Source organism: Balaenoptera acutorostrata, unplaced genomic scaffold, assembly GCF_949987535.1.
Source record: "Balaenoptera acutorostrata unplaced genomic scaffold, mBalAcu1.1 scaffold_215, whole genome shotgun sequence".
NCBI classification, from domain to species: domain Eukaryota; kingdom Metazoa; phylum Chordata; class Mammalia; order Artiodactyla; family Balaenopteridae; genus Balaenoptera; species Balaenoptera acutorostrata.
In genome coordinates this window covers 207,827-279,686 of record NW_026646445.1, presented here as the reverse complement: position 1 = coordinate 279,686, position 71,860 = coordinate 207,827, and the positions used below count along the sequence as shown (strand labels likewise).

Sequence of the window (71,860 nt, the reverse complement as noted above, 5' to 3'; positions counted from 1 at the left end):
GTAGTAAAATTTTCGAGTCATAGCTTTCTTGTGTTTATCTTTTTAGATATTTCTAAATATTTTCAAAACATTTGTATGATTTTTCTTCTTCAGCAGCAGTGAATGAGATTCAAGGATTATACACATTCTTGTCAAACTTGATAATACCTGTCATTTTCATTTGAACTTTCTGGTTGGTGAGTGATAATTCCAGGTATCACGCTTTTGCATTTAATTGACTACTAAGAAGCCGAGCATCTTTTGATATGTTTACATAACATTCTGTACTCTCTTTTTTGAAATATCTTTTGGTATATTTCCCCCATTTTGCTATTCCATTATCTTCTTATTGAAGACTTCCTTTTTCTTAACATCTGAAGACTTCTTATTTAGGAGTTTTTAATACATGCTTGAGATGAGTTCTTCTCTCTTTCTGTCTCTCCTTCTCTTTCTTTAGATGAGTGTCAGTTTTTAATGTTAATAACATCTAATTTGTTATTTTCCTCTTTATTTATTTAGTCTTATTTCTATTTATTTATGTAGTCTTCTTACCTGTAGCAGAACACATTATTTATTCTAAACCACAAATACGTTTTCATTTCTTCAATAAATGTAATTATTAAGCTTTAAATTTAAGTTAACTTTCTAAACGAAATATGTTGTATCATAGTGAGTATTAATTTTTCTATGACAGCTGAAAGGTTACATTTATTCAGAAAATGTTGTATCAGCTTTCTTTTCATTTGCTCCTACTTCTCATTGATTCACAGTGGTAAACATCACTTCATCCATGGATCTGACTTTTCTCTGATTTCTCATGGTCATTCTCACTAATTCGTCTTGCCTCCTGAAATCTTTAGCAATCCCATTATTCCACAGAAGCAAAAACCTTCCTTGGGCCTTTTTCCTCAGAAGATTGATTATTCCCACATTTTAAAGGGGAGATTGCAATAAGTTAGGAGAAAATGCCACAAGGGTCTCTCATTTTTTTTTCACATCCTGTATCAGCCTCTGCTTGCACTCTCTGTTCACAGATATTTGTGCAACACATTGATGGAAGATGCCACTTGTTTCTCTCCTTGGGGAAAAGACAGATTAATTACCTAACAAATAAAATAAAGAGAGTGTCTTGCTCTTTTCAAATGTTGGACAGGATTGCTTGCTTCCTAATTTAAATGTTTCAGGTGACTGAAGCTTAAGATTCCTAAGCTTTAATCCATACTTGCACCATGCACAGCACCCAACAGGAGAGCTTTACATAACCCCATGAGACACTTGTGTGCAAGTGGAACAGATAAAAATATAAAACTATTGCTGTCTTTTTGTGTCATAAAAATGATTTTTTGTCTCATTTAAAATATTTTTTTCTAAAATCTAAAAACGTGTCAGGCTAAAATATTGTTATTTCAAATATGGTAAAATCGAAGACCCTTCAAATTTCTTTCCAGTTTTGTTGATGATGGGATGCCGTCAGAGATATGACTTCATTAAACACAATAGGTAAGATTCCTTCATAAGCCTGATTGGGGAATATGAAAATAAACCCCAGAAAAATCTGGACATTTTCTAGTTCTCAAATATTGGTTAAGATGGTAGAAAGGGCCCTTCATTGTCCTATATGTTAATGCAGATCAATTGTGAGAGGTGGGGATAAAACAAGCAGCCTAAATATCCTTTAGGTTTGTTGTACTACTAGTAGAAAGAGGAAGGGTCAACATGTCACCATGGTTGATATAGCAAATAAGCTGCTTGAAACTACACAGAAATGTACCTGCTTGTATTTTCTGTGCAGTTACCCTCTCTTTTGGTGTGCCCAAAATTATGTACCAACTCCAGCAGCATTAAGCAGAAATCCAAAGAAATCTATTCTTTGGAATTATGAGGAAGGGAAGAGTCAAACATTTTATAACATGCTCTATACAAGGATACACGTCACCATCCTTATCTATGTCATGCCATGCATGGAGGGTCAGTAGTTTCAGGGGATTCTGGAAGCACCAAGCTCTGTGGGGTTAATCACAGTTGCATTCATGGGCAGTAAAAGAGAAGGGCCTTATCTTGGTCACTTTCTCAATGCTAGTAGCTACAAAAAGAAGAGGATAGCAGACATCTTAGGGAGAAGAACCAACATTAAATGAAATGTCCTAATTACTCTAGGCAACCTCTCATGGTGGCCTCCCATAGCTCCTCAAATCCCTACATACTTGCACAAGGGATAGTGTAATATTACTGGAGTGTCTGACTGCAGATTAACATTATTTTTGTTGAAAAAAATAAAAATAGGTTCAAGTGATAGGGTTTGAAAAGGGTTCACAGTGTGAGGGAAACTAATGTAACAATGTGGACAGAACCCTTTGGATGGATTCATCATGTTTTTCTTTTTTTTTTGCTGCTTCAGAATCTGTAGTAGCGATTGGTGTGTTCCATGATACATCCCCACTTCTTATAAGTTTTAGATGGAATACCCCATTAGGAAGAAGTGCACGTAAGGAAGATTAGTGAGTCAAACTCCTCTGCCCTCTGTCAGCAGTGGGTGCAAAGGGATTTAGACCAAGTGCTTTCATCCTTTGATTTGCAAAGTTTTCACTATATGAATGATGTTTTGTTTGTTTGCAGGTCAGGAACCTTGGTCTCAATATCCCTGTTTAAAAAGTGTTATCACGTGTCTGCCAGAAAGAATTGCTGATGATACTGGGAAAAATTGAGAGTTATCCTTAACAATTAAGGGTTTTGTAGCAACATGGATGGACCTAGAGATTGGTATACTGAGTGAAGCAAGTCAGACACAGAAAGACAGATATCATATGATATTGCTTATATGAGGAATCTAAAAAAGAAAAACAAAGGTACAAATGAACTTATTTACACAACAGAAATAGAATCATGGATATAGAAAACAAACTTATGGTTACCAGGGGATAAGTGGGGAAGGTATAAATTGGGAGATTGGGACTGACTTATACACACTACTATATATAAAATAGATAAGTATTGATAAAGACCTGCTTTATAGCACAGGGAACTCTACTCAGTGGTCTGTACTGGCATATACGGAAAAAGAATCTTATAAAAAAAAACAAGGGTTTTGGGATTATATAATAAATATAAATGTGCAAACCTTTAACATGAAAGGAAAAATCAGTTAACTCTGTGGTCCCTGTTATGGTGTAAATATTTTGTACCTCTAATTTTAAAATTTTGAAACCCAGCTCCCATGTTGATGGTATTAGGAGGTGGGGCTTTTGGGAGGTGATTAGGTTATGAGGCCAGAGACCTCAAACATGGGATTAGTGACCTAATAAATGTAGCACACAGAAGATCTTATGCCCATTCCATGATTTCATTGCCGAGCGAGAAGACCCACATTATGAACCAGAAATTGGTCCCTCGCCAGACACTAAGTCAGCTGGCAACTTGTTCTTTTTTAAAAAAAGAGATTAATTAGATAATTAATTAATTAATTTTTTGGCTGTGTTGGGTCTTTGGTGCGGTGCGCGGGCTTCTCATTGAGTGGCTTCTCTTGTTGCGGAGCACGGGCTCGAGGCGTGTGGGTTTCAGTAGTTGTGGCTCACGGGCTCAGTAGTTGTGGCCTGTGGACTCTAGAGCACAGGCTCAGTATTTGTGGTGCACGGGCTTAGTTGTTCCATGGCATGTGGGATCTTCCTGGACCAGGGCTCGAGCCCTTGTACCCTTTATTGGTAGGCAGATTCTTAACCACTGCACCTCCAGGGAAGCCCCTGGTTACTTGTTCTTGAACTTTTCAGCCTCAGCAATTATGAGAAAACAAAAATATTCTGTTGTTTATAAAATACCAAGTCTCTCGTATTTTGTTTTAGCAGTCAAAGAGCTGGCTGAGGAGAAATAACTGTGAGCTTGAAGACATATCAGGAGAAACCTTTAAATCTCAAAAGAAAAGAGAAAATGGGCAGGAAAGAAATCAACAGAACAGAGTAATCAATAATTGTGGAACAATGAAAAATGCTGTGACCTATACATAATGGGTATAGCAGGAGGAGAATAAAGATAATAAAGAACAGAAAATATTTTTTTAAAAATGACTGAGAATCTCCCCAAATGAATGTCTGACACTAAATCCACAACATCCAAACTTGGAAGAACATATGAATAGTAAAGAAAACTGACCAATATCTCTCAGGAACATCAATGCAAAAATCCTCAACAAAATATTACCAAATTGAATCCAACAATATTTTGAGAGAATTTTATATCATGAATGAGAGGAAATAATCCCAGGTATGAAAGGCTGGTTCAACATTCTAGAATCAAATAATTATATCCATCATATCAACACCTTAAAGACAATCATTAGCATATCAATAGATTCAGAAGACCTTTGAAAAAATCTAACACCCATTCTTCATAAAAACTCTCAGTTAAAGAAATAGACTGGAGCTTTCTCAAGTTGATAACAAAGATTTACAGGAAACTTTTATCTTACATCATGATTAATGGTCAAAACCATGAAGCTTTTCCACTAAGTTCAGGTAAAAGCAAGGATGTCCCCTTTCATGACTCCTTTTCCATATTTTACTCCAAGTCCTTGCTAATGCAATAAGGCACGAAAATAAATAAAACAAATACAGATTGGGTAGAAAAAAATGAAAGCAACCTAAATAAAATGTGGACCAATATACTTTATGGACACCTCACCAAAGAAAATAGACACTATGCATATAAGTATACAGAAGAATAATCCAGATTACATGCTGCCATGAAAAAGCAAATTAAAAATACAATTACATACCACTATGTAACACTTAGAATGGCTAAAATGTGAACAATGACAAGAACAAATTCTGTAGGAGATGTGGAACAATAGGAAATGTCATTTGTCATTGGTGGAAATGAAAAATAATACAGCTACTTTGGTAGTCTGATTGACAGTTGCTAGAATATTGAGCATTCCCTTACTGTACAATCCATCAAGTGTTCTCATGGATATTTACTGAAAGTAGTTTAAAACATACTTCCAGAGGAAAACCTGCATATGGATATTTATAGCACCTAATTCAATATTGCCAAAATGTGAATGAAACTAAGGTGTCCTCCAATAGGTGAATGAAATGATATAGTATTAATATATTCTGGGAATGGGATAATATTGAGCACTAAAAAAGTAAGCTATCAAGCCATATAAAGAGATGGGAATTCTTTTTTTTTTCTTTTGAAATATAGGTGATTTTCTTTATTTTGAAATTTAAATTTTATTGGAGTACAGTTGATTTACAATGTTGTGTTCATTTCAGCTGCACAGCAAGTGATTCAGTTACACATATGCATATATTCATTCTTTTTCAGATTCTTTTCTGATAACGGTGTTCCCAGAATACTGAGTAGAGCTCCCTGTGCTATACAGTAGGTCCTTGTTGCTTATCTGTTATATATAGTAGTATTCGTATGTTTACCCCAAGCTCCTGATTTATCCCTACCCCCCACCTCTCCCCTTTGGTAACCATAAGTTGGTTTTCCAAGTCTGTGAGTCTGCCTCTGTTTTGTAAGTTAGTTCCTTTGTATCAATTTTTAGCTGCCACCTAGAAGTGATATCATCCAATATTTGTCTTACTCTGTCTGACTTACTTCACTTAGGACAATCATCTCTAGGTCCATCCATGTTACTGCAACTGGCATTATTTTCTTCTATTTTATGGCTGAGTCATATTCCATTATATATATGTATCACATATTCTTTACCTATATTCATATGTTGATGGACATTTTGGTTGCTTCCATGTCTTCGCTATTGTAAAGAGTGTTGCAGTGAACATTGGGGAAGATGTGTCTTTTCGATTTATGCTTTCCTCCAGATATGCACACAGGAGTGAACTTGCTGGATCATCTGGTAGCTCTATTTTATTTTATTTTACTTCATTTCATTTCAATTTCAATTTTTTTGGAATAGAGTTGATTTACAATGTTGTGTTACTTTCTGCTGCACAGCACAGTGAAGCAGTTATACATATATCCAATCCTTTTTGGATTCCTTTCCCATACAGGTCATTACAGAGTATTGAGTAGAGTTCCCTGTGCTATACAGTAAGCCCTTATTTGTTATCTCTTTTATATATAGTGGTGTGTATATGTCAATCCCAATTTCCAATTTATCCCTCCCACCTCCCCTTACTCTGGTAACCTCCATTCTGTGCTCCATAGTGGCTGTTACCAATTGGCATTGCCACCGATAGCATAGAATTGGTGGCACATTGGTTAAGAATCTGCCTGCCACTTCAGGGGACACAGGTTCGAGCCCTGGCCCGGGAAGATCTCACATGCCACAGAACAAGTAAGCCCATGCACCACAACTACTCAGTCTGCGCTCTAGAGCCCACGAGCCACAACTACTGAAGCCTGTGTGCCTACAGCTTGTGCTCCACAACAAGAGAAGCCACCACAAAGAGAAGGCTTCGTACCACAACGATGAGTAGCCCCCGCTTGCTGCAACTATAGAAAAGCCGCGCGCAGCAACGAAGACCCAACGCAGATTAAAAAAAAATAAGTAGTAGGTTTCTCTTTTTTCCACACCCTCTGAAGCATTTCTTGTTTGTAGACATTGTGATGATGGCTATTCTGAGTGGTTCCAGGTGATACTTCTTTGTACATCTGATTTGCATTTGTCTAACATAAAGCAATGGTGAGTATTTTCATATGTGCTCTTTTTTTTGAACAGTGTCAGTAAGATTTATCCCTTGAAAAAGGGTTATTGAAAGGTTGCCTTGTTTTGAAGTCTACTTCGATTACCTACCCCAAGACATTTTTTGAGGGCTGTTGTCATTTACAGCTCCCCAGGCATTGTGAATATGAAGTGCGTATAAGGTCCAGTTTTAGAATTGTTGTTATGGGAAACAGAAGGCGGCAGGATTTCTCCTGTCCCTCTCTGGTTACTGACACAACCTTAGATGTAGGGCAAGTCCTGTTCTTGGGTATTAAATTAGAGTGGAATGTGCCTGACCAAACGTGGAAGGGCTTCTGTCCCATTCCTTCTTCCCCCTTACATTTCATCCCCCGAACAAGTATAAACGCCTGCAAAATCACCTGTTGAGGGTGCTGTCTTGTAGAGTGGGATGACCCTTATGAAGGAGTCGGGAGGTCAGAACCCAAACACCAGGATATGTTGAGAGCAGGTGATTTTCCAAATGTCATCCAGCCCAGAGAGTCCACCATCCTTTGGGTGTCAGAGGGTTGGTTTAGTAGTATGAGGGCACACTTAGATCTGGAGATAGTGATCCCATGCAGAGGGGACCAGGTACTGCATGTTCAAGGGGGGCGAATGAGCTGGCATATCCTCCCGAGGTCCTCAGGCCCACAACAGTCCAGCCTTGGGACCAAATTGTGTCTGTGTCCAGGGATGTGACACTAGTACGTTCACTGCAACTAAACAAATTTAGTGATCATTTTTCTTTTCTTTAATTTAATTTTAAATTTATAATGGAGTATATAGTTGATTTATCATGTTGTGTTCATTTTTGACATACACCAACATGATTCATTTATACAGAGATAACTATATATTCTTTTTAGAATTATTTTCCCATTGAGGTTACTAAAGGGTGTTGAGAAGAGTTCCAAGTGCTCTACAGCAGGTCCATGTTGATTACAAGTTTTCTCTCTGTAAATATGTATATACTAACTCCAACCTCATGATTTATGCCTCCAACACACCTTTCCAGTTTGGTAACCATAAGTTTGTGTTCTAAGTCTGGGACTCTGTTTCTGTGTTGTAAGATAGTACCTTTCTGAAACATTTATATTAACATATTTCCATACATATTTCCATACAAATACAAATATAAGATTTTTAGAAATTTCATGTAATGTCTGAAACATTTATATTAACATATTTCCATACAAATAACCCAATGAAAGTTTAGTATTAGTTGTTTTGTTTGTTTTTTTATACTGCAGGTTCTTATTAGGCATCAGTTTTATACACATCAGTGTATACATGTCAATCCCAATCGCCCAATTCAGCACACCACCATCCCCACCTCACCGCAGTTTTCCTCCCTTGGTGTCCATATGTCCATTCTCTACATCTGTGTCTCAACTTCTGCCCTGCAAACTGGCTCCTCTGTACCATTTTTCTAGGTTCCACATACATGCATTAATATACGATATTTGTTTTTCTCTTTCTGACTTACTTCACTCTGTATGACAGTCTCTAGATCCATCCACGTCTCAACAAATGACTCAATTTCGTTCCTTTTTAGGGCTGAGTAATATTCCATTGTATATATGTACCACATCTTCTTTATCCATTCGTCTGTCGATGGGCATTTAGGTTGCTTCCATGACCTGGCTATTGTAAATAGTGCTGCAATGAACATTCGGGTGCATGTGTCTTTTTGAATTACGGTTTTCTCTGGGTATATGCCCAGTAGTGGGATTGCTGGGTCATATGGTAATTCTATTTTTAGTTTTTTAAGGAACCTCCATATTGTTCTCCATAGTGGCTGTATCAATTTACATTCCCACCAACAGTGCAAGAGGGTTCCCTTTTCTCCACACCCTCTCCAGCATTTGTTGTTTGTAGATTTTCTGATGATGCCCATTCTAACAGGAGTGAGGTGATACCTCATTGTAGTTTTGATTTGCATTTCTCTAATAATTAGTGATGTTGAGCATCTTTTCATGTGCTTCGTGGCCGTCTGTATGTCTTCTTTGGAGAAATGTCTATTTAGGTCTTCTGCCCATTTTTGGATTGGGATGTTTGTTTCTTTGATATTGAGCTGAATGAACTGTTTATATATTTTGGAGATTAATCCTTTGTCCGTTGATTCATTTGCAAATATTTTCTCCCATTCTGAGGGTTGTCTTTTCGTTTCAGACATTACAGGAAACTTCTAAAAATCTTATATGTTCTGGTATAATGTTATAAGTAATAATCCTAGTTATTACTTTAAAATGTATATCTCAGAAATAACTAATTTTCTTGTCAACTGCATTATTATGAACTTTCATCAAATCTTTAACCATGGTCATTTTTAAGTCTTTTGTCATTTACAAACAGTTCTGGGTGTACTCTGATGATTTTGCAAATATGTTCCTATAAAAGGGTTTCATCTTCAAGAAATTCATGGAAAAGACTCTGACAAGTACAGGTTTCTGGTAACTGACTGTACTGCTGAACTGAATTAATAAGCATTTTCAGAACTCTAATGAAAAACTGATGAACTCATAAAAGTGCTAACAAAAGTTCAAGATGGAAAAAAAAATTACATGGGACTGAGTGAACTGATGAGGATGAGTATAATTTTTGTGACTTTATGTCTGAATTAAAAAAAAAAATCCCACAAGGACTCAGAGGCAAAGAATATACAAATCAATTTTCACTGCAAAGTAAAGGAGCTGTTACAGTGGAGGATTACTGGACTGAATGTCAATATTATGACATACTATGAGTGTGTTTCATGTGTGGTAATTGCAATCATTGTTGCTTTTGTTGTGGTCATCCATGTACAATGCTTGGTGTCAGTCTATTTATCTCTTGTAAAAATAAAATACAGTGTGTGTGTGTAAAAAAAAAAAAAGATAGTACCTTTCTATCAATTTTTAGATTCCACCGGTAAGTAATATCATATGATATTTTTCATTGCCTGATTTATGACACTTAGTATGAATGTATGTAGGTCCTTCTGAGTGGCCCTAAATGGCCTTATTTCATTCACTTCATGGCTGAGTAATATTCCATTGTACATATCTACCATAATTCCTTTATCCATTCTTCCTTCCAAGGACTTTTAGGTAGCTTCCGAGTAGAGGCTCTTGTAAACAGGGCTGCATAAATTTTAGAGTGCCTGGGTCCTGTCAATTTACGTTTCTTCCAAGATACAGGCCCAGGAGTGGAAGCGCCATATGCTCTGAAGCTCTGGTGTTTAGATTTTTAAGGAATCACCACCCACTTCTCCAGAGTGGCTGTTAGCAATTTACATTCCCACCATCAGCTTGTCAGGGTTCCCTTTTCTCCACGCCCTGTCCTGCATTTCAGGTTTTACAGTTTGTGAGGTTGGCCATTCTGACTGGTGCGAATTGATATCTCTTTGTAGTATTAATTTACATTGCCCGCCTGTTTTGTTGGCCAAAAATGGAGTAAGGGTTTTTCCTGAATATATTAAGGAATAACGCATACGGCCTTTTTGGCAAACTGCATCATTGGCGATGTTCAGCAGCTTTGCATGTGCTTTAATGACGAGTGCAAACTACCCCTTGAAATCCCTTTCCTGCAATTCTGCTTTGCTTACAAGGCCTTTACGAATACTTGGCTCAAGAAATGACTCCATTAGAGGTGTCAATTACAACCCTGCATGTTTGTGAATTGCAGTGCCCCTGAGCACCGGTTTTCAACTTGTTTAGGGAAGCAGACACCAAGGGGCAGGATTTCTACAGACCCATTCCAGTTACTGGGGCACCTGAAGGATAGGGAAATTCTTCTTCCAGGTAGGAAACTAGAGTGGCATATGCCTGTCCAAACATCTAAGGCTTGTGTCTCATTCCATCCCTCCATTCCCCTTCTTCACCGGAAAATTCCAAGCTGTGCAAAACCGGCTGCTGAGTGTGCTGCCTTCCCAAAGTGAAGAGACTCTAAGGAAAGGAGCTGGGGAACCCGAATACCAGGAGACGTGGAGATGAGGTGACTTTTCCAAACTCTTCCCGATCAGACGGTGTACCATCCTCTGGATGTGCCATGCATGTTTTAGCTGTAGGAAGGGTCCCCTGCACCTGGAGATATGGGGCCCATGGAATGGGGGCCAGGCAGTATTACTCTAAAAGTGCTGCATTTGCTGTCCCATCCTCACGAAGCCTCTCAGACCAACGAGTGTAGAGCCTTAGGTCCCATCCAGCTCTGTGTCTAGATATGGTCAGTCCAGGTTGCATCACAGCCCTTGAACAAATTTTGTAAGAATTTCTCTCTCTCTCACTGTCTTTATTGTGTTCTTGTTATTTAATTTTATAATGGGGTATAGCTGATTTTCAATACTGTGTTTCTTCCTGCTCTACATCTATCCACTTGATTCACTTAAAGAGAGACATCAATAAATTCTTTTACAGATTCTTACCAGTCTTATATATCCTTTTCTGGTGACAACAGTGTGCTGAGTCCAGCTCTTTGAGCTATAGAGTAGGTCCTGTCGAATACCTATTTTGTTTATGGAACCGTATCTGTGCTAATTTCAACCTCCTGGTTTATGCATCACCCCGCCTCACCTTTCTCCTTTGGCAGCCATAAGTGTGTTTTCTAAATGTGTGACTCCGTTTCTGTTTTGTAATTGCGTTCATGTGAAGGCATTTTTAGATACTATCTATAAGTGATACCTTATGATAAGTCTCTTTTTATGTCTGACTTATGTCAGTTAGAATGATCGTACCTCAGTCTCCACGAGTTGTTGCCACTGGCCTTATTTCATTGATTTAATTGCTGAGTAATATTCCATTGTACATAAGTACCACATCTTCTTTATCCATTTTTTCCTTCCAAGGACATGTAAGTTGTACCCAAATCGAGGCATTTCTAAACAGAGCAGCCCTAAACTTTGGGGTGCCTGTGTCTTGTCGATTTTTTTGGTTTTCCCAAGATATACGCCCATGAGGGGAAGTGCTGTATGCTCTGTAGCTCTGTTTTTTAGAAGTTTTAAGATACAGCATACACTTCTCAAGAGTGGCCGGTGGCAATTTACACCCCACCGATCAGCATAACAAGGCTCGCTTTTCTCCATGGCCTGTCCTGCATTTCTGGGTTTTACAATTTTTCAGCATGGGCCTTTTGACCAATGCGAAGTGAGACATTTTTGTAATGCTGATTTGCATTGCCCGCTTGCTTAGTTGGCCAAAAAGAGCATCTGCGTTTTTTCCAAAACTTATTCAGGAAAGAACGCAGACGCCGTTTTTGGCCAACTGCATCATTGTAGAAGTTCTGCGAAATTTCATGTGCTTTAAAGGCGAGTCCAATCTACCTGTGAAAAACTGGTTCCTGCAATTCTGTCTTGCTTTGAAATCCTCTTCGTTGCCTTACCTCAATACATTTTTAGACGAGAGTTATCATTTATAACTCTGCAGATTTGTGAATTGCCATGCTCCTGAGCTCCATTTTCCAAATTGCTCTTTTGGGAGCTGGCCGCAAAAGCGCAGGATTGCTTCGGACCCTATTCTGGTTCCCGGGGGCAGGCAGAGCCTGTGGTTAATTCTTCTTCCTGATGGGAAAATAGAGTGAGTTCTGCCTCTCCCAACACCTAGAGCTAGTCTCTCATTGGTTCCCCCTCTTCCTCTTCATCCTCAGGACAAATTGCAACCTGTATGGAACAGGAGGTTAAAGGATCTGATTCTCCAAGGAGGGAGATTGCTAGTAAAGAGGCTGGAATGGCGAACCCGATCACAAGGAGATGAGAAATGAGGTGCGATTTAGAAACCTTTCCCGATCACACGGTGTACCATCTTCTGGGTTTCTGATGCATGTTTTCGATGTAGGACGATGCCCTTGAACCTGCAGATTTGGGACCCATGGGATGGGTACCACGCAGTATTCCTTTAAAGGGTCTGCGTTTGCTCCCCCAACCTCACCAAACCTCTCAGCCCCTGAGTGTCCACCCTTTTGTCTCAATCAGCTGTGGGTCTAGATATGGTCAATCCAGGTGGCATCACAGCCCCTGAACGAATTTGGTAAGAATTCCTCTCTCTTTCACTGTCTTTGTTTCACGGGGTTTTTAAAGTAAGTGATTTTTATAATGGGGTATAGCTACTTTTCACTGCTGTGTTTATGCCGCTTTACACCCACTTGACTCACTTACAGAGAGATATCAATACATAGGTTTTAACATTCTTACTAGTCAGATATATTCTTGGGCGGTGAATAGGCGGTGTTGAGTCCAGTTCACTGAGCAAGGAGTAGGTCTTGTCTATTACATATTGGGTTTATGGAACGGTATCTGAGCTAATTTCAAACCCTTGTTTTATGCATCACCCCACCTCTCCTTTCCCGTTAAGCAGCCATAGTGTGTTTTCTAAACGTGTGACTCTGTTTTGTTTTGTAATTCAGTTCAAGTGTAGCGGTTTTTCCATTCCCTCTATAAGTGATATCTTATGATAACTGTATTTTTCTGTGTGACTTATTTCACTTAGAATCGTCGTAGCTAAATCCACTCATCATGCTGTTACTAGCCTTATGACGTTGATTTCATGGCTGAGTGATATTCCATTGTACATAAGCACCACAACTTCTTTATCCATTTTTCTCTTTCCTGGGATATTTAAGGTGTAACGAAGTGGAGGTTCTTGTCAACAGAGGAGCCCTAAACTTTGGGGTGCCTGTGTCTTGCTGATTTTTAGTTTTCCCAATTTATACGCCCATGAGTGGAAGTGCCCTAAGCTCTCTAAGCTGAGTTTTTTAGATGTTTCAGGAAACACCGTACACTTCTCCAGAGTGGCTGTTGGCAATTTACATCCCGCCCATCAGCGTAGCAAGGCTCCCGTTTCTCCATGGCCTGTCCTCTATTTCTGGCTTTGACACTTTATTCAGCATGGCCCTTTTGACCGATGGTAAGCGAGACTTCTTTGTAGCGCTGATTTGCCTTTCCAGGTTGCTTGGTTGGCCAAAAAGGGCGTATGCGTTTTTTCCTGAATATATTCAGGAAAAAACGCATACGCCCTTTTTGGCCAAGGGCCTCATTGTCGAGGTTTCGCCGCTTTTCCTGTGCTTTAAAGGCGATTCGAATCTACCTCCTGAAATCTGTTTCCTGCAATTCTGCCTTGCTTTCAAATCCTCTTCGTTGCGTTCCCTCAATATATTTGTGGACGAGAGTTATCATTTATAACTCTGCAAGTTTGTGAATTGCAGGGCCCCTGAGCTCCATTTTTCAACTTGCTTTCTTGGGAGCTGGCCGCAAAAGCGCAGGATTGCTTCAGGCCCTATTCTGGTTCCCGGGGACAGACTGAGCCTGTGGTTAATTCTTCTTCCTGATGAGAAAATACAGTGAGCTGTGCCTGTCCCAACACCTAGAGCTAGTCTCTCATTGGTTCCCCCTCTTCCCGTTCATCCTCAGGCCAAATTGCAACCTGTACGGAACAGGAGGTTAGAGGTGCTGATTCTCCAAGGAGGGAGATTGCTAGTAAAGCGGCTGGAATGGCGAACCCGAGCACAAGGAGATGAGAAATGAGGTGCGTTTTAGAAACGTTTCCCGATCACACGGTGTACCATCTTCTGGGTTTCTCATGCATGTTTTTGATATAGTAAGATGCCCTTGAACCTGGAGATTTGGGACTCCTGGGATGGGTACCACGCAGTATTTCTTTAAAGGGTCTGCGTTTTCTCTCCCAACCTCAACAAACCTCTCAGCCCCTGAGTGTCCACCCTTATGTCTGAATCAGCTGTGGGTCTAGATATGGTCAATCCAGGTGGCATCACAGCCCCTGAACGAATTTGGTAAAAATTTCTCTCTTTCACTGTCTTTGTTTCACGGGTTTTTTAAAGTAATTGATTTTTTTTTAATATAAGCAAATTTTTTTTAAGATTTCTTTAGTGATTGATTGATTGATTGATTGCTATGTTGGGTCTTCGTTTCTGTGCTAGGGCTTTCTCCAGTTGTGGCAAGTGGGGGCCACTCTTCATCGCGGTGCGCGGGCCTCTCACTATTGTGGCCTCTCTTGTTTGCGGAGCACAGGCTCCAGAAGCGCAGGCTCAGTAGTTGTGGCTCACGGGCCTAGTTGCTCCACGGCATGTGGGATCTTCCCAGACCAGGGCTCGAACCCGTGTTTCCTGTATTAGCAGACAGATTCTCAACCACTGCGCAACCAGGGAAGCCCAGTAATTGATTTTTATAATGGGGTTTAGCTGCTTTTCACTGCTGTGTTTCTGCCGCTTTACATCCACAAGTCTCACTTACAGAGAGATATCAATACATAGGTTTTAAGATTCTTACTAGTCAGATATATTCTAGGGCGGTGAATAGGGGGTGTTGAGTCCAGTTCACTGAGCAAGGAGTAGGTCTTGTCTATTACATATTGGGTTTATGGAATGGTATCTGAGCTAATTTCAAACCCTTGTTTTATGCATCACCCCACCTCTCCTTTCCCGTTAAGCAGCCATAGTGTGTTTTCTAAACGTGTGACTCTGTTCTGTTTTGTAGTTCAGTTCAAGTGTAGCGGTTTTTACATTCCCTCTATAAGTGATATCTTAGGATCTGAGTCTTTTTCTGTGTGACTTATTTCACTTAGAATCGTCGTACCTAAATCCACTCATCATGCTGCTATTAGCCTTATGAGGTTGATTTCATGGCTGAGTGATATTCCTTTGTGCATAAGGACCACAACTTCTTTATCCATTTTCCTCTTTCCTGGGATATTTAAGGTGTAACGAAGTGGAGGTTCTTGTCAACAGAGCAGCCCTAAACTTTGGGATGCCTGTGTCTTGCTGATTTTTAGTTTTCCCAATTTATAAGCCCATGAGTGGAAGTGCCCTATGCTCTGTAAGCTGAGTTTTTTAGATGTTTCAGGACACACCGTACACTTCTCCAGAGTGGCTGTTGGCAATTTACATCCCGCCCATCAGCGTAGCAAGGCTCCCGTTTCTCCTTGGCCTGTCCTGCATTTCTGGTTTTGACACTTTATTCAGCATGGCCCTTTTGACCGATGGGAAGCGAGACTTCTTTGTAGCGCTGATTTGCCTTTCCAGGTTGCTTGGTTGGCCAAAAAGGGCGTATGCGTTTTTTCCTGAATATATTCAGGAAAAAACGCATACTCCCTTTTTGGCCAAGGGCATCATTGTGGAGGTTTTGCCGCTTTTCTTGTGCTTTGAAGGCGATTCGAATCTACCTCCTGATATCTCTTTCCTGCAATTCTGGCTTGCTTTCAAATCCTCTTCGTTGCCTTCCCTCAATATATTTGTGGACGAGAGTTATCATTTATAACTCTGCAGGTTTGTGAATTGCAGTGCCCCTGAGCTCCATTTTTAACTCGCTTTCTTGGGAGCAGGCCGCAAAAGCGCAGGATTGCTTCAGGCCCTATTCTGGTTCTGGGCTGCAGGCTGAGCCTGTGGTTAATTCTTCTTCCTGATGGGAAAATAGAGTGAGTTCTGCCTCTCCCAACACCTAGAGCTAGTCTCTCATTGGTTCCCCCTCTTCCTCTTCATCCTCAGTACAAATTGCAACCTGTACGGAACAGGAGGTTAGAGGTGCTGATTCTCCAAGGAGGGAGATTGCTAGTAAAGCGGCTGGAATGGCCAACCCGAGCACAAGGAGATGAGAAATGAGGTGCGTTTTAGAAACCTTTCCCGATCACACGGTGTACCATCTTCTGGGTTTCTCATGCATGTTTTCGATGTAGGAAGATGCCCTTGAACCTGGAGATTTGGGACCCATGGGATGGGTACCACACAGTAGTACTTTAAAGGGTCTGCGTTTGCTTCCCCAACCTCACCAAACATCTCAGCCCCTGAGTGTCCACCCTTATGTCTGAATCAGCTGTGGGTCTAGATATGGTCAATCCAGGTGGCATCACAGCCCCTGAACGAATTTTGTTAGAATTTCTCTCTCTTTCACTGTCTTTGTTTCACGGGTTTTTTAAAGTAAGTGATTTTTATAATGGGGTTTAGCTCCTTTTCACTGCTGTGTTTCTGCCGCTTTACACCCACTTGACTCACTTACAGAGAGATATCAATACATAGGTTTTAACATTCTTATTAGTCAGATATATTCTTGGGTGGTGAATAGGGGGTGTTGAGTCCAGTTCACTGAGCAAGGAGTAGGTCTTGTCTATTACATATTGGGTTTATGGAACGGTATCTGAGCTAATTTGAAACCCTTGTTTTATGCATCACCCCACCTCTCCTTTCCCGTTAAGCAGCCATAGTGTGTTTTCTAAACGTGTGACTCTATTCTGTTTTGTAATTCAGTTCAAGTGTAGCGGTTTTTCCATTCCCTCTATAAGTGATATCTTATGATAAGTGTCTTTTTCTGTGTGCCTTATTTCACTTAGAATCGTCGTAGCTAAATCCACTCATCATGCTGCAACTAGCCTTATGAGGTTGATTTCATGGCTGAGTGATATTCCATTGTACATAAGGACCACAACTTCTTTATCCATTTTTCTCTTTCCTGGGATATTTAAGGTGCAATGAAGTGGAGGCTCTTGTCAACAGGGCAGCCCTAAACTTTGGGGTGCCTGTATCTTGCTGATTTTTAGTTTTCCCAATTTATACGCCCATGAGTGGAAGTGCCCTATGCTCTGTAAGCTGAGTTTTTTAGATGTTTCAGGACACACCGTACACTTCTCCAGAGTGGCTGTTGGCAATTTACATCCCGCCCATCAGCGTAGCAAGGCTCCCGTTTCTCCATGGCCTGTCCTGCATTTCTGGTTTTGACACTTTACTCAGCATGGCCCTTTTGACCGATGGGAAGCGAGACTTCTTTGTAGCGCTGATTTGCCTTTCCAGGTTGCTTGGTTGGCCAAAAAGGGCGTATGCGTTTTTTCCTGAATATATTCAGGAAAAAACGCATACGCCCTTTTTGGCCAAGGGCATCATTGTCGAGGTTTTGCCGCTTTTCCTGTGCTTTAAAGGCGATTCGAATCTACCTCCTGAAATCTGTTTCCTGCAATTCTGCCTTGCTTTCAAATCCTCTTCGTTGCCTTCCCTCGATATATTTGTGGACGAGAGTTATCATTTATAACTCTGCAGGTTTGTGAATTGCAGTGCCCCTGAGCTCCATTTTTCAACTCGCTTTCTTGAAGGCTGGCCGCAAAAGCGCAGGATTGCTTCAGGCCCTATTCTGGTTCCGGGCGCAGGCTGAGCCTGTGGTTAATTCTTCTTCCTGATGGGAAAATAGAGTGAGCTGTGCCTGTCCCAACACCTAGAGCTAGTCTCTCATTGGTTCCCCCTCTTCCCGTTCATCCTCAGGACAAATTGCAACCTGTACGGAACAGGAGGTTAAAGGTGCTGATTCTCCAAGGAGGGAGATTGCTAGTAAAGCGGCTGGAATGGCGAACCCGAGCACAAGGAGATGAGAAATGAGGAGCGTTTTAGAAACCTTTCCCGATCACACGGTGTACCATCTTCTGCGTTTCTGATGCATGTTTTCGATGTAGGAAGATACCCTTGAACCTGGAGATTTGGGACCCATGGGATGGGTACCACGCAGTATTCCTTTAAAGGGTCTGCGTTTGCTCCCCCAACCTCACCAAACCTCTCAGCCCCAAGAGGGTCCATCCTTATGTCTCAATCAGCTGTGGGTCTAGGTATGGTCAATCCACGTGGCATCACCGCCCCTGAACGAATTTGGTAAGAATTTCTCTCTCTTTCACTGTCTTTGTTTCACGGGTTTTTTAAAGTAATTGATTTTTTTTTAAAATATAAGCACATTTTTTTTTAAGATTTCTTTAGTGATTGATTGATTGATTGATTGCTATGTTGGGTCTTCGTTTCTGTGCTAGGGCTTTCTCCAGTTGTGGCAAGTGGGGGCCACTCTTCATCGCGGTGCGCGGGCCTCTCACTATTGTGGCCTCTCTTGTGGCGGAGCACAGGCTCCAGACGCGCAGGCTCAGTAGTTGTGGCTCACGGGCCTAGTTGCTCCACGGCATGTGGGATCTTCCCAGACCAGGGCTCGAACCCGTGTTTCCTGCATTAGCAGGCAGATTCTCAACCACTGCGCAACCAGGGAAGCCCAGTAATTGATTTTTGTAATGGGGTTTAGCTGCTTTTCACTGCTGTGTTTATGCCGCTTTACATCCACATGTCTCACTTACAGAGAGATATCAATACATAGGTTTTAAGATTCTTACTAGTCAGATATATTCTAGGGCGGTGAATAGGGGGTGTTGAGTCCAGTTCACTGAGCAAGGAGTAGGTCTTGTCTATTACATATTGGGTTTATGGAATGGTATCTGAGCTAATTTCAAACCCTTGTTTTATGCATCACCCCACCTCTCCTTTCCCGTTAAGCAGCCATAGTGTGTTTTCTAAACGTGTTGACTCTGCTCTGTTTTGTAATTCAGTTCAAGTGTAGCGGTTTTTACATTGCCTCTATAAGTGATATCTTAGGATCAGTGTCTTTTTCTGTGTGACTTATTTCACTTAGAATCGTCGTACGTAAATCCACTAATCATGCTGCTACTAGCCTTATGACGTTGATTTCATGGCTGAGTGATATTCCTTTGTACATAAGGACCTCAACTTCTTTATCCATTTTTCTCTTTCCTGGGATATTTAAGGTGTAACGAAGTGGAGGTTCTTGTCAACAGAGCAGCCCTAAACTTTGGGATGCCTGTGTCTTGCTGATTTTTATTTTTCCCAATTTATACGCCCATGAGTGGAAGTGCCCTATGCTCTGTAAGGTGAGTTTTTTACATATTTCAGGACACACCGTACATTTCTCCAGAGTGGCTGTTGGCAATTTACATGCCGCCCGTCAGCGTAGCAAGGCTCCCGTTTCTCCATGGCCTGTCCTGCATTTCTGGTTTTGACACTTTATTCAGCATGGCCCTTTTGACCGATGGGAAGCGAGACTTCTTTGTAGCGCTGATTTGCCTTTCCAGGTTGCTTGGTTGGTCAAAAAGGGCGTATGCGTTTTTTCCTGAATATATTCAGGAAAAAACGCATACGCCCTTTTTGGCCAAGGGCATCATTGTCGAGGTTTCGCCGCTTTTCCTGTGCTTTAAAGGCGATTCGAATCTACCTCCTGAAATCTGTTTCCTGCAATTCTGCCTTGCTTTCAAATCCTCTTCGTTGCCTTCCCTCGATATATTTGTGGACGAGAGTTATCATTTATAACTCTGCAGGTTTGTGAGTTGCAGTGCCCCTGAGCTCCATTTTTCAACTCGCTTTCTTGAAGGCTGGCCGCAAAAGCGCAGGATTGCTTCAGGCCCTATTCTGGTTCTGGGCGCAGGCTGAGCCTGTGGTTAATTCTTCTTCCTGATGGGAAAATAGAGTGAGCTGTGCCTGTCCCAACACCTAGAGCTAGTCTCTCATTGGTTCCCCCTCTTCCCGTTCATCCTCAGGACCAATTGCAACCTGTACGGAACAGGAGGTTAAAGGTGCTGATTCTCCAAGGAGGGAGATTGCTAGTAAAGCGGCTGGAATGGCGAACCTGAGCCCAAGGAGATGAGAAATGAGGAGCGTTTTAGAAAACTTTCCCGATCACACGGTGTACCATCTTCTGGGTTTCTCATGCATGTTTTCGATGTAGGAAGATGCCCTTGAACCTGGAGATTTGGGACCCATGGGATGGGTACCACGCAGTATTCCTTTAAAGGGTCTGCGTTTTCTCTCCCAACCTCACCAAACCTCTCAGCCCCTGAGTGTCCACCCTTATGTCTGAATCAGCTGTGGGTCTAGATATGGTCAATCCAGGTGGCATCACAGCCCCTGAACGAATTTTGTAAGAATTTCTCTCTCTTTCACTGTCTTTGTTTCACGGGTTTTTTAAAGTAAGTGATTTTTATAATGGGGTTTAGCTGCTTTTCACTGCTGTGTTTCTGCCGCTTTACACCCACTTGTCTCACTTACAGAGAGATATCAATACATATGTTTTAAGATTCTTACTAGTCAGATATATTCTTGGGCGGTGATTAGGGGGTGTTGAGTCCAGTTCACTGAGCAAGGAGTAGGTCTTGTCTATTACATATTGGTTTAATGGAACGGTATCTGAGCTAATGTCAAACCCTTGTTTTATGCATCACCCCACCTCTCCTTTCACGTTAAGCAGCCATAATGTGTTTTCTAAACGTGTGACTCTGTTTTGTTTTGTAATTCAGTTCAAGTGTAGCGGTTTTTCCATTCCCTCTATAAGTGGTATCTTATGATAAGTGTCTTTTTCTGTGTGACTTATTTCACTTAGAATCGTCGTAGCTAATTCCACTCATTATGCTGCTACTAGCCTTATGACGTTGATTTCATGGCTGAGTGATATTCCATTGTACATAAGGACCACAACTTCTTTATCCATTTTTCTCTTTCCTGGGATATTTAAGGTGTAACGAAGTGGAGGTTCTTGTCAACAGAGCAGCCCTAAGCTTTGGGGTGCCTGTGTCTTGCTGATTTTTAGTTTTCCCAATTTATAAGCCCATGAGTGGAAGTGCCCTATGCTCTGTAAGCTGAGTTTTTTAGATGTTTCAGGACACACCATACACTCCTCTAGAGTGGCTGTTGGGAATTTACATCCCGCCTATCAGCGTAGCAAGGTTCCCGTTTCTCCATGGCCTGTGCAGCATTTCTGGTTTTGACACTTTATTCAGCATGGCCCTTTTGACCGATGAGAAGCGAGACTTCTTTGTAGCGCTGATTTGCCTTTCCCTGTTGGTTGGTTGGCCTAAAAGGGCGTATGCGTTTTTTCCTGAATATATTCAGGAAAAAACGCATACGCCCTTTTGGCCAACGGCATCATTGTCGAGGTTTTGCCGCTTTTCCTGTGCTTTAAAGGCGATTCAAATCTACCTCCGGAAATCTGTTTCCTGCAATTCTGCCTTGCTTTCAAATCCTCTTCGTTGCCTTCCCTCAATATATTTGTGGACGAGAGTTATCATTTTTAACCCTGCAGGTTTGTGAATTGCAGTGCCCCTGAGCTCCATTTTTCAACTCGCTTTCTTGGGAGCTGGCTGCAAAAGCGCAGGATTGCTTCATGCCCTATTCTGGTTCCGGGCGGAAGGTGAGCCTGTGGTTAATTCTTCTTCCTGATGGGAAAATAGAGTGGCCTGTGCGTGTCCCAACACCTAGAGCTAGTCTGTCATTGGTTCCCCCTCTTCCCGTTCATCCTCAGGACAAATTGCAAACTGTACGGAACAGGAGGTTAGAGGTGCTAATTCTCCAAGGATGGAGATTTCTAGTAAAGCGGCTGGAATGGTGAACCCGAGCAAAAGGATATGAGAAATGAGGAGCATTTTAGAAACGTTTCCCGAACACACGGTGTATCATCTTCTGGGTTTCTCATGCATGTTTTCGATGTAGGAAGATGCCCTTGAACCTGGAGATTTGGGACCCCTGGGATGGGTACCACGCAGTAGTACTTTAAAGGGTCTGCATTTGCTCCCCCAACCTCAACAAACCTCTCAGCCCTTGAGTGTCCACCCTTATGTCTCAATCAGCTGTGGGTCTAGATATGGTCAATCCAGGTGGCATCACAGCCCCTGAACGAATTTGGTAAGAATTTCTCTCTCTTTCACTGTCTTTGTTTCACGGGATTTTTAAAGTAATTGATTTTTATAATGGGGTTTAGCTGCTTTTCACTGCTGTGTTTCTGCCATTTTACACACACTTGACTCACTTACAGAGACATATCACTATATAGGTTTTAAGATTCTTCCTACTCAGATATATTCTTGGTCGGTGAATAGGGGGTGTTGAGTCCAGTTCACTGAGCAAGGAGTAAGTGTTTTCTATTACATATTGGGTTTATGGAACGGTATCTGTGCTAATTTCAAACCCTTGTTTTATGCATCACGACACCTCTCCTTTCCCGTTAAACAGCCATTGTGTGTTTTCTTTTTTTTTTTTTTTTTTTTTTTTTTTTAAAGGATTTTCTTATTTATTTATTTATTTATTTATTTATTTTTGGCTGTGTTGGGTCTTCGGTTCGTGCGAGGGCTTTCTCCAGTTGCGGCAAGCGGGGGCCACTCTTCATCGCGGTGCGGGGACCGCTCTTCATCGCGGTGCGCGGGCCTTTCTCTATCGCGGCCCCTCCCGTCGCGGGGCACAGGCTCCAGACGTGCAGGCTCAGCAATTGTGGCTCACGGGCCCAGCTGCTCCGTGGCATGTGGGATCTTCCCAGACCAGGGCTCGAACCCGTGTCCCCTGCATTAGCAGGCAGATTCTCAACCACTGCGCCACCAGGGAAGCCCCATTGTGTGTTTTCTAAACGTGTGACTCTGTTCTGTATTTTAATTCAGTTAAAGTGTAGCGGTTTTTACATTCCCTCTATAAGTGATATCTTAGGATCAGTGTCTTTTTCTGTGTGACTTATTTCACTTAGAATCGTCGTACCTAAATCCACTCATCATGCTGCTACTAGCCTTATGACGTTGATTTCATGGCTGAGTGATATTCCATTGTACATAAGGACCACAACTTCTTTATCCATTTTTCTCTTTCCTGGGATATTTAATGTGTAACGAAGTGGAGGTTCTTGTCATCAGAGCAGCCCTAAACTTTGGGGTGCCTGTGTCTTGCTGATTTTTAGTTTTCCCAATTTATACGCCCATGAGTGGAAGTGCCCTATGCTCTGTAAGCTGAGTTTTTTAGATGTTTCAGGACACACCGTACACTTCTCCAGAGTGGCTGTTGCCAATTTTCATCCCGCCCATCAGCGTAGCAAGGCTCTCGTTTCTCCTTGGCCTGTCTTGCATTTCTGGTTTTGACACTTTATTCAGCATGGCCCTTTTGACCGATGGGAAGCGAAACTTCTTTGTAGGGCTGATTTGCCTTTCCAGGTTGCTTGGTTGGCCAAAAAGGGCGTATGCATTTTTTCCTGAATATATTCAGGAAAAAACGTGTACGCCCTTTCTGGCCAAGGGCATCATTGTGGAGGTTTTGCCGCTTTTCTTGTGCTTTGAAGGCGTTTCGAATCTACTTCCTGAAATCTTTTTCCTGCAATTCTGCCTTGCTTTCACATCCTCTTCGTTGCCTTCCCTCAATATATTTGTGGACGAGAGTTATCATTTATAACTCTGCAGGTTTGTGAATTGCAGTGCCCCTGAGCTCCATTTTTCAACTCGCTTTCTTGGGAGCTTTCCGCAAAAGCTCAGGATTGCTTCAGGTCCTATTCTGGTTCTGGGCGGCAGGCTGAGCCTGTGGTTAATTTTTCTTCCTGATGGGAAAATAGAGTGGCCTGTTCCTGTCCCAACACCTAGAGCTAGTCTCTCATTGGTTCCCCCTCTTCCCGTTCATCCTCTGGACAAATTGCCACCTGTACGGAACAGGAGGTTAAAGGTGCTGATTCTCCAAGGAGGCAGGTTGCTAGTAAAGAGGCTGGAATGGCGAACCCGAGCACAAGGAGATGAGAAATGAGGTGCGTTTTAGAAACCTTTCCCGATCACACGGTGTACCATCTTCTGGGTTTCTCATGCATGTTTTCGATGTAGGAAGATGCCCTTGAACCTGGAGATTTGGGAAACATGGGATGGGTACCACGCAGTATTCCTTTAAAGGGTTTGCGTTTGCTCCCCCAATCTCACCAAACCTCTCAGCCCCTGAGTGTCCACCCTTATGTCTCAATCAGCTATGGGTCTAGATATGGTCAATCAAGGTGGCATCACAGCCCGTGAACGAATTTGGTAAGAATTTCGCTCTCTTTCACTGTTTTTGTTTCACGGGTTTTTAAAAGTGATTGATTTTTATAATGGGGTTTAGCTGCCTTTCACTGCTGTGTTTATGCCGCTTTACACCCACTTGACTCACTTACAGAGAGATATCAATACATAGGTTTTAAGATTCTTACTAGTCAGTTATATTCTTGGGCGGTGAATAGGGGGTGTTGAGTCCAGTTCACTGAGCAAGGAGTAGGTCTTGTTTATTACATATTGGGTTTATGGAACGGTATCTGAGCTAATTTCCAACCCTTGTTTTATGCATCACCCCACCTCTCCTTTCCCGTTAAGCAGCCATAGTGTGTTTTCTAAACGTGTGACTCTGTTCTGTTTTGTAATTCAGTTCAAGTGTAGCGGTTTTTACATTCCCTCTATAAGTGATATCTTATGATCAGTGTCTTTTTCTGTGTGACTTATTTCACTTAGAATCGTCATACCTAAATCCACTCATCATGCTGCTACTAGCCTTATGACGTTGATTTCATGGCTGCGTGATATTCCATTGTATATAAGGACGAGAACTTCTTTATCCATTTTTCTCTTTCCTGGAATGTTTAAGGTGTAACGAAGTGGAGGTTCTTGTCAACAGAGCAGCCCTAAACTTTGGGATGCCTGTGTCTTGCTGATTTTTAGTTTTCCCAATTTATACGCCCATGAGTGGAAGTGTCCTATGCTCTCTAAACTGAGTTTTTTAGATGTTTCAGGACACACGGTACACTTCTCCAGAGTGGCTGTGGGCAATTTACATCCCGCCCATCAGCGTAGCAAGGCTCCCGTTTCTCCTTGGCCTGTCCTGCATTTCTGGTTTTGACACTTTATTCAGCATGGCCCTTTTGACCGATGGGAAGCGAGACTTCTTTGTAGCGCTGATTTGCCTTTCCAGGTTGCTTGGTTGGCCAAAAAGGGCGTATGCGTTTTTTCCTGAATATATTCAGGAAAATACGCATACGCCCTTTTTGGCCAAGGGCATCATTGTGGAGGTTTTGCCTCTTTTCCTGTGCTTTGAAGGCGATTCGAATCTACCTCCTGAAATCTGTTTCCTGCAATTCTGCCTTGCTTTCAAATCCTCTTCGTTGCCTTCCCTCAATATATTTGTGGACGAGAGTTATCATTTATAACTCTGCAGGTTTGTGAATTGCAGTGCCCCTGAGCTCCATTTTTCAACTCGCTTTCTTGGGAGCTGGCCGCAAAAGCGCAGGATTGTTCAAGCCCTATTCTGGTTCCGGGCGGCAGGCTGAGCCTGTGGTTAACTCTTCTTCCTGATGGGAAAATAGAGTGAGCTGTGCATGTCCCAAAACCTAGAGCTAGTCTGTCATTGGTTCCCCCTCTTCTCGTTCATCCTCAGGACAAATTGCAACCTGTACGGAACAGGAGGTTAAAGGTGCTGATTCTCCAAGGAGGGAGATTGCTAGTAAAGCGGCTGGAATGGCGAACCCGAGAACAAGGAGATGAGAAATGAGCTGCGTTCTGGAAACCTTTCCCGATTACACGGTGTACCATATTCTGGGTTTCTCATGCATGTTTTCGATGTAGGAAGATGCCCTTGAACCTGGAGATTTGGGACCCATGGGATGGGTAACACGCAGTAGTACTTTAAAGGGTCTGCGTTTCCCCGCCAACCTCACCAAACCTCTCAGCCCCTGAGTGTCCACCCTTATGTCTCAATCAGCTGTGGGTCTAGATATGGTCAATCCAGGTGGCATCACAGCCCCTGAACGAATTTGGTAACAATTTCTCTCTCTTTCACTGTATTTGTTTCACGGGATTTTAAAAGTGACTGATTTTTATAATGGGGTTTAGCTGCTTTCCACTGCTGTGTTTATGGCGCTTTACACCCACTTGACTCACTTACAGAGAGATATCAATACATAGGTTTTAAGATTCTTACTAGTCAGATATATTCTTGGTCGGTGAATAGGGGGTGTTGAGTCCAGTTCACTGAGCAAGGAGTAGGTCTTGTCTATTACATATTGGCTTTATGGAATGGTATCTGTGCTAATTTCAAACCCTTGTTTTATGCATCACCCCACCTCTCCTTTCCCGTTAAGCAGCCATAGTGTGTTTTCTAAACGTGTGACTCTGTTCTGTTTTGTAATTCAGTTCAAGTGTAGCGGTTTTTACATTCCCTCTATAAGTGATATCTTATGATCAGTGTCTTTTTCTGTGTGACTTATTTCACTTAGAATCGTCGTACGTAAATCCACTCATCATGCTGCTACTAGCCTTACGACGTTGATTTCATGGCTGAGTGATATTCCATTGTATATAAGGACCACAACTTCTTTATCCATTTTTCTCTTTCCTGGGATATTTAAGGTGTAATGAAGTGGAGATTCTTGTCAACAGAGCAGCCCTAAACTTTGGGATGCCTGTGTCTTGCTGATTTTTAGTTTTCCCAATTTATACGCCCATGAGTGGAAGTGTCCTATGCTCTCTAAACTGAGTTTTTTAGATGTTTCAGGACACACCGTACACTTCCCCAGAGTGGCTGTGGGCAAATTACATCCCGCCCATCAGCGTAGCAAGGCTCCCGTTTCTCCTTGGCCTGTCCTGCATTTCTGGTTTTGACACTTTATTCAGCATGGCCCTTTTGACCGATGGGAAGCGAGACTTCTTTGTAGCGCTGATTTGCCTTTCCAGGTTGCTTGGTTGGCCAAAAAGGGCGTATGCGTTTTTTCCTGAATATATTCAGGAAAAAACGCATACGCCCTTTTTGGCCAAGGGCATCATTGTGGAGGTTTTGCCTCTTTTCCTGTGCTTTGAAGGCGATTCGAATCTACCTCCTGAAATCTGTTTCCTGCAATTCTGCCTTGCTTTCAAATCCTCTTCGTTGCCTTCCCTCAATATATTTGTGGACGAGAGTTATCATTTATAACTCTGCAGGTTTGTGAATTGCAGTGCCCCTGAGCTCCATTTTTCAACTCACTTTCTTGGGAGCTGGCCTCAAAAGCGCAGGATTGCTTCAGGCCCTATTCTGGTTCCAGGCGGCAGGCTGAGACTGTGGTTAATTCTTCTTCCTGATGGGAAAATAGAGTGGCCTGTGACTGTCCCAACACCTAGAGCTAGTCTTTCATTGGTTCCCCCTCTTCCCATTCATCCTCAGGACAAATTGCAACCTGTACGAGACAGGAAGTTAAAGGTGCTGATTCTCCAGTAGGGAGATTGTTACTAAAGCGCCTGGAATGGCGAACCCGAGCACCAGGAGATGAGAAATGAGGTGCGTTTCAGAAGCCTTTCCCAATCACACTGTATACCATCCACTGGGTTTCCCATGCATTTTTTCGCTGTAGGAAGATTCCCTTGAACCTGGAGATTTTAGGACCCATAGAATGAGTACAACACAGTATTACTTTAAAGGGTCTGCGTTTGCTCACCCAACCTCACCAAACCTCTCAGCCCCTGAGTGTCCACCCTTATGTCTCAATCAGCTGTGGGTCTAGATATGGTCAATCCAGGTGGCATCACAGCCCCTGAACGAATTTGGTAAGAATTTCTCTCTCTTTTACTGCCTTTGTTTCACGGGTTTTTAAAAGTGATTGATTTTTATAATGGGGTTTAGCTGCTTTTCACTGCTGTGTTTCTGCCTCTTTACACCCACTTGACTCACTTACAGAGAGATATCAATATAAAGGTTTTAAGTTTCTTCCTATTCAGATATATTCTTGGGCGGTGAATAGGGGGTGTTGAGTCCAGTTCACTGAGCAAGGAGTAGGTCTTGTCTATTACATATTGGGTTTATGGAACGGTATCTGAGCTAATTTGAAACCCTTGTTTTATGAATCACGCACCTCACCTTTTCCGTTAAGCAGCCATAGTGTGTTTTCTAAACGTGTGTCTCTGTTCTGTTTTGTAATTCAGTTCAAGTGTAGCGGTTTTTGCATTCCCTCTATAAGTGATATCTTATGGTAAGTGTCTTTTTCTGTGTGACTTATTTCACTTATAATTGTCGTACCTAATTCCACTCATCATGCTGCTACTAGCCTTATGAGGTTGATTTCATGGCTGAGTGATATTCCATTGTACATAAGGACCACAACTTCTTTATCCATTTTTCTCTTTCCTGGGATATTTAAGGTGTAACGAAGGGGAGGTTCTTGTCAACAGAGCAGCCCTAAACTTTGGGGTTCCTGTGTCTTCCTGATTTTTAGTTTTCCCAATTTATACGCTCATGAATGGAAGGGACCTATGCTCTCTAAGCTGAGTTTTTTAGATGTTTCAGAACACAGCGTACACTTCTCCAGAGTGGCTGTTGGCAATTTACATCCCGCCCATCAGCGTAGCAAGGCTCCCGTTTCTCCATGGCCTGTCCTGCATTTGTGCTTTTTTCACTTTATTCAGCATGGCCCTTTTGACTGATGGAAAGCGAGACTTCTTTGTAGCGCTGATCTGCCTATCCAGGTTGCTTGGCTGGCCATAAAGGGCGTATGGGTTTTTTCCTGAATATATTCAGGAAAAAACGCATACGCCCTTTTTGGCCAAGGGCATCATTGTCGAGGTTTTGCCTCTTTTCCTGTGCTTTGAAGGCGATTCGAATCTACCTCCTGAAATCTGTTTCCTGCAATTCTGCCTTGCTTTCAAATCCTCTTCGTTGCCTTCCCTCAATATATTTGTGGACGAGAGTTATCATTTATAACTCTGCAGGTTTGTGAATTGCAGTGCCCCTGAGCTCCATTTTTCAACTCGCTTTCTTGGGAGCTGGCCGCAAAAGCGCAGGATTGTTCAAGCCCTATTCTGGTTCCGGGCGGCAGGCTGAGCCTGTGGTTAACTCTTCTTCCTGATGGGAAAATAGAGTGAGCTGTGCATGTCCCAAAACCTAGAGCTAGTCTGTCATTGGTTCCCCCTCTTCTCGTTCATCCTCAGGACAAATTGCAACCTGTACGGAACAGGAGGTTAAAGGTGCTGATTCTCCAAGGAGGGAGATTGCTAGTAAAGCGGCTGGAATGGCGAACCCGAGAACAAGGAGATGAGAAATGAGCTGCGTTCTGGAAACCTTTCCCGATTACACGGTGTACCATATTCTGGGTTTCTCATGCATGTTTTCGATGTAGGAAGATGCCCTTGAACCTGGAGATTTGGGACCCATGGGATGGGTAACACGCAGTAGTACTTTAAAGGGTCTGCGTTTCCCCGCCAACCTCACCAAACCTCTCAGCCCCTGAGTGTCCACCCTTATGTCTCAATCAGCTGTGGGTCTAGATATGGTCAATCCAGGTGGCATCACAGCCCCTGAACGAATTTGGTAACAATTTCTCTCTCTTTCACTGTATTTGTTTCACGGGATTTTAAAAGTGACTGATTTTTATAATGGGGTTTAGCTGCTTTCCACTGCTGTGTTTATGGCGCTTTACACCCACTTGACTCACTTACAGAGAGATATCAATACATAGGTTTTAAGATTCTTACTAGTCAGATATATTCTTGGTCGGTGAATAGGGGGTGTTGAGTCCAGTTCACTGAGCAAGGAGTAGGTCTTGTCTATTACATATTGGCTTTATGGAATGGTATCTGTGCTAATTTCAAACCCTTGTTTTATGCATCACCCCACCTCTCCTTTCCCGTTAAGCAGCCATAGTGTGTTTTCTAAACGTGTGACTCTGTTCTGTTTTGTAATTCAGTTCAAGTGTAGCGGTTTTTACATTCCCTCTATAAGTGATATCTTATGATCAGTGTCTTTTTCTGTGTGACTTATTTCACTTAGAATCGTCGTACGTAAATCCACTCATCATGCTGCTACTAGCCTTACGACGTTGATTTCATGGCTGAGTGATATTCCATTGTATATAAGGACCACAACTTCTTTATCCATTTTTCTCTTTCCTGGGATATTTAAGGTGTAATGAAGTGGAGATTCTTGTCAACAGAGCAGCCCTAAACTTTGGGATGCCTGTGTCTTGCTGATTTTTAGTTTTCCCAATTTATACGCCCATGAGTGGAAGTGTCCTATGCTCTCTAAACTGAGTTTTTTAGATGTTTCAGGACACACCGTACACTTCCCCAGAGTGGCTGTGGGCAAATTACATCCCGCCCATCAGCGTAGCAAGGCTCCCGTTTCTCCTTGGCCTGTCCTGCATTTCTGGTTTTGACACTTTATTCAGCATGGCCCTTTTGACCGATGGGAAGCGAGACTTCTTTGTAGCGCTGATTTGCCTTTCCAGGTTGCTTGGTTGGCCAAAAAGGGCGTATGCGTTTTTTCCTGAATATATTCAGGAAAAAACGCATACGCCCTTTTTGGCCAAGGGCATCATTGTGGAGGTTTTGCCTCTTTTCCTGTGCTTTGAAGGCGATTCGAATCTACCTCCTGAAATCTGTTTCCTGCAATTCTGCCTTGCTTTCAAATCCTCTTCGTTGCCTTCCCTCAATATATTTGTGGACGAGAGTTATCATTTATAACTCTGCAGGTTTGTGAATTGCAGTGCCCCTGAGCTCCATTTTTCAACTCACTTTCTTGGGAGCTGGCCTCAAAAGCGCAGGATTGCTTCAGGCCCTATTCTGGTTCCAGGCGGCAGGCTGAGACTGTGGTTAATTCTTCTTCCTGATGGGAAAATAGAGTGGCCTGTGACTGTCCCAACACCTAGAGCTAGTCTTTCATTGGTTCCCCCTCTTCCCATTCATCCTCAGGACAAATTGCAACCTGTACGAGACAGGAAGTTAAAGGTGCTGATTCTCCAGTAGGGAGATTGTTACTAAAGCGCCTGGAATGGCGAACCCGAGCACCAGGAGATGAGAAATGAGGTGCGTTTCAGAAGCCTTTCCCAATCACACTGTATACCATCCACTGGGTTTCCCATGCATTTTTTCGCTGTAGGAAGATTCCCTTGAACCTGGAGATTTTAGGACCCATAGAATGAGTACAACACAGTATTACTTTAAAGGGTCTGCGTTTGCTCACCCAACCTCACCAAACCTCTCAGCCCCTGAGTGTCCACCCTTATGTCTCAATCAGCTGTGGGTCTAGATATGGTCAATCCAGGTGGCATCACAGCCCCTGAACGAATTTGGTAAGAATTTCTCTCTCTTTTACTGCCTTTGTTTCACGGGTTTTTAAAAGTGATTGATTTTTATAATGGGGTTTAGCTGCTTTTCACTGCTGTGTTTCTGCCTCTTTACACCCACTTGACTCACTTACAGAGAGATATCAATATAAAGGTTTTAAGTTTCTTCCTATTCAGATATATTCTTGGGCGGTGAATAGGGGGTGTTGAGTCCAGTTCACTGAGCAAGGAGTAGGTCTTGTCTATTACATATTGGGTTTATGGAACGGTATCTGAGCTAATTTGAAACCCTTGTTTTATGAATCACGCACCTCACCTTTTCCGTTAAGCAGCCATAGTGTGTTTTCTAAACGTGTGCCTCTGTTCTGTTTTGTAATTCAGTTCAAGTGTAGCGGTTTTTGCATTCCCTCTATAAGTGATATCTTATGGTAAGTGTCTTTTTCTGTGTGACTTATTTCACTTATAATTGTCGTACCTAATTCCACTCATCATGCTGCTACTAGCCTTATGAGGTTGATTTCATGGCTGAGTGATATTCCATTGTACATAAGGACCACAACTTCTTTATCCATTTTTCTCTTTCCTGGGATATTTAAGGTGTAACGAAGGGGAGGTTCTTGTCAACAGAGCAGCCCTAAACTTTGGGGTTCCTGTGTCTTCCTGATTTTTAGTTTTCCCAATTTATACGCTCATGAATGGAAGGGACCTATGCTCTCTAAGCTGAGTTTTTTAGATGTTTCAGAACACAGCGTACACTTCTCCAGAGTGGCTGTTGGCAATTTACATCCCGCCCATCAACGTAGCAAGGCTCCCGTTTCTCCATGGCCTGTCCTGCATTTGTGCTTTTTTCACTTTATTCAGCATGGCCCTTTTGACTGATGGAAAGCGAGACTTCTTTGTAGCGCTGATCTGCCTATCCAGGTTGTTTGGCTGGCCATAAAGGGCGTATGGGTTTTTTCCTGAATATATTCAGGAAAAAACGCATACGCCCTTTTTGGCCAAGGGCATCATTGTCGAGGTTTTGCCGCTTTTCCTGTGCTTTGAAGGCGATTCGAATCTACCTCCTGAAATCTGTTTCCTGCAATTCTGCCTTGCTTTCAAAATCTCTTCGTTGCCTTCTCTCAATATATTTGTGGACGAGAGTTATCATTTATAACTATGCAGGTTTGTGAATTGCAGTGCCCCTGAGCTCCATTTGTCAAATCGCTTTCTTGGGAGCTGGCCGCAAAAGCGCAGGATTGCTTCAGGCCCTATTCTGGTTCCGGGCGGCAGGCTGAGCCTGTGGTTAATTCTTCTTCCTGATGGGAAAATAGAGTGACCTGTGCCTGTCCCAACACCTAGAGCTAGTCTCTCATTGGTTCCCCCTCTTCCCGTTCATCCTCAGGACAAATTGCAACCTGTACGGAACAGGAGGTTAAAGGTGCTGATTCTCCAAGGAGGGAGATTGCTAGTAAAGCGGCTGGAATGGCCAACCCGAGCACAAGGAGATGAGAAATGAGGTGCGTTTTACAAACCTTTCCCGATCACACGGTGTACCATCTTCTGGGTTTCTCATGCATGTTTTCGATGTAGGAAGATGCCCTTGAACCTGAGATTTGGGACCCCTGGGATGGGTACCACGCAGTAGTACTTTAAAGGGTCTGCATTTTCTCCCCCAACCTCAACAAACCTCTCAGCCCTTGAGTGTCCACCCTTATGTCTCAATCAGCTGTGGGTCTAGATATGGTCTATCCAGGTGGCATCACAGCCCCTGAACGAATTTGGTAAGAATTTCTCTCTCTTTCACTGTCTTTGTTTCACGGGATTTTTAAAGTAATTGATTTTTATAATGGGGTTTAGCTGCTTTTCACTGCTGTGTTTCTTCCATTTTACACCCACTTGACTCACTTACAGAGACATATCACTATATAGGTTTTAAGATTCTTCCTAGTCAGATATATTCTTGGGCGGTGAATAGGTGGTGTTGGGTCCAGTTCACTGAGCAAGGAGTAAGTCTTTTCTATTACATATTGGGTTTATGGAACGGTATCTGTGCTAATTTCAAACCCTTGTTTTATGCATCACCACACCTCTCCTTTACCGTTAAACAGCCATTGTGTGTTTTCTAAACGTGTGACTCTGTTCTGTATTGTAATTCAGTTAAAGTGTAGCGGTTTTTACATTCCCTCTATAAGTGATATCTTAGGATCAGTGTCTTTTTCTGTGTGACTTATTTCACTTAGAATCGTCGTACCTAAATCCACTCATCATGCTGCTACTAGCCTTATGACGTTGATTTCATGGCTGAGTGATATTCCATTGTACATAAGGACCACAACTTCTTTATCCATTTTTCTCTTTCCTTGGATATTTAAGGTGTAACGAAGTGGAGGTTCTTGTCAACAGAGCAGCCCTAAACTTTGGGGTGCCTGTGTCTTGCTGATTTTTAGTTTTCCCAATTTATACGCCCATGAGTGGAAGTGTCCTATGCTCTCTAAGCTGAGTTTTTTAGATGTTTCAGGACACACCGTACACTTCTCCAGAGTGGCTGTTGCCAATTTTCATCCCGCCCATCAGCGTAGCAAGGCTCCCGTTTCTCCTTGGCCTGTCTTGCATTTCTGGTTTTGACACTTTATTCAGCATGGCCCTTTTGACCGATGGGAAGCGAGACTTCTTTGTAGGGCTGATTTGCCTTTCCAGGTTGCTTGGTTGGCCAAAAAGGGCGTATGCGTTTTTTCCTGAATATATTCAGGAAAAAACGCATACGCCCTTTTTGGCCAAGGGCATCATTGTCGAGGTTTTGCCGCTTTTCTTGTGCTTTGAATGTGATTCGAATCTACCTCCTGAAATCTGTTTCCTACAATTCTGCCTTGCTTTCAAAACCTCTTCGTTGCCTTCTCTCAATATATTTGTGGACGAGAGTTATCATTTATAACTCTGCAGGTTTGTGAATTGCAGTGCCCCTGAGCTCCATTTTTCAACTCGCTTTCTTGGGAGCTGACCGCAAAAACGCAGGATTGCTTCAGGCCCTATTCTGGTTCCGGGTGGTAGTGTGAGCCTGTTGTTAATTCTTCTTCCTGATGGGAAAATAGAGTGACCTTTGCCTGTCCCAACACCTAGAGCTAGTCTCTCATTGGATCCCCCTCTTCCCGTTCATCCTCAGGACAAATTGCAACCTGTACGGAACAGGAGGTTAAAGGTGCTGATTCTCCAAGGAGGGAGATTGCTAGTAAAGCGGCTGGAATGGCGAACCCGAGCACAAGGAGATGAGAAATGAGGTGCGTTTTAGAAACGTTTCCCGATCACACGGTGTACCATCTTCTGGCTTTCTCATGCATGTTTTCGATGTAGGAAGATGCCCTTGAACCTGGAGATTTGGGACCCATGGGATGGGTACCACGCAGTAGTCCTTTAAAGGGTCTGCGTTTGCTCCCCCAACCTCACCAAACCTCTCAGCCCCTGAGTGTCCACCCTTATTTCTCAATCAGCTGTGGGTCTAGATATGGTCAATCCAGGTGGCATCACAGCCCCTGAACGAATTTGGTAAGAATTTCTCTCTCTTTCACTGTCTTTGTTTCACGGGGTTTTTTTTAAAGTAATTGATTTTTATAATGGGGTTTAGCTGCTTTTCACTGCTCTGTTTCTGCCGCTTTACACCCACTTGACTCACTTACAGAGAGATATCAATACATAGGTTTTAAATTTCTTACTAGTCAGATATATTCTTTGGCGGTGAATAGGGGTTGTTGAGTGCAGTTCACTGAGCAAGGAGTAGATCTTGTCTATTACATATTTGGTTTATGGAACGGTATCTGTGCTAATTTGAAACCCATGTTTTATGCATCACCCCACCTCTCCTTTCCCGTTAAGCAGCCATAGTGTGTTTTCTAAACGTGTGACTCTCTTCTCTTTTGTAATTCAGTTCAAGTGTGGTGGTTTATACATTCTCTCTATAAGTGATATCTTAGGAGAAGTGTCTTTTTCTGTGTGACTTATTTCACTTAGAATCGTCGTACCTAAATCCACTCATTATGCTGCTACTAGCCTTATGACGTTCATTTCATGGCTGACTTATATTCCATTGTACATAAGGACCACAACTTCTTTATTCATTTTTCTCTTTCCTGGGATATTTAAGGTGTAACGAAGTGGAGGTTATTGTCAACAGAGCAGCCCTAAACTTTGGGGTGCCTGTGTCTTGCTGATTTTTAGTTTTCCCAATTTATACGCCCATGAGTGGAAGTGCCCTATGCTCTGTAAGCTGAGTTTTTTAGATGTTTCAGGACACACCGTACACTTCTCCAGAGTGGCTGTTGGCAATTTACATCCCGCCCATCAGCGTAGCAAGGCTCCCGTTTCTCCATGGCCTATCCTGCATTTCTGGTTTGGACACTTTATTCAGCATGGCCCTTTTGACCGATGGGAAGCGAGACTTCTTTGTAGCGCTGATTTGCCTTTCCAGGTTGCTTGGTTGGCCAAAAAGGCCGTATGCGTTTTTTCCTGAATATATTCAGGAAAAAACGCATACGCCCTTTTTGGCCAAGGGCATCATTGTCGAGGTTTTGCCGCTTTTCTTGTGCTTTGAAGGTGATTCGAATCTACCTCCTGAAATCTGTTTCCTGCAATTCTGCCTTGCTTTCAAAACCTCTTCGTTGCCTTCTCTCAATATATTTGTGGACGAGAGTTATCATTTATAACTCTGCAGGTTTGTGAATTGCAGTGCCCCTGAGCTCCATTTTTCAACTCGCTTTCTTGGGAGCTGACCGCAAAAACGCAGGATTGCTTCAGGCCCTATTCTGGTTCCGGGTGGTAGTGTGAGCCTGTTGTTAATTCTTCTTCCTGATGGGAAAATAGAGTGGCCTGTTCCTGTCCCAACACCTAGAGCTAGTCTCTCATTGGTTCCCCCTCTTCCCGTTCATCCTCAGGACAAATTGCCACCTGTACGGAACAGGAGGTTAAAGGTGCTGATTCTCCAAGGAGGCAGGTTGCTAGTAAAGAGGCTGGAATGGCGAACCCGAGCACAAGGAGATGAGAAATGAGGTGCGTTTTAGAAACCTTTCCCGATCACACGGTGTACCATCTTCTGGGTTTCTCATGCATGTTTTCGATGTAGGAAGATGCCCTTGAACCTGGAGATTTGGGAAACATGGGATGGGTACCACGCAGTATTCCTTTAAAGGGTTTGCGTTTGCTCCCCCAATCTCACCAAACCTCTCAGCCCCTGAGTGTCCACCCTTATGTCTCAATCAGCTATGGGTCTAGATATGGTCAATCAAGGTGGCATCACAGCCCGTGAACGAATTTGGTAAGAATTTCGCTCTCTTTCACTGTTTTTGTTTCACGGGTTTTTAAAAGTGATTGATTTTTATAATGGGGTTTAGCTGCTTTTCACTGCTCTGTTTCTGCCGCTTTACACCCACTTGACTCACTTACAGAGAGATATCAATACATAGGTTTTAAATTTCTTACTAGTCAGATATATTCTTTGGCGGTGAATAGGGGTTGTTGAGTGCAGTTCACTGAGCAAGGAGTAGATCTTGTCTATTACATATTTGGTTTATGGAACGGTAGCTGTGCTAATTTGAAACCCATGTTTTATGCATCACCCCACCTCTCCTTTCCCGTTAAGCAGCCATAGTGTGTTTTCTAAACGTGTGACTCTCTTCTCTTTTGTAATTCAGTTCAAGTGTGGTGGTTTATACATTCTCTCTATAAGTGATATCTTAGGAGAAGTGTCTTTTTCTGTGTGACTTATTTCACTTAGAATCGTCGTACCTAAATCCACTCATTATGCTGCTACTAGCCTTATGACGTTCATTTCATGGCTGACTTATATTCCATTGTACATAAGGACCACAACTTCTTTATTCATTTTTCTCTTTCCTGGGATATTTAAGGTGTAACGAAGTGGAGGTTATTGTCAACAGAGCAGCCCTAAACATTGGGGTGCCTGTGTCTTGCTGATTTTTAGTTTTCCCAATTTATACGCCCATGAGTGGAAGTGCCCTATGCTCTGTAAGCTGAGTTTTTTAGATGTTTCAGGACACACCGTACACTTCTCCAGAGTGGCTGTTGGCAATTTACATCCCGCCCATCAGCGTAGCAAGGCTCCCGTTTCTCCATGGCCTATCCTGCATTTCTGGTTTGGACACTTTATTCAGCATGGCCCTTTTGACCGATGGGAAGCGAGACTTCTTTGTAGCGCTGATTTGCCTTTCCAGGTTGCTTGGTTGGCCAAAAAGGGCGTATGCGTTTTTTCCTGAATATATTCAGGAAAAAACGCATACGCCCTTTTTGGCCAAGGGCATCATTGTCGAGGTTTTGCCGCTTTTCTTGTGCTTTGAAGGTGATTCGAATCTAACTCCTGAAATCTGTTTCCTGCAATTCTGCCTTGCTTTCAAAACCTCTTCGTTGCCTTCTCTCAATATATTTGTGGACGAGAGTTATCATTTATAACTCTGCAGGTTTGTGAATTGCAGTGCCCCTGAGCTCCATTTTTCAACTCGCTTTCTTGGGAGCTGACCGCAAAAACGCAGGATTGCTTCAGGCCCTATTCTGGTTCCGGGTGGTAGTGTGAGCCTGTTGTTAATTCTTCTTCCTGATGGGAAAATAGAGTGGCCTGTTCCTGTCCCAACACCTAGAGCTAGTCTCTCATTGGTTCCCCCTCTTCCCGTTCATCCTCAGGACAAATTGCCACCTGTACGGAACAGGAGGTTAAAGGTGCTGATTCTCCAAGGAGGCAGGTTGCTAGTAAAGAGGCTGGAATGGCGAACCCGAGCACATGGAGATGAGAAATGAGGTGCGTTTTAGAAACCTTTCCCGATCACACGGTGTACCATCTTCTGGGTTTCTCATGCATGTTTTCGATGTAGGAAGATGCCCTTGAACCTGGAGATTTGGGAAACATGGGATGGGTACCACGCAGTATTCCTTTAAAGGGTTTGCGTTTGCTCCCCCAATCTCACCAAACCTCTCAGCCCCTGAGTGTCCACCCTTATGTCTCAATCAGCTATGGGTCTAGATATGGTCAATCAAGGTGGCATCACAGCCCGTGAATGAATTTGGTAAGAATTTCGCTCTCTTTCACTGTTTTTGTTTCACGGGTTTTTAAAAGTGATTGATTTTTATAATGGGGTTTAGCTGCTTTTCACTGCTCTGTTTCTGCCGCTTTACACCCACTTGACTCACTTACAGAGAGATATCAATACATAGGTTTTAAATTTCTTACTAGTCAGATATATTCTTTGGCGGTGAATAGGGGTTGTTGAGTGCAGTTCACTGAGCAAGGAGTAGATCTTGTCTATTACATATTTGGTTTATGGAACGGTATCTGTGCTAATTTGAAACCCATGTTTTATGCATCACCCCACCTCTCCTTTCCCGTTAAGCAGCCATAGTGTGTTTTCTAAACGTGTGACTCTCTTCTCTTTTGTAATTCAGTTCAAGTGTGGTGGTTTATACATTCTCTCTATAAGTGATATCTTAGGAGAAGTGTCTTTTTCTGTGTGACTTATTTCACTTAGAATCGTCGTACCTAAATCCACTCATTATGCTGCTACTAGCCTTATGACGTTCATTTCATGGCTGACTTATATTCCATTGTACATAAGGACCACAACTTCTTTATTCATTTTTCTCTTTCCTGGGATATTTAAGGTGTAACGAAGTGGAGGTTATTGTCAACAGAGCAGCCCTAAACTTTGGGGTGCCTGTGTCTTGCTGATTTTTAGTTTTCCCAATTTATACGCCCATGAGTGGAAGTGCCCTATGCTCTGTAAGCTGAGTTTTTTAGATGTTTCAGATCACACCGTACACTTCTCCAGAGTGGCTGTTGGCATTTTACATCCCGCCCATCAGCGTAGCAAGGCTCCCGTTTCTCCATGGCCTATCCTGCATTTCTGGTTTGGACACTTTATTCAGCATGGCCCTTTTGACCGATGGGAAGCGAGACTTCTTTGTAGCGCTGATTTGCCTTTCCAGGTTGCTTGGTTGGCCAAAAAGGGCGTATGCGTTTTTTCCTGAATATATTCAGGAAAAAACGCATACGCCCTTTTTGGCCAAGGGCATCATTGTCGAGGTTTTGCCGCTTTTCTTGTGCTTTGAAGGTGATTCGAATCTACCTCCTGAAATCTGTTTCCTGCAATTCTGCCTTGCTTTCAAAACCTCTTCGTTGCCTTCTCTCAATATATTTGTGGACGAGAGTTATCATTTACAACTCTGCAGGTTTGTGAATTGCAGTGCCCCTGAGCTCCATTTTTCAACTCGCTTTCTTGGGAGCTGGCCGCAAAAGCGCAGGATTGCTTCAGGCCCTATTCTGGTTCCGGGCGGCAGGCTGAGCCTGTGGTTAATTCTTCTTCCTGATGGGAAAATAGAGTGGCCTGTTCCTGTCCCAACACCTAGAGCTAGTCTCTCATTGGTTCCCCCTCTTCCCGTTCATCCTCAGGACAAATTGCCACCTGTACGGAACAGGAGGTTAAAGGTGCTGATTCTCCAAGGAGGCAGGTTGCTAGTAAAGAGGCTGGAATGGCGAACCCGAGCACAAGGAGATGAGAAATGAGGTGCGTTTTAGAAACCTTTCCCGATCACACGGTGTACCATCTTCTGGGTTTCTCATGCATGTTTTCGATGTAGGAAGATGCCCTTGAACCTGGAGATTTGGGAAACATGGGATGGGTACCACGCAGTATTCCTTTAAAGGGTTTGCGTTTGCTCCCCCAATCTCACCAAACCTCTCAGCCCCTGAGTGTCCACCCTTATGTCTCAATCAGCTATGGGTCTAGATATGGTCAATCAAGGTGGCATCACAGCCCGTGAACGAATTTGGTAAGAATTTCGCTCTCTTTCACTGTTTTTGTTTCACGGGTTTTTAAAAGTGATTGATTTTTATAATGGGGTTTAGCTGCCTTTCACTGCTGTGTTTATGCCGCTTTACACCCACTTGACTCACTTACAGAGAGATATCAATACATAGGTTTTAAGATTCTTACTAGTCAGTTATATTCTTGGGCGGTGAATAGGGGGTGTTGAGTCCAGTTCACTGAGCAAGGAGTAGGTCTTGTTTATTACATATTGGGTTTATGGAACGGTATCTGAGCTAATTTCCAACCCTTGTTTTATGCATCACCCCACCTCTCCTTTCCCGTTAAGCAGCCATAGTGTGTTTTCTAAACGTGTGACTCTGTTCTGTTTTGTAATTCAGTTCAAGTGTAGCGGTTTTTACATTCCCTCTATAAGTGATATCTTATGATCAGTGTCTTTTTCTGTGTGACTTATTTCACTTAGAATCGTCGTACCTAAATCCACTCATCATGCTGCTACTAGCCTTATGACGTTGATTTCATGGCTGCGTGATATTCCATTGTATATAAGGACGAGAACTTCTTTATCCATTTTTCTCTTTCCTGGAATGTTTAAGGTGTAACGAAGTGGAGGTTCTTGTCAACAGAGCAGCCCTAAACTTTGGGATGCCTGTGTCTTGCTGATTTTTAGTTTTCCCAATTTATACGCCCATGAGTGGAAGTGTCCTATGCTCTCTAAACTGAGTTTTTTAGATGTTTCAGGACACACGGTACACTTCTCCAGAGTGGCTGTGGGCAATTTACATCCCGCCCATCAGCGTAGCAAGGCTCCCGTTTCTCCTTGGCCTGTCCTGCATTTCTGGTTTTGACACTTTATTCAGCATGGCCCTTTTGACCGATGGGAAGCGAGACTTCTTTGTAGCGCTGATTTGCCTTTCCAGGTTGCTTGGTTGGCCAAAAAGGGCGTATGCGTTTTTTCCTGAATATATTCAGGAAAATACGCATACGCCCTTTTTGGCCAAGGGCATCATTGTGGAGGTTTTGCCTCTTTTCCTGTGCTTTGAAGGCGATTCGAATCTACCTCCTGAAATCTGTTTCCTGCAATTCTGCCTTGCTTTCAAATCCTCTTCGTTGCCTTCCCTCAATATATTTGTGGACGAGAGTTATCATTTATAACTCTGCAGGTTTGTGAATTGCAGTGCCCCTGAGCTCCATTTTTCAACTCGCTTTCTTGGGAGCTGGCCGCAAAAGCGCAGGATTGTTCAAGCCCTATTCTGGTTCCGGGCGGCAGGCTGAGCCTGTGGTTAACTCTTCTTCCTGATGGGAAAATAGAGTGAGCTGTGCATGTCCCAAAACCTAGAGCTAGTCTGTCATTGGTTCCCCCTCTTCTCGTTCATCCTCAGGACAAATTGCAACCTGTACGGAACAGGAGGTTAAAGGTGCTGATTCTCCAAGGAGGGAGATTGCTAGTAAAGCGGCTGGAATGGCGAACCCGAGAACAAGGAGATGAGAAATGAGCTGCGTTCTGGAAACCTTTCCCGATTACACGGTGTACCATATTCTGGGTTTCTCATGCATGTTTTCGATGTAGGAAGATGCCCTTGAACCTGGAGATTTGGGACCCATGGGATGGGTAACACGCAGTAGTACTTTAAAGGGTCTGCGTTTCCCCGCCAACCTCACCAAACCTCTCAGCCCCTGAGTGTCCACCCTTATGTCTCAATCAGCTGTGGGTCTAGATATGGTCAATCCAGGTGGCATCACAGCCCCTGAACGAATTTGGTAACAATTTCTCTCTCTTTCACTGTATTTGTTTCACGGGATTTTAAAAGTGACTGATTTTTATAATGGGGTTTAGCTGCTTTCCACTGCTGTGTTTATGGCGCTTTACACCCACTTGACTCACTTACAGAGAGATATCAATACATAGGTTTTAAGATTCTTACTAGTCAGATATATTCTTGGTCGGTGAATAGGGGGTGTTGAGTCCAGTTCACTGAGCAAGGAGTAGGTCTTGTCTATTACATATTGGCTTTATGGAATGGTATCTGTGCTAATTTCAAACCCTTGTTTTATGCATCACCCCACCTCTCCTTTCCCGTTAAGCAGCCATAGTGTGTTTTCTAAACGTGTGACTCTGTTCTGTTTTGTAATTCAGTTCAAGTGTAGCGGTTTTTACATTCCCTCTATAAGTGATATCTTATGATCAGTGTCTTTTTCTGTGTGACTTATTTCACTTAGAATCGTCGTACGTAAATCCACTCATCATGCTGCTACTAGCCTTACGACGTTGATTTCATGGCTGAGTGATATTCCATTGTATATAAGGACCACAACTTCTTTATCCATTTTTCTCTTTCCTGGGATATTTAAGGTGTAACGAAGTGGAGATTCTTGTCAACAGAGCAGCCCTAAACTTTGGGATGCCTGTGTCTTGCTGATTTTTAGTTTTCCCAATTTATACGCCCATGAGTGGAAGTGTCCTATGCTCTCTAAACTGAGTTTTTTAGATGTTTCAGGACACACCGTACACTTCCCCAGAGTGGCTGTGGGCAAATTACATCCCGCCCATCAGCGTAGCAAGGCTCCCGTTTCTCCTTGGCCTGTCCTGCATTTCTGGTTTTGACACTTTATTCAGCATGGCCCTTTTGACCGATGGGAAGCGAGACTTCTTTGTAGCGCTGATTTGCCTTTCCAGGTTGCTTGGTTGGCCAAAAAGGGCGTATGCGTTTTTTCCTGAATATATTCAGGAAAAAACGCATACGCCCTTTTTGGCCAAGGGCATCATTGTCGAGGTTTTGCCTCTTTTCCTGTGCTTTGAAGGCGATTCGAATCTACCTCCTGAAATCTGTTTCCTGCAATTCTGCCTTGCTTTCAAATCCTCTTCGTTGCCTTCCCTCAATATATTTGTGGACGAGAGTTATCATTTATAACTCTGCAGGTTTGTGAATTGCAGTGCCCCTGAGCTCCATTTTTCAACTCACTTTCTTGGGAGCTGGCCTCAAAAGCGCAGGATTGCTTCAGGCCCTATTCTGGTTCCAGGCGGCAGGCTGAGACTGTGGTTAATTCTTCTTCCTGATGGGAAAATAGAGTGGCCTGTGACTGTCCCAACACCTAGAGCTAGTCTTTCATTGGTTCCCCCTCTTCCCATTCATCCTCAGGACAAATTGCAACCTGTACGAGACAGGAAGTTAAAGGTGCTGATTCTCCAGTAGGGAGATTGTTACTAAAGCGCCTGGAATGGCGAACCCGAGCACCAGGAGATGAGAAATGAGGTGCGTTTCAGAAGCCTTTCCCAATCACACTGTATACCATCCACTGGGTTTCCCATGCATTTTTTCGCTGTAGGAAGATTCCCTTGAACCTGGAGATTTTAGGACCCATAGAATGAGTACAACACAGTATTACTTTAAAGGGTCTGCGTTTGCTCACCCAACCTCACCAAACCTCTCAGCCCCTGAGTGTCCACCCTTATGTCTCAATCAGCTGTGGGTCTAGATATGGTCAATCCAGGTGGCATCACAGCCCCTGAACGAATTTGGTAAGAATTTCTCTCTCTTTTACTGCCTTTGTTTCACGGGTTTTTAAAAGTGATTGATTTTTATAATGGGGTTTAGCTGCTTTTCACTGCTGTGTTTCTGCCTCTTTACACCCACTTGACTCACTTACAGAGAGATATCAATATAAAGGTTTTAAGTTTCTTCCTATTCAGATATATTCTTGGGCGGTGAATAGGGGGTGTTGAGTCCAGTTCACTGAGCAAGGAGTAGGTCTTGTCTATTACATATTGGGTTTATGGAACGGTATCTGAGCTAATTTGAAACCCTTGTTTTATGAATCACGCACCTCACCTTTTCCGTTAAGCAGCCATAGTGTGTTTTCTAAACGTGTGCCTCTGTTCTGTTTTGTAATTCAGTTCAAGTGTAGCGGTTTTTGCATTCCCTCTATAAGTGATATCTTATGGTAAGTGTCTTTTTCTGTGTGACTTATTTCACTTATAATTGTCGTACCTAATTCCACTCATCATGCTGCTACTAGCCTTATGAGGTTGATTTCATGGCTGAGTGATATTCCATTGTACATAAGGACCACAACTTCTTTATCCATTTTTCTCTTTCCTGGGATATTTAAGGTGTAACGAAGGGGAGGTTCTTGTCAACAGAGCAGCCCTAAACTTTGGGGTTCCTGTGTCTTCCTGATTTTTAGTTTTCCCAATTTATACGCTCATGAATGGAAGGGACCTATGCTCTCTAAGCTGAGTTTTTTAGATGTTTCAGAACACAGCGTACACTTCTCCAGAGTGGCTGTTGGCAATTTACATCCCGCCCATCAACGTAGCAAGGCTCCCGTTTCTCCATGGCCTGTCCTGCATTTGTGCTTTTTTCACTTTATTCAGCATGGCCCTTTTGACTGATGGAAAGCGAGACTTCTTTGTAGCGCTGATCTGCCTATCCAGGTTGTTTGGCTGGCCATAAAGGGCGTATGGGTTTTTTCCTGAATATATTCAGGAAAAAACGCATACGCCCTTTTTGGCCAAGGGCATCATTGTCGAGGTTTTGCCGCTTTTCCTGTGCTTTGAAGGCGATTCGAATCTACCTCCTGAAATCTGTTTCCTGCAATTCTGCCTTGCTTTCAAAATCTCTTCGTTGCCTTCTCTCAATATATTTGTGGACGAGAGTTATCATTTATAACTATGCAGGTTTGTGAATTGCAGTGCCCCTGAGCTCCATTTGTCAAATCGCTTTCTTGGGAGCTGGCCGCAAAAGCGCAGGATTGCTTCAGGCCCTATTCTGGTTCCGGGCGGCAGGCTGAGCCTGTGGTTAATTCTTCTTCCTGATGGGAAAATAGAGTGACCTGTGCCTGTCCCAACACCTAGAGCTAGTCTCTCATTGGTTCCCCCTCTTCCCGTTCATCCTCAGGACAAATTGCAACCTGTACGGAACAGGAGGTTAAAGGTGCTGATTCTCCAAGGAGGGAGATTGCTAGTAAAGCGGCTGGAATGGCCAACCCGAGCACAAGGAGATGAGAAATGAGGTGCGTTTTACAAACCTTTCCCGATCACACGGTGTACCATCTTCTGGGTTTCTCATGCATGTTTTCGATGTAGGAAGATGCCCTTGAACCTGAGATTTGGGACCCCTGGGATGGGTACCACGCAGTAGTACTTTAAAGGGTCTGCATTTTCTCCCCCAACCTCAACAAACCTCTCAGCCCTTGAGTGTCCACCCTTATGTCTCAATCAGCTGTGGGTCTAGATATGGTCTATCCAGGTGGCATCACAGCCCCTGAACGAATTTGGTAAGAATTTCTCTCTCTTTCACTGTCTTTGTTTCACGGGATTTTTAAAGTAATTGATTTTTATAATGGGGTTTAGCTGCTTTTCACTGCTGTGTTTCTTCCATTTTACACCCACTTGACTCACTTACAGAGACATATCACTATATAGGTTTTAAGATTCTTCCTAGTCAGATATATTCTTGGGCGGTGAATAGGTGGTGTTGGGTCCAGTTCACTGAGCAAGGAGTAAGTCTTTTCTATTACATATTGGGTTTATGGAACGGTATCTGTGCTAATTTCAAACCCTTGTTTTATGCATCACCACACCTCTCCTTTACCGTTAAACAGCCATTGTGTGTTTTCTAAACGTGTGACTCTGTTCTGTATTGTAATTCAGTTAAAGTGTAGCGGTTTTTACATTCCCTCTATAAGTGATATCTTAGGATCAGTGTCTTTTTCTGTGTGACTTATTTCACTTAGAATCGTCGTACCTAAATCCACTCATCATGCTGCTACTAGCCTTATGACGTTGATTTCATGGCTGAGTGATATTCCATTGTACATAAGGACCACAACTTCTTTATCCATTTTTCTCTTTCCTTGGATATTTAAGGTGTAACGAAGTGGAGGTTCTTGTCAACAGAGCAGCCCTAAACTTTGGGGTGCCTGTGTCTTGCTGATTTTTAGTTTTCCCAATTTATACGCCCATGAGTGGAAGTGTCCTATGCTCTCTAAGCTGAGTTTTTTAGATGTTTCAGGACACACCGTACACTTCTCCAGAGTGGCTGTTGCCAATTTTCATCCCGCCCATCAGCGTAGCAAGGCTCCCGTTTCTCCTTGGCCTGTCTTGCATTTCTGGTTTTGACACTTTATTCAGCATGGCCCTTTTGACCGATGGGAAGCGAGACTTCTTTGTAGGGCTGATTTGCCTTTCCAGGTTGCTTGGTTGGCCAAAAAGGGCGTATGCGTTTTTTCCTGAATATATTCAGGAAAAAACGCATACGCCCTTTTTGGCCAAGGGCATCATTGTCGAGGTTTTGCCGCTTTTCTTGTGCTTTGAATGTGATTCGAATCTACCTCCTGAAATCTGTTTCCTACAATTCTGCCTTGCTTTCAAAACCTCTTCGTTGCCTTCTCTCAATATATTTGTGGACGAGAGTTATCATTTATAACTCTGCAGGTTTGTGAATTGCAGTGCCCCTGAGCTCCATTTTTCAACTCGCTTTCTTGGGAGCTGACCGCAAAAACGCAGGATTGCTTCAGGCCCTATTCTGGTTCCGGGTGGTAGTGTGAGCCTGTTGTTAATTCTTCTTCCTGATGGGAAAATAGAGTGACCTTTGCCTGTCCCAACACCTAGAGCTAGTCTCTCATTGGATCCCCCTCTTCCCGTTCATCCTCAGGACAAATTGCAACCTGTACGGAACAGGAGGTTAAAGGTGCTGATTCTCCAAGGAGGGAGATTGCTAGTAAAGCGGCTGGAATGGCGAACCCGAGCACAAGGAGATGAGAAATGAGGTGCGTTTTAGAAACGTTTCCCGATCACACGGTGTACCATCTTCTGGCTTTCTCATGCATGTTTTCGATGTAGGAAGATGCCCTTGAACCTGGAGATTTGGGACCCATGGGATGGGTACCACGCAGTAGTCCTTTAAAGGGTCTGCGTTTGCTCCCCCAACCTCACCAAACCTCTCAGCCCCTGAGTGTCCACCCTTATTTCTCAATCAGCTGTGGGTCTAGATATGGTCAATCCAGGTGGCATCACAGCCCCTGAACGAATTTGGTAAGAATTTCTCTCTCTTTCACTGTCTTTGTTTCACGGGGTTTTTTTTAAAGTAATTGATTTTTATAATGGGGTTTAGCTGCTTTTCACTGCTCTGTTTCTGCCGCTTTACACCCACTTGACTCACTTACAGAGAGATATCAATACATAGGTTTTAAATTTCTTACTAGTCAGATATATTCTTTGGCGGTGAATAGGGGTTGTTGAGTGCAGTTCACTGAGCAAGGAGTAGATCTTGTCTATTACATATTTGGTTTATGGAACGGTATCTGTGCTAATTTGAAACCCATGTTTTATGCATCACCCCACCTCTCCTTTCCCGTTAAGCAGCCATAGTGTGTTTTCTAAACGTGTGACTCTCTTCTCTTTTGTAATTCAGTTCAAGTGTGGTGGTTTATACATTCTCTCTATAAGTGATATCTTAGGAGAAGTGTCTTTTTCTGTGTGACTTATTTCACTTAGAATCGTCGTACCTAAATCCACTCATTATGCTGCTACTAGCCTTATGACGTTCATTTCATGGCTGACTTATATTCCATTGTACATAAGGACCACAACTTCTTTATTCATTTTTCTCTTTCCTGGGATATTTAAGGTGTAACGAAGTGGAGGTTATTGTCAACAGAGCAGCCCTAAACTTTGGGGTGCCTGTGTCTTGCTGATTTTTAGTTTTCCCAATTTATACGCCCATGAGTGGAAGTGCCCTATGCTCTGTAAGCTGAGTTTTTTAGATGTTTCAGGACACACCGTACACTTCTCCAGAGTGGCTGTTGGCAATTTACATCCCGCCCATCAGCGTAGCAAGGCTCCCGTTTCTCCATGGCCTATCCTGCATTTCTGGTTTGGACACTTTATTCAGCATGGCCCTTTTGACCGATGGGAAGCGAGACTTCTTTGTAGCGCTGATTTGCCTTTCCAGGTTGCTTGGTTGGCCAAAAAGGCCGTATGCGTTTTTTCCTGAATATATTCAGGAAAAAACGCATACGCCCTTTTTGGCCAAGGGCATCATTGTCGAGGTTTTGCCGCTTTTCTTGTGCTTTGAAGGTGATTCGAATCTACCTCCTGAAATCTGTTTCCTGCAATTCTGCCTTGCTTTCAAAACCTCTTCGTTGCCTTCTCTCAATATATTTGTGGACGAGAGTTATCATTTATAACTCTGCAGGTTTGTGAATTGCAGTGCCCCTGAGCTCCATTTTTCAACTCGCTTTCTTGGGAGCTGACCGCAAAAACGCAGGATTGCTTCAGGCCCTATTCTGGTTCCGGGTGGTAGTGTGAGCCTGTTGTTAATTCTTCTTCCTGATGGGAAAATAGAGTGGCCTGTTCCTGTCCCAACACCTAGAGCTAGTCTCTCATTGGTTCCCCCTCTTCCCGTTCATCCTCAGGACAAATTGCCACCTGTACGGAACAGGAGGTTAAAGGTGCTGATTCTCCAAGGAGGCAGGTTGCTAGTAAAGAGGCTGGAATGGCGAACCCGAGCACAAGGAGATGAGAAATGAGGTGCGTTTTAGAAACCTTTCCCGATCACACGGTGTACCATCTTCTGGGTTTCTCATGCATGTTTTCGATGTAGGAAGATGCCCTTGAACCTGGAGATTTGGGAAACATGGGATGGGTACCACGCAGTATTCCTTTAAAGGGTTTGCGTTTGCTCCCCCAATCTCACCAAACCTCTCAGCCCCTGAGTGTCCACCCTTATGTCTCAATCAGCTATGGGTCTAGATATGGTCAATCAAGGTGGCATCACAGCCCGTGAACGAATTTGGTAAGAATTTCGCTCTCTTTCACTGTTTTTGTTTCACGGGTTTTTAAAAGTGATTGATTTTTATAATGGGGTTTAGCTGCTTTTCACTGCTCTGTTTCTGCCGCTTTACACCCACTTGACTCACTTACAGAGAGATATCAATACATAGGTTTTAAATTTCTTACTAGTCAGATATATTCTTTGGCGGTGAATAGGGGTTGTTGAGTGCAGTTCACTGAGCAAGGAGTAGATCTTGTCTATTACATATTTGGTTTATGGAACGGTAGCTGTGCTAATTTGAAACCCATGTTTTATGCATCACCCCACCTCTCCTTTCCCGTTAAGCAGCCATAGTGTGTTTTCTAAACGTGTGACTCTCTTCTCTTTTGTAATTCAGTTCAAGTGTGGTGGTTTATACATTCTCTCTATAAGTGATATCTTAGGAGAAGTGTCTTTTTCTGTGTGACTTATTTCACTTAGAATCGTCGTACCTAAATCCACTCATTATGCTGCTACTAGCCTTATGACGTTCATTTCATGGCTGACTTATATTCCATTGTACATAAGGACCACAACTTCTTTATTCATTTTTCTCTTTCCTGGGATATTTAAGGTGTAACGAAGTGGAGGTTATTGTCAACAGAGCAGCCCTAAACATTGGGGTGCCTGTGTCTTGCTGATTTTTAGTTTTCCCAATTTATACGCCCATGAGTGGAAGTGCCCTATGCTCTGTAAGCTGAGTTTTTTAGATGTTTCAGGACACACCGTACACTTCTCCAGAGTGGCTGTTGGCAATTTACATCCCGCCCATCAGCGTAGCAAGGCTCCCGTTTCTCCATGGCCTATCCTGCATTTCTGGTTTGGACACTTTATTCAGCATGGCCCTTTTGACCGATGGGAAGCGAGACTTCTTTGTAGCGCTGATTTGCCTTTCCAGGTTGCTTGGTTGGCCAAAAAGGGCGTATGCGTTTTTTCCTGAATATATTCAGGAAAAAACGCATACGCCCTTTTTGGCCAAGGGCATCATTGTCGAGGTTTTGCCGCTTTTCTTGTGCTTTGAAGGTGATTCGAATCTAACTCCTGAAATCTGTTTCCTGCAATTCTGCCTTGCTTTCAAAACCTCTTCGTTGCCTTCTCTCAATATATTTGTGGACGAGAGTTATCATTTATAACTCTGCAGGTTTGTGAATTGCAGTGCCCCTGAGCTCCATTTTTCAACTCGCTTTCTTGGGAGCTGACCGCAAAAACGCAGGATTGCTTCAGGCCCTATTCTGGTTCCGGGTGGTAGTGTGAGCCTGTTGTTAATTCTTCTTCCTGATGGGAAAATAGAGTGGCCTGTTCCTGTCCCAACACCTAGAGCTAGTCTCTCATTGGTTCCCCCTCTTCCCGTTCATCCTCAGGACAAATTGCCACCTGTACGGAACAGGAGGTTAAAGGTGCTGATTCTCCAAGGAGGCAGGTTGCTAGTAAAGAGGCTGGAATGGCGAACCCGAGCACATGGAGATGAGAAATGAGGTGCGTTTTAGAAACCTTTCCCGATCACACGGTGTACCATCTTCTGGGTTTCTCATGCATGTTTTCGATGTAGGAAGATGCCCTTGAACCTGGAGATTTGGGAAACATGGGATGGGTACCACGCAGTATTCCTTTAAAGGGTTTGCGTTTGCTCCCCCAATCTCACCAAACCTCTCAGCCCCTGAGTGTCCACCCTTATGTCTCAATCAGCTATGGGTCTAGATATGGTCAATCAAGGTGGCATCACAGCCCGTGAATGAATTTGGTAAGAATTTCGCTCTCTTTCACTGTTTTTGTTTCACGGGTTTTTAAAAGTGATTGATTTTTATAATGGGGTTTAGCTGCTTTTCACTGCTCTGTTTCTGCCGCTTTACACCCACTTGACTCACTTACAGAGAGATATCAATACATAGGTTTTAAATTTCTTACTAGTCAGATATATTCTTTGGCGGTGAATAGGGGTTGTTGAGTGCAGTTCACTGAGCAAGGAGTAGATCTTGTCTATTACATATTTGGTTTATGGAACGGTATCTGTGCTAATTTGAAACCCATGTTTTATGCATCACCCCACCTCTCCTTTCCCGTTAAGCAGCCATAGTGTGTTTTCTAAACGTGTGACTCTCTTCTCTTTTGTAATTCAGTTCAAGTGTGGTGGTTTATACATTCTCTCTATAAGTGATATCTTAGGAGAAGTGTCTTTTTCTGTGTGACTTATTTCACTTAGAATCGTCGTACCTAAATCCACTCATTATGCTGCTACTAGCCTTATGACGTTCATTTCATGGCTGACTTATATTCCATTGTACATAAGGACCACAACTTCTTTATTCATTTTTCTCTTTCCTGGGATATTTAAGGTGTAACGAAGTGGAGGTTATTGTCAACAGAGCAGCCCTAAACTTTGGGGTGCCTGTGTCTTGCTGATTTTTAGTTTTCCCAATTTATACGCCCATGAGTGGAAGTGCCCTATGCTCTGTAAGCTGAGTTTTTTAGATGTTTCAGATCACACCGTACACTTCTCCAGAGTGGCTGTTGGCATTTTACATCCCGCCCATCAGCGTAGCAAGGCTCCCGTTTCTCCATGGCCTATCCTGCATTTCTGGTTTGGACACTTTATTCAGCATGGCCCTTTTGACCGATGGGAAGCGAGACTTCTTTGTAGCGCTGATTTGCCTTTCCAGGTTGCTTGGTTGGCCAAAAAGGGCGTATGCGTTTTTTCCTGAATATATTCAGGAAAAAACGCATACGCCCTTTTTGGCCAAGGGCATCATTGTCGAGGTTTTGCCGCTTTTCTTGTGCTTTGAAGGTGATTCGAATCTACCTCCTGAAATCTGTTTCCTGCAATTCTGCCTTGCTTTCAAAACCTCTTCGTTGCCTTCTCTCAATATATTTGTGGACGAGAGTTATCATTTACAACTCTGCAGGTTTGTGAATTGCAGTGCCCCTGAGCTCCATTTTTCAACTCGCTTTCTTGGGAGCTGGCCGCAAAAGCGCAGGATTGCTTCAGGCCCTATTCTGGTTCCGGGCGGCAGGCTGAGCCTGTGGTTAATTCTTCTTCCTGATGGGAAAATAGAGTGGCCTGTTCCTGTCCCAACACCTAGAGCTAGTCTCTCATTGGTTCCCCCTCTTCCCGTTCATCCTCAGGACAAATTGCCACCTGTACGGAACAGGAGGTTAAAGGTGCTGATTCTCCAAGGAGGCAGGTTGCTAGTAAAGAGGCTGGAATGGCGAACCCGAGCACAAGGAGATGAGAAATGAGGTGCGTTTTAGAAACCTTTCCCGATCACACGGTGTACCATCTTCTGGGTTTCTCATGCATGTTTTCGATGTAGGAAGATGCCCTTGAACCTGGAGATTTGGGAAACATGGGATGGGTACCACGCAGTATTCCTTTAAAGGGTTTGCGTTTGCTCCCCCAATCTCACCAAACCTCTCAGCCCCTGAGTGTCCACCCTTATGTCTCAATCAGCTATGGGTCTAGATATGGTCAATCAAGGTGGCATCACAGCCCGTGAACGAATTTGGTAAGAATTTCGCTCTCTTTCACTGTTTTTGTTTCACGGGTTTTTAAAAGTGATTGATTTTTATAATGGGGTTTAGCTGCCTTTCACTGCTGTGTTTATGCCGCTTTACACCCACTTGACTCACTTACAGAGAGATATCAATACATAGGTTTTAAGATTCTTACTAGTCAGTTATATTCTTGGGCGGTGAATAGGGGGTGTTGAGTCCAGTTCACTGAGCAAGGAGTAGGTCTTGTTTATTACATATTGGGTTTATGGAACGGTATCTGAGCTAATTTCCAACCCTTGTTTTATGCATCACCCCACCTCTCCTTTCCCGTTAAGCAGCCATAGTGTGTTTTCTAAACGTGTGACTCTGTTCTGTTTTGTAATTCAGTTCAAGTGTAGCGGTTTTTACATTCCCTCTATAAGTGATATCTTATGATCAGTGTCTTTTTCTGTGTGACTTATTTCACTTAGAATCGTCGTACCTAAATCCACTCATCATGCTGCTACTAGCCTTATGACGTTGATTTCATGGCTGCGTGATATTCCATTGTATATAAGGACGAGAACTTCTTTATCCATTTTTCTCTTTCCTGGAATGTTTAAGGTGTAACGAAGTGGAGGTTCTTGTCAACAGAGCAGCCCTAAACTTTGGGATGCCTGTGTCTTGCTGATTTTTAGTTTTCCCAATTTATACGCCCATGAGTGGAAGTGTCCTATGCTCTCTAAACTGAGTTTTTTAGATGTTTCAGGACACACGGTACACTTCTCCAGAGTGGCTGTGGGCAATTTACATCCCGCCCATCAGCGTAGCAAGGCTCCCGTTTCTCCTTGGCCTGTCCTGCATTTCTGGTTTTGACACTTTATTCAGCATGGCCCTTTTGACCGATGGGAAGCGAGACTTCTTTGTAGCGCTGATTTGCCTTTCCAGGTTGCTTGGTTGGCCAAAAAGGGCGTATGCGTTTTTTCCTGAATATATTCAGGAAAATACGCATACGCCCTTTTTGGCCAAGGGCATCATTGTGGAGGTTTTGCCTCTTTTCCTGTGCTTTGAAGGCGATTCGAATCTACCTCCTGAAATCTGTTTCCTGCAATTCTGCCTTGCTTTCAAATCCTCTTCGTTGCCTTCCCTCAATATATTTGTGGACGAGAGTTATCATTTATAACTCTGCAGGTTTGTGAATTGCAGTGCCCCTGAGCTCCATTTTTCAACTCGCTTTCTTGGGAGCTGGCCGCAAAAGCGCAGGATTGTTCAAGCCCTATTCTGGTTCCGGGCGGCAGGCTGAGCCTGTGGTTAACTCTTCTTCCTGATGGGAAAATAGAGTGAGCTGTGCATGTCCCAAAACCTAGAGCTAGTCTGTCATTGGTTCCCCCTCTTCTCGTTCATCCTCAGGACAAATTGCAACCTGTACGGAACAGGAGGTTAAAGGTGCTGATTCTCCAAGGAGGGAGATTGCTAGTAAAGCGGCTGGAATGGCGAACCCGAGAACAAGGAGATGAGAAATGAGCTGCGTTCTGGAAACCTTTCCCGATTACACGGTGTACCATATTCTGGGTTTCTCATGCATGTTTTCGATGTAGGAAGATGCCCTTGAACCTGGAGATTTGGGACCCATGGGATGGGTAACACGCAGTAGTACTTTAAAGGGTCTGCGTTTCCCCGCCAACCTCACCAAACCTCTCAGCCCCTGAGTGTCCACCCTTATGTCTCAATCAGCTGTGGGTCTAGATATGGTCAATCCAGGTGGCATCACAGCCCCTGAACGAATTTGGTAACAATTTCTCTCTCTTTCACTGTATTTGTTTCACGGGATTTTAAAAGTGACTGATTTTTATAATGGGGTTTAGCTGCTTTCCACTGCTGTGTTTATGGCGCTTTACACCCACTTGACTCACTTACAGAGAGATATCAATACATAGGTTTTAAGATTCTTACTAGTCAGATATATTCTTGGTCGGTGAATAGGGGGTGTTGAGTCCAGTTCACTGAGCAAGGAGTAGGTCTTGTCTATTACATATTGGCTTTATGGAATGGTATCTGTGCTAATTTCAAACCCTTGTTTTATGCATCACCCCACCTCTCCTTTCCCGTTAAGCAGCCATAGTGTGTTTTCTAAACGTGTGACTCTGTTCTGTTTTGTAATTCAGTTCAAGTGTAGCGGTTTTTACATTCCCTCTATAAGTGATATCTTATGATCAGTGTCTTTTTCTGTGTGACTTATTTCACTTAGAATCGTCGTACGTAAATCCACTCATCATGCTGCTACTAGCCTTACGACGTTGATTTCATGGCTGAGTGATATTCCATTGTATATAAGGACCACAACTTCTTTATCCATTTTTCTCTTTCCTGGGATATTTAAGGTGTAACGAAGTGGAGATTCTTGTCAACAGAGCAGCCCTAAACTTTGGGATGCCTGTGTCTTGCTGATTTTTAGTTTTCCCAATTTATACGCCCATGAGTGGAAGTGTCCTATGCTCTCTAAACTGAGTTTTTTAGATGTTTCAGGACACACCGTACACTTCCCCAGAGTGGCTGTGGGCAAATTACATCCCGCCCATCAGCGTAGCAAGGCTCCCGTTTCTCCTTGGCCTGTCCTGCATTTCTGGTTTTGACACTTTATTCAGCATGGCCCTTTTGACCGATGGGAAGCGAGACTTCTTTGTAGCGCTGATTTGCCTTTCCAGGTTGCTTGGTTGGCCAAAAAGGGCGTATGCGTTTTTTCCTGAATATATTCAGGAAAAAACGCATACGCCCTTTTTGGCCAAGGGCATCATTGTCGAGGTTTTGCCTCTTTTCCTGTGCTTTGAAGGCGATTCGAATCTACCTCCTGAAATCTGTTTCCTGCAATTCTGCCTTGCTTTCAAATCCTCTTCGTTGCCTTCCCTCAATATATTTGTGGACGAGAGTTATCATTTATAACTCTGCAGGTTTGTGAATTGCAGTGCCCCTGAGCTCCATTTTTCAACTCACTTTCTTGGGAGCTGGCCTCAAAAGCGCAGGATTGCTTCAGGCCCTATTCTGGTTCCAGGCGGCAGGCTGAGACTGTGGTTAATTCTTCTTCCTGATGGGAAAATAGAGTGGCCTGTGACTGTCCCAACACCTAGAGCTAGTCTTTCATTGGTTCCCCCTCTTCCCATTCATCCTCAGGACAAATTGCAACCTGTACGAGACAGGAAGTTAAAGGTGCTGATTCTCCAGTAGGGAGATTGTTACTAAAGCGCCTGGAATGGCGAACCCGAGCACCAGGAGATGAGAAATGAGGTGCGTTTCAGAAGCCTTTCCCAATCACACTGTATACCATCCACTGGGTTTCCCATGCATTTTTTCGCTGTAGGAAGATTCCCTTGAACCTGGAGATTTTAGGACCCATAGAATGAGTACAACACAGTATTACTTTAAAGGGTCTGCGTTTGCTCACCCAACCTCACCAAACCTCTCAGCCCCTGAGTGTCCACCCTTATGTCTCAATCAGCTGTGGGTCTAGATATGGTCAATCCAGGTGGCATCACAGCCCCTGAACGAATTTGGTAAGAATTTCTCTCTCTTTTACTGCCTTTGTTTCACGGGTTTTTAAAAGTGATTGATTTTTATAATGGGGTTTAGCTGCTTTTCACTGCTGTGTTTCTGCCTCTTTACACCCACTTGACTCACTTACAGAGAGATATCAATATAAAGGTTTTAAGTTTCTTCCTATTCAGATATATTCTTGGGCGGTGAATAGGGGGTGTTGAGTCCAGTTCACTGAGCAAGGAGTAGGTCTTGTCTATTACATATTGGGTTTATGGAACGGTATCTGAGCTAATTTGAAACCCTTGTTTTATGAATCACGCACCTCACCTTTTCCGTTAAGCAGCCATAGTGTGTTTTCTAAACGTGTGCCTCTGTTCTGTTTTGTAATTCAGTTCAAGTGTAGCGGTTTTTGCATTCCCTCTATAAGTGATATCTTATGGTAAGTGTCTTTTTCTGTGTGACTTATTTCACTTATAATTGTCGTACCTAATTCCACTCATCATGCTGCTACTAGCCTTATGAGGTTGATTTCATGGCTGAGTGATATTCCATTGTACATAAGGACCACAACTTCTTTATCCATTTTTCTCTTTCCTGGGATATTTAAGGTGTAACGAAGGGGAGGTTCTTGTCAACAGAGCAGCCCTAAACTTTGGGGTTCCTGTGTCTTCCTGATTTTTAGTTTTCCCAATTTATACGCTCATGAATGGAAGGGACCTATGCTCTCTAAGCTGAGTTTTTTAGATGTTTCAGAACACAGCGTACACTTCTCCAGAGTGGCTGTTGGCAATTTACATCCCGCCCATCAGCGTAGCAAGGCTCCCGTTTCTCCATGGCCTGTCCTGCATTTGTGCTTTTTTCACTTTATTCAGCATGGCCCTTTTGACTGATGGAAAGCGAGACTTCTTTGTAGCGCTGATTTGCCTATCCAGGTTGCTTGGCTGGCCATAAAGGGCGTATGGGTTTTTTCCTGAATATATTCAGGAAAAAACGCATACGCCCTTTTTGGCCAAGGGCATCATTGTCGAGGTTTTGCCGCTTTTCCTGTGCTTTGAAGGCGATTCGAATCTACCTCCTGAAATCTGTTTCCTGCAATTCTGCCTTGCTTTCAAAATCTCTTCGTTGCCTTCCCTCAATATATTTGTGGACGAGAGTTATCATTTATAACTCTGCAGGTTTGTGAATTGCAGTGCCCCTGAGCTCCATTTTTAACTCGCTTTCTTGGGAGCAGGCCGCAAAAGCGCAGGATTGCTTCAGGCCCTATTCTGGTTCTGGGCTGCAGGCTGAGCCTGTGGTTAATTCTTCTTCCTGATGGGAAAATAGAGTGAGTTCTGCCTCTCCCAACACCTAGAGCTAGTCTCTCATTGGTTCCCCATCTTCCTCTTCATCCTCAGGACAAATTGCAACCTGTACGGAACAGGAGGTTAAAGGTGCTGATTCTCCAAGGAGGGAGATTGCTAGTAAAGCGGCTGGAATGGCCAACCCGAGCACAAGGAGATGAGAAATGAGGTGCGTTTTAGAAACCTTTCCCGATCACACGGTGTACCATCTTCTGGGTTTCTCATGCATGTTTTCGATGTAGGAAGATGCCCTTGAACCTGGAGATTTGGGACCCATGGGATGGGTACCACACAGTAGTACTTTAAAGGGTCTGCGTTTGCTTCCCCAACCTCACCAAACATCTCAGCCCCTGAGTGTCCACCCTTATGTCTGAATCAGCTGTGGGTCTAGATATGGTCAATCCAGGTGGCATCACAGCCCCTGAACGAATTTTGTTAGAATTTCTCTCTCTTTCACTGTCTTTGTTTCACGGGTTTTTTAAAGTAAGTGATTTTTATAATGGGGTTTAGCTCCTTTTCACTGCTGTGTTTCTGCCGCTTTACACCCACTTGACTCACTTACAGAGAGATATCAATACATAGGTTTTAACATTCTTATTAGTCAGATATATTCTTGGGTGGTGAATAGGGGGTGTTGAGTCCAGTTCACTGAGCAAGGAGTAGGTCTTGTCTATTACATATTGGGTTTATGGAACGGTATCTGAGCTAATTTGAAACCCTTGTTTTATGCATCACCCCACCTCTCCTTTCCCGTTAAGCAGCCATAGTGTGTTTTCTAAACGTGTGACTCTATTCTGTTTTGTAATTCAGTTCAAGTGTAGCGGTTTTTCCATTCCCTCTATAAGTGATATCTTATGATAAGTGTCTTTTTCTGTGTGCCTTATTTCACTTAGAATCGTCGTAGCTAAATCCACTCATCATGCTGCAACTAGCCTTATGAGGTTGATTTCATGGCTGAGTGATATTCCATTGTACATAAGGACCACAACTTCTTTATCCATTTTTCTCTTTCCTGGGATATTTAAGGTGCAATGAAGTGGAGGCTCTTGTCAACAGGGCAGCCCTAAACTTTGGGGTGCCTGTATCTTGCTGATTTTTAGTTTTCCCAATTTATACGCCCATGAGTGGAAGTGCCCTATGCTCTGTAAGCTGAGTTTTTTAGATGTTTCAGGACACACCGTACACTTCTCCAGAGTGGCTGTTGGCAATTTACATCCCGCCCATCAGCGTAGCAAGGCTCCCGTTTCTCCATGGCCTGTCCTGCATTTCTGGTTTTGACACTTTACTCAGCATGGCCCTTTTGACCGATGGGAAGCGAGACTTCTTTGTAGCGCTGATTTGCCTTTCCAGGTTGCTTGGTTGGCCAAAAAGGGCGTATGCGTTTTTTCCTGAATATATTCAGGAAAAAACGCATACGCCCTTTTTGGCCAAGGGCATCATTGTCGAGGTTTTGCCGCTTTTCCTGTGCTTTAAAGGCGATTCGAATCTACCTCCTGAAATCTGTTTCCTGCAATTCTGCCTTGCTTTCAAATCCTCTTCGTTGCCTTCCCTCGATATATTTGTGGACGAGAGTTATCATTTATAACTCTGCAGGTTTGTGAATTGCAGTGCCCCTGAGCTCCATTTTTCAACTCGCTTTCTTGAAGGCTGGCCGCAAAAGCGCAGGATTGCTTCAGGCCCTATTCTGGTTCCGGGCGCAGGCTGAGCCTGTGGTTAATTCTTCTTCCTGATGGGAAAATAGAGTGAGCTGTGCCTGTCCCAACACCTAGAGCTAGTCTCTCATTGGTTCCCCCTCTTCCCGTTCATCCTCAGGACAAATTGCAACCTGTACGGAACAGGAGGTTAAAGGTGCTGATTCTCCAAGGAGGGAGATTGCTAGTAAAGCGGCTGGAATGGCGAACCCGAGCACAAGGAGATGAGAAATGAGGAGCGTTTTAGAAACCTTTCCCGATCACACGGTGTACCATCTTCTGCGTTTCTGATGCATGTTTTCGATGTAGGAAGATACCCTTGAACCTGGAGATTTGGGACCCATGGGATGGGTACCACGCAGTATTCCTTTAAAGGGTCTGCGTTTGCTCCCCCAACCTCACCAAACCTCTCAGCCCCAAGAGGGTCCATCCTTATGTCTCAATCAGCTGTGGGTCTAGGTATGGTCAATCCACGTGGCATCACCGCCCCTGAACGAATTTGGTAAGAATTTCTCTCTCTTTCACTGTCTTTGTTTCACGGGTTTTTTAAAGTAATTGATTTTTTTTAAAAATATAAGCACATTTTTTTAAAGATTTCTTTAGTGATTGATTGATTGATTGATTGCTATGTTGGGTCTTCGTTTCTGTGCTAGGGCTTTCTCCAGTTGTGGCAAGTGGGGGCCACTCTTCATCGCGGTGCGCGGGCCTCTCACTATTGTGGCCTCTCTTGTGGCGGAGCACAGGCTCCAGACGCGCAGGCTCAGTAGTTGTGGCTCACGGGCCTAGTTGCTCCACGGCATGTGGGATCTTCCCAGACCAGGGCTCGAACCCGTGTTTCCTGCATTAGCAGGCAGATTCTCAACCACTGCGCAACCAGGGAAGCCCAGTAATTGATTTTTGTAATGGGGTTTAGCTGCTTTTCACTGCTGTGTTTATGCCGCTTTACATCCACATGTCTCACTTACAGAGAGATATCAATACATAGGTTTTAAGATTCTTACTAGTCAGATATATTCTAGGGCGGTGAATAGGGGGTGTTGAGTCCAGTTCACTGAGCAAGGAGTAGGTCTTGTCTATTACATATTGGGTTTATGGAATGGTATCTGAGCTAATTTCAAACCCTTGTTTTATGCATCACCCCACCTCTCCTTTCCCGTTAAGCAGCCATAGTGTGTTTTCTAAACGTGTTGACTCTGCTCTGTTTTGTAATTCAGTTCAAGTGTAGCGGTTTTTACATTGCCTCTATAAGTGATATCTTAGGATCAGTGTCTTTTTCTGTGTGACTTATTTCACTTAGAATCGTCGTACCTAAATCCACTAATCATGCTGCTACTAGCCTTATGACGTTGATTTCATGGCTGAGTGATATTCCTTTGTACATAAGGACCACAACTTCTTTATCCATTTTTCTCTTTCCTGGGATATTTAAGGTGTAACGAAGTGGAGGTTCTTGTCAACAGAGCAGCCCTAAACTTTGGGATGCCTGTGTCTTGCTGATTTTTATTTTTCCCAATTTATACGCCCATGAGTGGAAGTGCCCTATGCTCTGTAAGGTGAGTTTTTTAGATATTTCAGGACACACCGTACATTTCTCCAGAGTGGCTGTTGGCAATTTACATGCCGCCCGTCAGCGTAGCAAGGCTCCCGTTTCTCCATGGCCTGTCCTGCATTTCTGGTTTTGACACTTTATTCAGCATGGCCCTTTTGACCGATGGGAAGCGAGACTTCTTTGTAGCGCTGATTTGCCTTTCCAGGTTGCTTGGTTGGTCAAAAAGGGCGTATGCGTTTTTTCCTGAATATATTCAGGAAAAAACGCATACGCCCTTTTTGGCCAAGGGCATCATTGTCGAGGTTTCGCCGCTTTTCCTGTGCTTTAAAGGCGATTCGAATCTACCTCCTGAAATCTGTTTCCTGCAATTCTGCCTTGCTTTCAAATCCTCTTCGTTGCCTTCCCTCGATATATTTGTGGACGAGAGTTATCATTTATAACTCTGCAGGTTTGTGAGTTGCAGTGCCCCTGAGCTCCATTTTTCAACTCGCTTTCTTGAAGGCTGGCCGCAAAAGCGCAGGATTGCTTCAGGCCCTATTCTGGTTCTGGGCGCAGGCTGAGCCTGTGGTTAATTCTTCTTCCTGATGGGAAAATAGAGTGAGCTGTGCCTGTCCCAACACCTAGAGCTAGTCTCTCATTGGTTCCCCCTCTTCCCGTTCATCCTCAGGACCAATTGCAACCTGTACGGAACAGGAGGTTAAAGGTGCTGATTCTCCAAGGAGGGAGATTGCTAGTAAAGCGGCTGGAATGGCGAACCTGAGCCCAAGGAGATGAGAAATGAGGAGCGTTTTAGAAAACTTTCCCGATCACACGGTGTACCATCTTCTGGGTTTCTCATGCATGTTTTCGATGTAGGAAGATGCCCTTGAACCTGGAGATTTGGGACCCATGGGATGGGTACCACGCAGTATTCCTTTAAAGGGTCTGTGTTTGCTCCCCCAACCTCACCAAACCTCTCAGCCGCAAGAGGGTCCATCCTTATGTCTCAATCAGCTGTGGGTCTAGATATGGTCAATCCAGGTGGCATCACAGCCTCTGAACGAATTTTGTAAGAATTTCTCTCTCTTTCACGGTCTTTGTTCACGGGTATTTTAAAGTATTTGATTTTTATAATGGGGTTTAGCTGCTTTTCACTGCTGTGTTTCTGCCGCTTTACACCCACTTGACTCACTTACAGAGAGATATCAATACATAGGTTTTAAGATTCTTACTAGTCAGATATATTCTTGGGCGGTGAATAGGGGGTTTTGAGTCCAGTTCACTGAGCAAGGAGTAGGTCTTGTCTATTACATATTGGGTTTATGGAATGGTATCTGAGCTAATTTGAAACCCTTGTTTTATGCATCACCCCACCTCTCCTTTCCCATTAAGCAGCCATAGTGTGTTTTCTAAACGTGTGACTCTATTCTGTTTTGTAATTCAGTTCAAGTGTAGAGGTTTTTCCATTCCCTCTATAAGTGATATCTTATGATAAGTGTCTTTTTCTGTGTGACTTATTTCACTTAGATTCGTCGTAGCTAAATCCACTCATCATGCTGCTACTAGCCTTATGACGTTGATTTCATGGCTGAGTGATATTCCATTGTACATATGGACCACAACTTCTTTATCCGTTTTCCTCTTTCCTGGGATATTTAAGGTGTAACGAAGTGGAGGTTCTTGTCAACAGAGCAGCCCTAAACTTTGGGGTGCCTTTGTCTTGCTGATTTTTAGTTTTCCTAATTTATACGCCCATGAGTGGAAGTGCCCTATGCTCTGTAAGCTGAGTTTTTTAGATGTTTCAGGACACACCGTACACTTCTCCAGAGTGGCTGTTGGCAATTTACATCCCGCCCATCAGCGTAGCAAGGCTCCCGTTTCTCCATGGCCTGTCCTGCATTTCTGGTTTTGACACTTTATTCAGCATGGCCCTTTTGACCGATGGGAAGCGAGACTTCTTTGTAGCGCTGATTTGCCTTTCCAGGTTGCTTGGTTGGCCAAAAAGGGCATATGCGTTTTTTCCTGAATATATTCAGGAAAATACGCATACGCCCTTTTTGGCCAAGGGCATCATTGTGGAGGTTTTGCCTCTTTTCCTGTGCTTTGAAGGCGATTCGAATCTACCTCCTGAAATCTGTTTCCTGCAATTCTGCCTTGCTTTCAAATCCTCTTCGTTGCCTTCCCTCGATATATTTGTGGACGAGAGTTATCATTTATAACTCTGCAGGTTTGTGAATTGCAGTGCCCCTGAGCTCCATTTTTCAACTCGCTTTCTTGGGAGCTGACCGCAAAAACGCAGGATTGCTTCAGGCCCTATTCTGGTTCCGGGTGGTAGTGTGAGCCTGTTGTTAATTCTTCTTCCTGATGGGAAAATAGAGTGACCTTTGCCTGTCCCAACACCTAGAGCTAGTCTCTCATTGGATCCCCCTCTTCCCGTTCATCCTCAGGACAAATTGCCACCTGTACGGAACAGGAGGTTAAAGGTGCTGATTCTCCAAGGAGGGAGATTGCTAGTAAAGCGGCTGGAATGGCGAACCCGAGCACAAGGAGATGAGAAATGAGGTGCGTTTTAGAAACGTTTCCCGATCACACGGTGTACCATCTTCTGGCTTTCTCATGCATGTTTTCGATGTAGGAAGATGCCCTTGAACCTGGAGATTTGGGACCCATGGGATGGGTACCACGCAGTAGTCCTTTAAAGGGTCTGCGTTTGCTCCCCCAACCTCACCAAACCTCTCAGCCCCTGAGTGTCCACCCTTATTTCTCAATCAGCTGTGGGTCTAGATATGGTCAATCCAGGTGGCATCACAGCCCCTGAACGAATTTGGTAAGAATTTCTCTCTCTTTCACTGTCTTTGTTTCACGGGTTTTTTTTTAAAGTAATTGATTTTTATAATGGGGTTTAGCTGCTTTTCACTGCTCTGTTTCTGCCGCTTTACACCCACTTGACTCACTTACAGAGAGATATCAATACATAGGTTTTAAATTTCTTACTAGTCAGATATATTCTTTGGCGGTGAATAGGGGTTGTTGAGTGCAGTTCACTGAGCAAGGAGTAGATCTTGTCTATTACATATTTGGTTTATGGAACGGTATCTGTGCTAATTTGAAACCCTTGTTTTATGCATCACCCCACCTCTCCTTTCCCGTTAAGCAGCCATAGTGTGTTTTCTAAACGTGTGACTCTCTTCTCTTTTGTAATTCAGTTCAAATGTGGTGGTTTATACATTCTCTCTATAAGTGATATCTTAGGAGAAGTGTCTTTTTCTGTGTGACTTATTTCACTTAGAATCGTCGTACCTAAATCCACTCATTATGCTGCTACTAGCCTTATGACGTTCATTTCATGGCTGGCTTATATTCCATTGTACATAAGGACCACAACTTCTTTATTCATTTTTCTCTTTCCTGGGATATTTAAGGTGTAACGAAGTGGAGGTTCTTGTCAACAGAGCAGCCCTAAACTTTGGGGTGCCCGTGTCTTGTTGATTTTCAGATTTCCCATTGTATACACCTATGAGTGGAAGAGCCCTATGCTCTCTAGCTGTGTTTTTTAGATGTTTCAGGAAACACCATACCCGAGTTACCATTGGCATTTGTCATTCCGCCCATCAGCCTAACAAGGCTCCCTTTTCTCCCTGGCCTGTCCTGCCTGCGTGTCTGGTTTTTACACTTTTTAAGGATGGCCCTTTTGACCTATGGGAAGTGAGACTTCTGTGTAGAGCTGATTTTCCTTTCCGGGTTGCTTGTTTGGCCAAAAAGAGCGTATGCGTTTTTTCCTAAATATATTCAGGAAAAAACGCATACGCTCTTTTTGGCCAAGGGCATCATTGTCCACGTTTTCCCGCTTTTCATGTGCTTTAAAGACAATTCTTATCTTCCTCCTGAAATCTGTTTCCTGCAATTCTGCCTTGCTTTCAAATACTGTTCGTTGCCTCCCCTTGGTATATTTTTGGATGAGAGTTATCATTTATAACCCTGCAAGGTTGTGAATTACAGTGTCCCTGAGCTACATTTTTCAAATGGCTTTTTTGGGAGCTGGCTGCAAAACCGCAGGATTGCTTCAGGCACTATTCTGGTTCCATGGGGCAGGATGAGCCTGTCGTTAATTCTTCTTATTGATGGGAAATTAGAGTGACCTGTGCCTGTCCCAACACCTAGAGCTAGTCTCTCATGGGTTCCCCCTCATCCCGTTCATCCTCAGGACAAATTGCAACCTGTATGAAACAATAGGTTAAAGGTGCTGATTCTCCAAGTGGGGAGATTGTTGGTAAAGCTGCTGGATGGGGGGAACCCGAGCACCAGGAGATGTGAAATGAGGTGCATTTTAGAAACCTTTCCAGATCACACGGTGTATCATCATCTGGGTTTCCCATGCATGTTTTCGCTGTAGGATGATTCCCTTGGACCTGGAGATTTGGAACAAATGAAATGGGTACCACGCAGTATTACTTTAAAGGGTCTTCGTTTGCTCACCCAATCTCACCAATCCTCTCAGTCCCAACAGTTTCCAGCCTTATGTGTAATCCAGCTGTGGGTCTAGATATGCTCAATCCAAGTTGCTTCAAAGCCCCTGAACGATCTCTGTAAGAATTTCTCTCTGTTTCAATATCTTTGTTGTTTTTTTTTTGAAATTTATTTTTATATTGGGGTTTAGCTGATTTTCACTGCTGTGTTTATACCGTTTTACACCCACTTGATTCACTTACAGAGAGATATCAATACATAGGTTTTAAGATTCTTACTAGTCAGATATATTTTTTGTGCGTTGAATAGGGGGTTTGGAGTCCAGTTCACTGAGCAAGGAATAGGGATTGTCTGTTACATATGTGGTTTATGGAACGCTATATGTGGTAATTTCAAACCCTTCTTTTATGCCTCACCCCACCTCACCTTTCCGTTAAGCAGCCATGGTGTGTTCTCTAAATGTGTGGCTCTATTCTGTTTTGTAGTACAGGTCCTTTGTAGCGATGTTTACATTCCCTCTATAAGTGATATCTTATAATAAGTGTCTTTTTCTGTGTGACTTATTTCACTTCTAAACGTCGTACGTAAATCCAGTCAGCATGCTGCTACTAGCCTTATAACATTTATTACATGGCTGAGTGATATTCCATTGTACATAAGTACCACAACTTCTTTATCCATTTTTCTCTCACCTGGGATATTTAAGGTGTACCGAATTGGAGTTTCTTGTAAACAGAGCAGCCCTAAACTTCGGGGTGCCCGTGTCTTGTTGAATTTTAGATTTCCCAATTTATACGCCCATGAGTGGAAGTGCCCTATGCTCTCTAGCTGTGATTTTTAGATGTTTTAGGAAACACCATACACTTCTACAGAGTGGCCGTTGACAGTTTACTTCCCCCCCATCAGCCTAACAAGTCTCCCTTTTCTCCATGGGCTGTCCTGCATTTCTGGTTTTTACCCTTTTTTCAGCATGGTCCCCTTTGACCGATGGGAAGTGAGACTTCTTTGTATTGCTGATTTGCATTTCCGGCTTGCTTGGAGAGTCATCATTTATAATTCTGCAGATTTGTGTATTGAAGTTTCCTGAGCTTCATTTGTCAACTCGCTTTTTTGGGAGCTGGCCGCAAAACTGGTGGTGTGCTTCTGCCCCTACTGTGGTTTCGTGCGGCAAGCTAAGCCTTTGCTTAATTCTTCTTCCTGATTGGAAATTAGAGTGACATTTGCCTGTCCGAACATCTAGGGCTTGTCTCTCATTGTTTCTCCTCCTTCCCCTTCATCCTGTGGACAAGTTGCCAACTCTGTGTAACAGGACATTGAAGGTGCTGACATCCTCAAGTGGGGAGATTGTTAGGAAAGAGGCTGGTGGGGTGAACTCGACCACCGTGAGATTAAGAGATGAGGTGCCTTTTCCAAAATCTTCCTGATCCAACCGTGTACCATCTTCTGGGTATCACAGGCATGTTTTAGCTGTAGGAAAGTTCCCATGTATGTAAGGAGAACACCAGGGATTTTTCCAAATCAGTGTCTCCCCAAACCCCAATCTGGCGAATTTTTAAGCCACTGGTACATGTATGTTCATTAAGGGACTTGGGCCGTAAGCAGAGTCCGAAATTTAGGTGAGTGAAGTCTTCAGTGTCAGAAACGCTCGCCATCGGCCTCCTTTAGGTTCCTTTTTTATCTGTAGTTGATACATGATGTCGATATAGATATCTATTTTTTTCAGATTATTTCCCCTTAGGGGTTATTACAAAATATTGAGTATAGTTCCCTGTGCTATACAGTAGTTCCTTGTTGATGATATATTTTATACATAGAAGTGTGTATATGTTAATCCGAAACTGTTAATTTATCCCTCCTCCCACCTTTACCCTTTGGTAATAAACTATATAAGATTTTATACTTCGCAGAAATCCAGGAGCTGAAAGAGAGGTATCATTTTCAATGGAAAATCATTCAAAACAAGATTGAACCTTCAGCCAAGATTAGTAGATCCACATCCTTGGAAAGAAATCACTGCATTTCTCTAATGTTGGCCTGACAAATACGACAAACCCCTCCACTGAACTTGCTTATAATAAAGTGATGGAAATATCAAATGGAAGTGTTAGAAACATCTTATTTTACACGAGCCTTATACACTGCTCTTTGTTAATAACAGTTTGGCTCACGCATCTATTCTTTGAAGTTACAATGTTCTCAAATTCTGTTACTGATCCTGCAGAGTGGGCCCCAACAAGGGTCCCCCTGCCCAGTGTCATTGGAGCCAACAGATCGAGACTGAGTTTGGCTCAGAAGCAAAGGAAAACTTTATATTTTGATCAGAGAATGGAGAGGTGAGAGCGTGCGCTCCCCCGCGGGCTGTGGGCCGGGCTGCTGTGTAGGGATCCCGTCAGCGTCAGCGGGAGGGAAGGGGCGGAGCTCTCGAGGGCTGGGTTGGCTGGAGCTCAGGCTCTATGTGGCGGAGTCTGCACGGGGCCTGGAGAGCTGAGGTGTCGGCCCAGCCATCTTGCACTAGGAAATCGGGTCTGAAGTGCCGGGTGTGGGACCTCTGCCTGTGGAAACCTAGGAACAAGTGAAATTAGAAAAAGCACAAAGGAAAAAAAGGTTAGACTTTATTTTATTGCCCAGATTCTATTTTTATCTCCCAGGAATTTTTAATGGGCTTTGCCAGTGACAAACCCCTCCTCTGCCTCTTGTCCCATTCCACATTCTTGGGGCGCTGAGGGTGCAGACACCTCTTCTGTAAATGCTTCGTGCTGAGTTGGGTGTCCTCATACCCGGGGGGAGGGGCAGGACTTCTCCCCAGCAGCCTCCAGGTGAGGTTGATTGTCCCCAGGCCTCCTCCCTCACTGCTCGTCTGCCTGAGCACCAGCGTTGGAAGCTTTATAGATTCTAATGACCTTTAAGGGTCCAGGAAAGATATGCGCAGGGACGCTGGGGGGGCCGGTTTTACCCTGTTCCACATTGGTTCGGCCCCCTTAGGCTGACGGTTTCTGCCAGCCTAGATGCTCTGACCAGTAGTCTGCGCTCTCTTCAGTTAGGCCACTGAATTAACATACAAACAACACCAGGTGTCAGAGCCCTGCCTGCTCAACTCCCAGACAGTCCAGGGCCGGTGGTGATCCAGGACCATGACGGCCACTCAGTCAACGGCCTTTTGAAGTAGCCAGGAGTCCAGCTGGTCTCATTGGTCGCCGTCACAGTGGTGTCTGTAGGCTTTTCTATGGTGGCAGCGTTATTTACGGTTCCCCTGCCAAGTTTATTAGCTCCGCTCTGGGTGCAGTAAGTCCTGCAAGCAATAGTCTGTTCTTTTGGGGCACACTCTTGTGGTTTTCTGAGAGAAGCTCCAGGTCAAGTGATGGTCACACGAGTCGTCATGGGGGCCCGTTGCCCCAGGTTGTCTCTCTGGAGGTTGGAGTTGGAGGGCCTCCTCACTCGAGGTCATTGTGCCCACGGAGTGATCCCTGCAACTTCAGGGCATGGTGGGTGGTTAGGAACACCAAGTGGCGTCCTTTTCCCTTAGGAGGGAGCTGGCCTTGCGGGCTGCTCATTTCCAGGTTTTTAGATACCCCCAGTATCCTGGTCGGATGGGGTGGCTGGCCAATGCCTGGAGGGCATTCTTGCGTTGTTCCATTTCAAGTGGTCCCAGTTTTTGCACTAATACTCCAAGGGTGATTCGCCTTCGACCAGGAATGTAAAGGTCAAAGGGTTTAGCTAAATTAGGGAGGTCCAGGACAAGGGTCCGAATTGACTGCTCTTTCCTTTCTTGAAAGCCGCTTCTGGATTCTATTCAAAAGGATCATCATCTTTTCCTTTCAGTGTTTCATATAGAGGCCCAGTTATTAGACTGTAGTTAGGGATCCAGATGCAGCAAACCCCGGTCTCCCCAGGAACCCCTAAGCTGTCTTCTAGTTTTAGGACGGGTGAGGCTGCAAATGGCTTCTTCCCTTTCCTGGGATGGGCTTCTCCGATCTTCTGTGAGAATGAAGCCCAGGCAGGTCACCTTAGTCTGTGATATTTGAGCCTTTTTCTTGGACACCTTCTATCTTTTATTGGCTAGGTAGTCCAGAGGCCTCCTTAGTAGGGCTGGCGATCAGAATGTCGTCTGCATATTGAAGGAGGGTTCCCTTCTCCCGAGGTAGATCTTTTAGGGCTTTAGCTAACATTTCCCCAAAGATGGTGTGGGAATTTTTGAACCCCTGGGGCAGGACGGCCCAGCAGTATTATTTTTGTTGTACGTTGAGTCCTGCCACTCATAGCCAAAATTTCTTGTGACTCTGGGACTAATGGAATACAGAAGAAGGCATCATTGAAGTCTAATACAGAATACCATGTCTTGGTGGATGGTACAATGACCAGCAGGGTATAGGGATTAGGAACTACTGGATGTATATCCTCTGTGGCTTCACTGACTGTCCTGGCGTCCTTTACCAGGTCCCCAGCAGCCCACGGGGCTCTCGTGGGCAGGCCCCTCCCAGGATATGGAGCTCACCTGGGCAGGTACCCAGCAGCCCATGGGGCTCTCGTGGGCAGGCCCCTCCCAGGATATGGAGCTCACCTGGGCAGGTACCCAGCAGCCCACGGGGCTCTCGTGGGCAGGCCCCTCCCAGGATATGGAGCTCACCTGGGCAGGTACCCAGCAGCCCACGGGGCTCTCGTGGGCAGGCCCCTGCCAGGATATGGAGCTCACCTGGGCAGGTACCCAGCAGCCCACGGGGCTCTCGTGATCAGGCCCCTCCCAGGATATGGAGCTCACCTGGGCAGGTACCCAGCAGCTCACGGGGCTCTCGTGGGCAGGCCCCTCCCTGGATATGGAGCTCACCTGGACAGGTACCCCGGCAGGGCTGGGCACACAGGAACCGTGCACATAGCCCTCATTGCAGAGCACACCCAGCACACCTGTCGCTCAGAGCTGACACAGAGCACCTCAGAGCAGGGCTTGAACTAACAAACATCAGCTCCGACAGGTCTGTGACCCTAGGCTTCTCTCTGTGTGGCCTCCCTCTGCCTGGTCTTCCAGGGGCTTCCACTGCAGCCGGGGCACCAGGCCTCTGTCTCCATCCACCACCCCTCCTCTCCCTGACTCCTGGGTTCCTCTCATTAGGAGAGGGTCTTCTTGAAGTTGTCTCCCACTCATGGACCAGATAAAATGATTAGAAAACAAGCCAGGGCTGCCGCCCCTTGTCTATCCTGACTCTCGAGACCCTACATCTGTTCCTTGGACGTGGCCGGTGCAGCAAAGCCCATTTTCTGCAACTCTGAGACCCTGAGGGGCGAAGATTGGCTGACCTGGGCAGCCTGACCCTGCCGGCCAGCCCTTCCCAGGTGTGCCTGGGTTGAGGTCAATATAAACACCCCTCCAGGCAGCAAAAGCCTCTGCAGCTGTGCCTGACGCCATATTCTCTGCCCCGTCAGCAGTCTCGGGGTTGTGCTGGTGGGAGGGAGTAGCGCCCACGGCTCTATGAGTGGCCCCGTGTGAGTGGGGCTCTGCTGGACTTTCTGCAGGAGTTGCCGGGCTGCCACCTGCTAAAGAAGGGGATGTGTCACCCACACCTGCTGCTGGAATTTCTACCCGGGCAGAGGTGAGGAAGGAAAATAGCAGTGGGGGCCGGGACAGGAGGGGTACCTCAGGCAGGGAAATGGAAAGCTTCCAGAAGAGCGCCTGGGGCCAGGACCATCCTGGCTGACCTGCAGGCACCAAGTTGTCCTGCGTGCTGTCGCTGGTGTGACTCCAAGCCCCTTCCTCTAGGCTTTAAAGTCTTTGCACACATTCAGGTGTTTTACCTGGGAAGGGTGGGAAAAGTTCAGCAGCAGCTGGCCTGGGGCTCAGCTCACGTTTATTCAGAGACGCCTCCTCACGGTCCCCCAGCTTTGCAATGAGGACGCTCCTTGCGGGGCGGGCTGCTGGCTGCATGGGAGACGATTCCCCACCTCTGACCAACTTCAGAATTGTTTACCACTGGAGCAAGTGCCCTGATAGGGTTTTCCTCTGTATGACCAGTGGGTTCTGTTTTTTTTTTTTTCTCTTTTGGTTCAAGGTAGGTTTTATTCCTCTTTTTGTATTTATAGATATAAGCATGGAAATAATTCATTCATATAAATACGTCTATGGAAAGGAAAGAACTTTTTTTCTGTTTTATTTTTTTAAAATATTATTTATGTTTTAATTTTTTAATTTTATTCATTTTTTTATACAGCAGGTTCTTACTGGTTATCTATTTTATACATATAAGTGTATATATGTCAATCCCAGGCTCGCAATTCATCCCACCACCACCACCCTGCCACTTTCCCCCCTTGGTGTCCATACATTTGTTCTCTACATCTGTGTCTCTATTTCTGCCTTGCAAACCGGTTCATCTGTACCATTTTTCTAGGTTCCACATGTATGCGCTTAAATATGATATTTGTTTTTCTCTTTCTGACTTACTTCACTCTGTATGACAGTCTCAAGATCTATCCACATCTCTACAAATGACCTAATTTCGTTCCTTTTTATGGCTGAGTAATATTCCATTTTATATATGTACCACATCTTTTCCATTCGTCTGTCTATGGGCATTTAGGTTGCTTCCATGACCTGGCTATTGTAAATAGTGCTGCAATGAACATTGTGTGAATATCTTTTTGAATTATGGTTTTCTCTGGGTATATGCCCAGTAGTGGGATTGCTGGGTCATATGGTAATTCTATTTTTAGTTTTTTAAGGAACCTCCATACTGTTCTCCATAGTGATTGTATCAATTTACATCCCCACAAATAGTGTAAGAGGGTTCCCTTTTCTCCACACCCTCTCCAGCATTTGTTGTTTGTAGATTTTCTGATGATGCCCATTCTAACTTGTGTGAGGTGATACCTCATTGTAGTTTTGGTTTATATTTCTCTAATAATTAGTGATGTTGAGCAGCTTTTCATGTGCTTCTTGGCCATCTGTATGTCTTCTCGGGACAAATGTCTAT

General features: G+C 43.8%; 3 long non-coding RNA genes across 3 annotated transcripts; all 3 read left to right on the top strand.

Annotated features, from left to right (window-relative positions):
- Positions 1–32,696: 32,696 nt before the first annotated feature.
- LOC130706897 (uncharacterized) lies at positions 32,697–41,548 on the top strand. The gene is made up of 4 exons (XR_009006937.1): positions 32,697–32,761; positions 34,405–34,519; positions 36,167–36,202; positions 41,479–41,548. It is a non-coding gene; the product is annotated as an uncharacterized LOC130706897 (long non-coding RNA).
- Positions 41,549–44,995: 3,447 nt separating this feature from the next.
- LOC130706896 (uncharacterized) lies at positions 44,996–48,594 on the top strand. The gene is made up of 3 exons (XR_009006936.1): positions 44,996–45,073; positions 46,717–46,831; positions 48,479–48,594. It is a non-coding gene; the product is annotated as an uncharacterized LOC130706896 (long non-coding RNA).
- Positions 48,595–57,269: 8,675 nt separating this feature from the next.
- Positions 57,270–66,943, top strand: LOC130706898 (uncharacterized). The gene is made up of 3 exons (XR_009006938.1): positions 57,270–57,384; positions 62,882–62,996; positions 66,809–66,943. It is a non-coding gene; the product is annotated as an uncharacterized LOC130706898 (long non-coding RNA).
- Positions 66,944–71,860: the final 4,917 nt, after the last annotated feature.